Source organism: Ipomoea triloba, chromosome 11 (genome assembly GCF_003576645.1).
Source record: "Ipomoea triloba cultivar NCNSP0323 chromosome 11, ASM357664v1".
NCBI lineage: Eukaryota > Viridiplantae > Streptophyta > Magnoliopsida > Solanales > Convolvulaceae > Ipomoea > Ipomoea triloba.
The window spans coordinates 11461397-11532722 of NC_044926.1; the positions used below are offsets into that span (position 1 = coordinate 11461397).

Consider the following 71326-nt stretch of genomic DNA (forward strand, 5'->3'; position numbering starts at 1 on the left):
ATGATTGTAGAAAAGTGTTTGGTAAATTAGTTGTTAGCTTATAGTTGTTTGGTATAATTTCTTTTTCTGAAAATGCTAACTGAAAATATTGCTTTGAGTAACCTTTTGAAATTTAGTATTTTGGAGTTGCAAAAAGCTTATTAACCAAACACTTATATTGATTTTATCTATGTAGGAGTGTAAATCGGGACACCGGATGCCACTAGACCACAAAGTCTTTGGCAAGGCAAATAAATAATAATGGTCAAATACGCCAAAATTGGTTGATAGGCTAATTATTTACCAAACAGGCCATAGAAAAATAAAGAGTTATTTTCACTTTTGGTCCCACGAGTATGAGACCATTTCCACATTTGGTCCCTGACTATTAAAATTTCCAGATTTAGTCACACGACTTTTAAATCCATGCCACATTTGGTCTTTCCGATCACCGATGACTATTTTCCGACGAGTGATTTAAATTAAGAGCAAAATTGTCATTTCAATTTTATTTAAAAAAAAAAAAAAAAAAAAAAAAAAAAAAAAAAACCAACTTTGTGCAGTCATCTTCCCCCCTCCCCCAAACGCAACCCTTCTGCAGTTCTGCATCTATCTTCCCCCCAAAACCCAACCACCATTTCTCCCAAAAGCAATACTACTAAATTGAGCCTTCTCTCCCGCAAGAACAACCGGACGCCAGTGTAGTCTTGGCAATTGGATCGCGAGAAGAAGGCCACTCTTTCCTTAGGCGATTCCCTCAAAGACGATATCAACCTAATGATGGCCTCCGATAAGTTGTTACTCTTCTCCCGGTACCGCTTCCAATCCGCTGCCGCCTTCTTCGGCGCTACATTCGACGGCAGCGACGGATTTTTTTATTTTTATTTTTTTTCATTTTGGATCCATTTTTTTTCTTTTATTAATTTCCTCGAGGCTATATGTTCTTATTTGTGGGTTGACTTTTGAATCATCAAGGGGACACTTTTGGTGGTATTGCTTTTAAGAGAAATGGTGGTTGGGTTTGGGGGGAAAGATGGATGCAGAAGGGGTTGGGTCTTGAGGGGAAGATGGATGCAGAAGGGTTGCGTTTGGGGGGAAGATGGCTGCAGTTTGGGTTTTTTTTTTTAAATAAATAAAAAATGAAATGATGCCTTTAATTTAAACCACTCGCCGGAAAATAGTTATCGGTGACCGAAATTTTGATCAAAAGGATCAAATGTGGTAGGGATTTAAAAGTCGTGGGACTAAATATGAAAATTTTAATAGTCATGGACCAAATGTGAAAATGATCTCATACTCGTGGGACCAAAAGTGAAAATAAATCACCTTTTTCTAATTTGGGACAAAGAGTTTATTTCATTTTTTGTCCCTTAACGACGGTAACATTCTTACTTTTTAATCCCTGACTTTGATTTGTTTCACTTTTTTTTTTAATAATAAAGAAGCTCATTCATTTAGTCATAAGCTGAAGTGATTACAAATAGGATCAATGGAACGGTATACCATTCCTTACAGTCAAACATAGAAACAACTTACATAGTAATGCTACGTATAAAGAACTTGATTCGCAGACTATTTTACAAATTTGAAGCTGAATTCGTTGGATAAACTTAATACTTCTTTAATATCATTAAAGAATTGATAAAGCGTAGTTAAGATTGACTTTGAAGATAAGAACTCGCCAAAAGATACGAGATAAGCGATTTGTTTCACTTTTGATTTTAAACTAAAAGTGAAATTTGTGTGGTTTTTTGTTTTGTTTTTTGTTTTGTTTTTTTTTTTTTTTTTTGGAATAAGGTTCAAATTAGCCACTGAACGTAACTTGAAAGTGCAATTAGGCCATTGAACCAAAAAAAAAAGTGCAATTAGGCCACTGAACACTCCAAATGTATGCAATTTCACCTGATAACAGGTTACCATGCATTTCATCAGGTTACTTGGTTAATAATAAAATATTAAAATAAAAAATTAAAATAATTAAATAAAAAAAAAAAAACACACACACACACACACCTGCCTGCGGCTGCCTTCACCCCCTCCCCCCACCCCCTTTAATAATACACTTGCCACCTTGATAGGAAACCTGTGGATGAATCAAATTTAATTAATTAATTTATTATTATTATTATTATTATTATTATTTACGAAAAGTCAACTTCTTTCACAAAACAACTTTTGTTTTATTATGGTGTGTGTGTGTGGTTTTTTTAATTTTTAAATTATTTTAATTTTTTATTTTAATAGTTTATTATTAAAATTTATTTTAAAATGTCAATTCACTGTCCACGTAAGCAAATAACCTGATGAAATGGGTGGTAACCTGCTACCAGGTGAAATTACATACATTTGGAGTGTTCAATGGCCTGATTGTACTTTTTTTTTATTCAATGGTCTAATTGCACTTTCAAGTTACTTTCAGTGGCTAATTTGAAGTTTTGAACCTTATTCCTTTTTTTTTTTTTTTTTTTGAAAGTTGACAACATGTGATTTCAACATGTATGTAGTTTATGCATAGAAAATCATAATTTTCCATGTATCAACCACGCATATGACTTGCACACCAATCTCATCCTCCTTTATCATAGAAGTTTAGGGGTCGTTTACTTCATTTTTCTGTTTTTCCATTTCCAGTTTTTCATTTCTCCAATTTTCCAATTTTCCTTCTCCATTTCTCCATTTTTTTTTTTTTGAGAAACCATTTCTCCAATTTTCTATTTCTCAGTTTTCTAATTTTCATTCTTCATTCCTCTAGTTTTTTATATTTTAATTTCTTTTATATATATATTTTAATTTCTTTTATATTCTAATTTTCACGCTACTACCATTATTAACTACACAAAAATACCACACAAAAGACCTAAATACCCATTCAGACTAAAATTAAATCGGAACAACTAAAACATAACCAAAAATATAATTAATCTAAGCCATTCAATAAATCAATCCAACATACAGAAATAGTCCCCAAAATCCTCTATACTATAATAGTCCTCACCTGAATAGGGTTCTATATATATATATATATATATATATATATATATATAACATTATCTAAATAATTTCAGGTTTCTCGTCCAGTTTGTGGATGGGTATCAAAACCAACAACCATAAGGATTGACCATTGGGTAATAACATTCACTAGCGTTTTAACGTTGGACTTTGTAACGTTGCAAAAGCACTACATTTTTTTTATGACAAAGAATACGTGTAGTTATTATTGACTAAGTGTTGTTATTATGTAATAACTCACAAATCATAAAGACCTCGTGTAACGGACTCAATTGAAAGAATATTGATAAATATCAAACTCTTGACCTTTATGTATGAGAATCATGTTTTATCCACTCAAGGACGCCTTTTTTGAGAGTCATTGCAATTTTTGGTCCTACTGTTATTAGGGCATTGCCAATTTTAGTCTACTTCATTAATTTTTTCCACATTGCGGCCATCCTTATTTAATCATTGCCACTTTTAGTACACCGTTAAAATTCTCGTCAAATGGCCGTCCAAAATAGGGGTATTTTCGTCTTTTCATGTTTTGGTCATCTCCTTTATCCTTTGCAGTGGTTTTCCTTATACATTTGTAGTCGTCCCTTTCTCCTTTCTCCTTTACCCTTTGCAGTCGTCCAAAACAAGAGACGCCACATGGAAAGATTTAGGTCTCCATTGGATGAAAATGTGTAAGGAAAACCACTACAAAGGGTAAAAGAGATGACCAAAGCATGAAAAGATGAAAATACCCCTGTTTTAGATGGCTATTTGGACAGGAATTTTAACGGTGGACTAAAAGTGGCAAGGACTAAATAAGACTGGCCGCAATGTGGCAAAAATTAATGAAGTGGACTAAAATTGGCAATGCCCCAAATCCCCAATAACAATAAGACCAAAAATGGCAATGACTCCCTTTTTTGACATGTTGCAATTTGCAAAAACACTATTTCCATTACTTCAATGGAAGCCATTTTCAAATTCCAACATGTTTTAAGAGTGTTAGAAAATATTTAAATTTTAAAGTGCTTCACAGAAATGCATGAAGACAAATAAGAAAACCATAGGCCTATGTCACATACTCACATATAGTTTTGTTAAAAAAAAAAAAAATTAAATCGCTTTCTTCCCTAGGTGTTAGAGCATTAAATTTTTTAACATGGCATTAATATAATTTCAAAACCAAATTAAAACTTACAAAAAATAATTGACATTAGTAAAGCTTGCAAAATTTATTTCGAACCTTAAGAGAGTGTTTAACACCATATTTGACACTTAATACAAAGCGAGGCATGCAAAATCTATTTTTTCTAGCTTTGTGGGTAAGCTTTCAAAGTCCCTTTTTTTTTTTTTCTTCATCCGTCAATTAACCATGTTGAGCATATAAATATATAAAATTTATCTTCTCACATAGGATAATCAAAATCTATTTTGACTTGATCTAAATCATTAGTAGGCCATACTTAAAATAATATTTCAAAATGATCACAAGCCACCTAATGCAAGAGGGATTTCACATTTCTGACCTATATAATGCAAGAGGGTTGTCTCTTTGATTGTATAATGCAAGAGGGATTTCACATTTCTGACCTATCAACATGGTGGTTGAGATTTAATCAAAGAGCCAAAGGAGTTGCAGTGCAATTTACTCTAACATTTATCATATTTACATTTTTTTAATACACTCTAACCTATCCATATTATATGTACAACAAGGGTCAAAGCACCATGCAAATGTCATACTTATTTGTGCAAATCTCATACTTATATGCTCAAATATAACACTGATCAAAAATATAATTTTTGTTACTTATAAGAGAAAAAGTAATACATTTTTCATAATAAGTAATGTTGACAAGTGTCTCTCACTTATAAGGGCAAATATAATACTTTTGAGGAAAAATGTAATACTTTTAAATCGAAATTTAAAAGTATTGTATTTTCCCTTAAAAGTATTACATTTACCCTAATAAGTAACAAATTTTTTATTCCTGATTAGTATTACATTTGAGCATATAAGTATGACATTTGTGCATATAAGTGTTACATTTGCATCTTAACCCGACCCGACCTGTCTCATGGTGAGACGGTCTCACACAAGTTTTTGCCGTACAACAAATGCCCTTTTTTTCTTTTTTCTTTTTTTTTTTAAATAAAAATCAACGGATACAATCCAATCACAATATACCTAGCAAGAATTTATGCATAAACTCCATATATTATAATTCACATCTCCTCTTAGAATATATTTGTACTAACATATTATTATGAATATTTTGAATATTATGGTTATTAAAGATTATTTTGATGAATTCATGTGCTCTTTTTTCTTCTAATTGGATATTGTGTAGTGTCTTAGATCTATATTGTACTGTCATAATTTATAAGATTCGTATATATTGTGTCTTGGGAGAAACAATAATAATTTATAAGATTCATATAGATACGTGTAACGTTACACTTTAAATTTGAATATATCAATATAAAGATATGGCTAGTAATATATTTTTAAAAAATTGATATTCAAATAAGCTTAACCCTAGTTATATATACATTTTATATACACGCTGTGAATTTATGATGCAATAATTTCCATTTCCAACTAAGCAACTAAGACATGTAGAAATTATTAATCATTCAAGGGTCATCTTAGAAGTCTTGCTCCATCAACAAAGTGAAGGTTTGCTTCCCCATGAAAACAACATGTGGTTTTAATAGGTAAAATAATGAGGGCAATTTCATTTTTTTCTTCTCCTCTTCTCTTCTCTGTCAGAATTTTTTTTCCTTCTCTTCTCTTTCTTCTCAATTTCATAGACGGAACTGACAACTGCTTAAACGTTGGTCCATAGTTAAGATTATAAAGAGAAAAGCGGGGGAGAAAGAGCAAGGAATCAAGAAGGGCATTGAGGAAATTCGTGAGGAGGCTGCAATTACGAGACAAGAGAAATGTACAACAGTTAATCCTCCCAAGGACATCATATTGACACTAAAATATCTTGTAAAGGGGATTCAAGAAGAGTGCGGCTCGATGGCCTTGTAGCCAACTAGCCAAGTTCAACGGGAGATGAACATTTTAGCATAAACAGTGCTCATGGTGCTGAAAGATCAACTTCAGTAAACCATTCTGTAACTAAGGTTAATCTTGCATGGAAGGTGAATCTTAAAACTCTTGGCGTCTCGTGCAAAATCAATATGCTGAAGTAGCAATTTCTTGTGCTTGAGCGCTTGACAAGGAAACAAGAGCGCTGTGAAATTGAGAAGAAAGAGAAGATGAGAAAAAAAATTTCGGCAGATGATAAGAAATGGAGAAGAAAGAGAATAGGAGAATAAAAAGACTAAATTGCTCTCATTATTTTACTCATTAAATTTTTTTGGCTACTTTCCACCGACAATCTGGTCAAAGAGATCGAAATTGAAAAAAATTAAATAAGTACGATAATAAATTGACAATTTTGAAACTCGTGAACTGCAATTAATAACACCCCAATAATTATAGGACAAAAAGTCAAATTTTCTCAAAAAAGAATTAATCAGATGTCATGGGTTGAACTGTACAAGTAGTATTTTCCAAAAAAAAAAAAAAAAAAAAAACTATTGTTCATTTGAATAGTCGACCTGGCATCATCTATTTGACTCTGACAACCTCGTAATACCAGCCCAGGCAACAAACAACCGCACCCAACACCCTCTAATCTTCAAAGTCCCCATCATCAAACCAAGCATCACCCAATTTCCTTCAACCCTTGAATTCTTCAAATTCTCCATAAAAAGTCTTCATCTCATCACCCTCACTTCCCCCCTCTCTCTCTCTTGCATACATACACGTGTGTCTTTGTACGAAGGCTCTGTACCATCATTTTTATAAATTGAGAAGAGAGTTGGGTTGAGGGGATAATGGGTTGTTGCAGCAGCAAGAGTGCGGACACAAAAGCCAGCCGCTTGGCTCGGTGGCGTTCCACCGGAATCGTCGCTTTACGCGATTCCAAATTGAAGGCATTCTTCTTCTCTCTCTCTTTCTATCCATTCCATGTATATTGATTTTGAATTGTTAATAAGCTCCATATATCTATATGAGTATAGGCGATTAGGGATTGAATTTGCCCGTGTTTCTCAGAAATTGCAAAAGCTGATGTAATTAGGGATTCGCAGAGGGCTGGGTTAATTAAGTCCTGTTGGGGAAACTGGTATTTGATGTAAGGAGCTTTGATAGTTAGTCCCACTATGCTTCTGTGTTGAAACTTGAAAGTTTAGTTACCACTGCTGAAGGATTTCTTATAAAGTCATATAATACATTTCTTACGATATACTGACTTATCTGTTCTCTTCACAGACATTTCCAGATGAAGTTCTTGACCTAGAAAGATCTGTGCGTACACTTGATTTAACATGTAACAAAATAGGTAATTGTATATTAATTCAGAAGTCGTTGTCTTCAATAATTTTTTAATGTTGGGTTTCCCATGAGTTCAAGCTACTCTAGTCATGCCCCCGGGCATAGCTCAGTGGTGAAAGCCTGAGTGTGGCTGTGGTGGCTAGCAAATGCCCGGGTTTTAACCCTGCAAGGGGAAATAAGCAAGCATTCGGATCACTGCTCCACTGAGGCACACCCGTGATTTACCTCCTCTCACAAGCTCCCCGGGGTAGGGGGCGTGAGGGCCCTTAGGTTTGGGGTTCAAACTTAAGCTACTCTAGTCACTGTTTCACTAAGTCTCTATAGAAGTTGACTTTTGGAGTCATTAATGTGTTTTGTTTTCTTGTTTGTAAGAGCTTCTTAATCGAAAGCTAATATCCCTATGATTCCTATTCCTCTACTTCAACAGCTGAAATACCAGTCGAGATCAACAAGTTAACGAACTTGCAGAGACTGGTAAGAGGACTTGCAATTGTCTATGTTTATTGCTGTCTCTTGGGTATGCGTTTCTGTATTTACTGATAGGTCCATTCAGACTTTAACGGTGCACCTATTGGCTTTTAGATTTTAGCGGAGAACGTTATAGAGCGCCTTCCAGTGAACCTGGGTTTGCTTCAATCTGTGAAGGTTATGACACTTGATAAGAACAGAATGACAACCTTGCCTGATGAATGTAACGCTCTTCCCTCCTAAGCTAGGGCATGCCATTTTTCTTTTGTACTTTGTGTTATCTCTTTTGAATCTCTGAGTGCAATACTTTGCATTTTTGTTCCTAAATTCTAGGGTGCAATCTTCTCCTGTATAATACCGGGATTTTCCTTTTTCCTCAATGTTATTGTCTTCTTGTTCAGTGGGCCAGTTAGTGAAGCTGGAGCGCTTATCTGTCTCGTCAAACTCTTTAGTAAGCTTGCCCGGAACAATAGGGAGCTTGCGCAATGTGAGTTGCTTCTAGCTCTGATTTTTACACCCATTTCAGGACTTTAAACTGCTTTTCCTATGCCCTTAATTCATGATTTTAAGATGTTTTGTAGTCTTTTCAACTTTCTCCAAGCTTTACCTCCCCTTATATGTCATGATTGAAGTGTGTGCTATGAATTGAAATCTCATCTGTGTGTGTGTATATATATTTGTGAAGTGTATAAATATCCCTCGCGTAAAAACCTTCTGTCATTTTCTACAAGCTGTAGCAAATTCTTTATTTTATCTTAGTTTCTAGTTTCACCACCTGCTACTGTTATAGTATCATGACATTGGATGTGGTGTGGGAACACATGTTTAATTAAATTTGGTTATTGCTAAAATGAAGCCAAATACTTTCAAGTTCATCATGAAGCAAATGGCACTTGATTTAGACATTTGGTTGCTTAACATGAGGCCTCCTAGACTTTATAGGTTAGAAATTAAAAATTTCCACCCCTGCTGATTTTCTTTTTGATCATGTTATGATTCATATTACACTTTTATGTTGCAAGACTAACAACATGATTGTTTGATTATGCAGTTAGTACTATTAAATGTGTCGAGTAACAATCTGAAAATTTTGCCGGAATCCATTGGAAACTGTTTCTCTTTGGAGGAATTGCAAGCAAATGGTAGTTTCTAATCTACCCATCGCTCTTTTTGGATTTATGTGTGCGAGTGTTAGCCTCATTGCCAGTAAAGGAAGTGGATATAATCTTCTCCAATAATTAGTGTTACGAAATGGGAGAAAGCGGTCCAGAGGGGAAAGGCTAAAATTACCTTTTATAAAAGAAAAAAATCTTTAGATATAGCTGTCAAAAAGATATTGGAATGATTTTTGAATCAGTACATAGTCACTTACGTTTGTGTATTATGAGCTTAAAGACGACATTAGAATAGATCTCTGTGGCACTCCACCTTTTGATGCCTTTTCATTTCTTTCTTTCTTCTTTCTTCACTATCATGATTATTAACTATTGTTACAGATAACACTATTGAAGAACTCCCTGCTTCCGTGTGCAGTCTTGTTCATTTAAAATCACTTTGCTTGAACAATAACAACCTTAAACAGGTATTCGTCAAGTCTCTCCCTTTTCTGTAGCAAAAACATGGACTCTGAGTATAGTGATTTTGCCACGTTTAGTTCTAAACTTTCAAGTTAACCGCCCATGGTCCTTTAACTTTCAAATTTTAACCAGCCGTGGTCCTTTCGGAAGTAAAGTAACATAGGACCAAGGCTGTTTAATTTGAAAGTTGAAGGACTACGGTTGGTTAAAGTTTGAAAGTTAAAGGTCCATGGGTGGTTAACTTGAAAGTTGAAGGACCAGGGGTGGTTAACTTGAAAGTTTAGGAGTTAGGACTAAACGTGGCAAAACCACTGTACTCGAATGACCCCAGATGACATTAACTCCAAAAACATGTTTATCGGTTTCCTTTATTTGCAGTAGACATGTGTATAAACTATTGCATTCTCATGTTTATGCAATGTCTGCATGTAAGGTCAACATACAACCTCACCAAGCGTCCCCGTGACCCTTTCTGACACAAACTTCCCCGTACAAATTTCTTCATTTCACTGCAATTGCCATGTTGGCAAAAGATAAAATTTTTACTCCATAAAATATCATTTTTATGTAAATTTTCATTGTATTTTTAGATCAGAATGTTAGGCATGTACCCCTAAGATATATGAGATGTAAGAAATATTCCATTGTTCAGTATACCAGCTTGCCTCTTCAATTTGTCAGATACCTCCAAATTTGTTAAAAGAGTGCAAAAGTTTACAGAACATATCCCTTCATGGCAATCCTATTTCTATGGATCAATTTCAACAGGTAGTGTTCTCTATTATCCGGTGCATTGCTCTATTTGACAAATTCTTTACGGATGTAACGAGAACATCCTAAATCAAAGCTAAACATTATTCCCCCCTCTCCAGATTGAAGGTTTTCAAGAATTTGAAGCTCGGAGGAAAAAGAAAGTCGACAAACAGATAGATTCTAATGTGATAATTAGTTCTAATGGGCTCGACGTAGGTGTTGACCACTGACATCTCTGTAAAGGTAGGTGCATTTGGTGCTACCATTACGCCCTTTATTATGTCTCGTGATGCGTAGTTTTGTTCCCATTACAATGCCTCTACATCTCTTTTCAACCTAAAATTTTTTAGGAACGCTGGATTTGGGTTCGGTGAAGGAAAGGAAAACATGTCTTGCATGGATGAGGGGTGCGCTAAAAACTTTCTCGACGAATGGGATGCTTCTGGATCTTGTATGTATATACTACTTCCTCGATATAGTATTTTGATTCGGTGATTTTACTGAAGTAGCTGCAGCTGAGTAAATCGACGTGTCTGTTGAAGAGCAGCTCTGCTTGCACAGCCCTAATGAGATACATTGTGTAACTACACATTTTTATAGTGATTGAAAAGGAAGTCTTCTTATGACCTATTGTGTGACTATACATTCTTATAGTTATTGTGAATGGGTTAAATTTTATTTCCTGTAAAAAAAAAAAAATCTTGAGCAGTTTTTTATGTGGGAGAAAGATGAAAATATTTCTTTCATTTTAGCTACATACTCTTTTTCTTTGACCAATTATACTCTGAGCTTCTGCAGTCTCATAAATTAGCTGCAGTTAGCCAATAAGTCAGGGTATGTTTAGCGTGGAAAATGCTCTTTTTTTTTTCTTTTTTTTTTCTTTAAAATAATTTATCTAAGTTTTCACTTTTTAAAAAACGTAGAAAGTTGGGGTGTTTTTTTTTTTTTTTTTTTTTTTTAAATCTATTGCAGTGCTAAGAATCAATCTCATTATTGGGCCCGTGACCTTCCCTCAATGAGAGCCACAGAGGTGTCATTAGGGGTGTAAATGAATTGAATCCAGTCAAATATCTTACTATTCGATTCGAATTCGACTATTTTGAGAACTATTCGGATTTGTATTCGATAAGTATTCGAATCTAAAATTTTATTCGTATTTGATTCGACTACATTATTCGAATATATTCCATTTGACTTGAATATTCAAATTCAAAATGCCTAACTTATTTTATTTTACAAGTTCTCCAATAAATTAAGATAAAATGTAATAAAATTTTAAATTTAAATAGCATACAATTTTCTATTAATATATACTATTATACTAATATTCTATTAATATATTAATTATATATATATATATATATATATATATATATATATATATATATATATATATATATATATATATATATATATATTCTCGAATATATTTGAATATAGTCGAATCAAATATATTCGGATTCGTATTTGAATAGAAATATTCTAATTCGAATCACGAATTAAATTAAAAATATTTGATTTGTTTTCACCTTTAAAGTGTCATGCTTATATGCTTGGCAAAGTTGGAGATTTATTAAAGAGGAAAAAAAAAAAAACAAAACAAAACAAAGAGAATCTTTTAAAAATCAATAGGCAGATGCAGATTAGCCTGTAAACGATATTTAAAAGTATAGGTATTTTTCTTCTTTATTTGAAAATTAAAATAAAATTTGGAGGTTATGTGATATTGAACACAATGTTTTTATTTTATAGAAAAAAATTTATATGTAGGGATCATAAATATAAATTTGTTGACGTATTCTTATGAATATATAGAAAAATAAAGTAAAATAGAAATTTGCAAAACAAATAATAGCAAAGGTTGATCACTCATTTTATACTACCATAATTTGGCTATCCTCCACCCCATAATTTGTTTTTTTTTTATTTGTTTTTTCTTTCTAATACATGTTTTCTTTACATTGTACGAGCGGTAGGTTGATGTTAGACAATGAAATAGACACTAATTTTTTTAAAAAAATTATTTGAATTATATTTAGTAGTATTAATCTAAAATTGATAAAGAATTTATTTTATTATAAAAGTAATAACTAAGAGCAAGACCTTGTGGTCTAGCATACAATGTATCTCTGTCAGGAATTTTTTGTTGGAAGATAAAAAAGTAAAATTAAATATAAAATAAATAAAAAAGGGTGATTGCCAAACTCGTGCCGACTAGATACTATTGGTGTGCATTGATTTTTTTTATAGGACTCACTTTTTGAGAAAAAAGCTCAGCTCTTTCCTTGGAAATACAATTTTCTCGCTCTTCCTTCCTCTCTCAACTCTGATCTCAAAAAAAGACTCGAAAAATCACAATTAAGTATATCGTAAGTCCAAACTTTTTTTTTTTTGAAAACAAACAAGAAGCTATTATTCATTAGACAATAAAGAATCCAGATTACACACAGGAGGGTTAAAACTCCAAGATCTAATTTCCAGATTAAGACAAACTGATTTGGCTAAAATATGAGCAAGACTATTATATGCTCTGGGAATAAAACTAACACTAACACCGGAGAGGGCAAACATAATATGGCGGCAAGCTTTTGTCACCACACCGAAGTAGAAGAAATTAAGCTAGCGTTATGACAGCCTATGAGAACTGAAACAACTTTCCAGTTGTTATGCTTGATCTAGGTTAAGGCTTCCTTGTAGGGGTCCTAAGTCCAAACTTGATTGATAAAAAAACAAAGTGATACATAACTAGTGAAGCTTCAGCCAAATTTAAATCAAGTATATATATATATATATAAAGAAAAAAAGCGACACACTTTTTACTCATATAATGATCATCATTTGCAATAAGAAAAGAGAAAAGATAATAAACTTTTTGGACTACATGCCACGTGTCATCCTGAATCTTTCCGGTCAACTCATATATTATTATTTATTACATGTGATTCACAACATCCACACCACGAGTACCCCTACTGGCTACTGGCTACTACTTTTACATGTAAATTCCGACCAAACTTCTTCGTCGACGTCGTTTTCGGAAAACCCTAGATTTTCCCCTTCTTCGTCTTCCCATTCTCTCTCCTATTTTTGTTCTTTGATTAGGCTTTGGCTTCTTCCTTCGATCCGTAAATCAACACCGGACTCTGCGATTCCCCATCCCCTCTTTGAATTGATACCTTTCAATTCCCTCGCCGTTGAGCAAACTGAATTTAAGGTTAGGGTTTTAGATTTCCTCATTCTGAGCCGGATCTGTTTAATTCGGTGCTCTTTTTGTATATCCAAACGATATTATATGCTTTGACTTTTTGTTGTCTTCGTAGACAAAATAAAACAAAAATTGATTTGTGGTATTTTTTTTTTTTTAAGAATTGGGGATTTTTGTATAATTCGTTGTGTTTCACCTGAAATTCGTTAGCGCTGTTGGATTGACTCAGTTTTAATTGGAAGTATTTGTTTGTAGTGTTGTTTTTATTTTGAGGATCTAGGATTAGGGTTTCTGTTATGTAAGATTGATTAAATGAGATTAATTCAGATTGAAAGATCATCCTTTCAATTTTAAGAAGTAGAAAAAAAAGTCTTTGTTTACTGAGTAAAGATTAATCACTGGTTTATCAAATTAGATAGTTTTGTTTTACTGAGTAAAAATTAGTTCTCATAATAGTTACCAATAAGTTAGTTTTACTGTAGACCAATGTAAGCTTGATTGAATTAACCATCGAGTACAACAGAGTTCTTTGCATAAGAGAGAAATTAACAAGTTGGCAGGAATTAATATGAATGCTCTAGATTCTGTAACTCTGCATATCTGTGGAAGGGCTACACTGTATTTATTAGCTATTCCCAGTAAAATCTAATGCCTTGACTCAGCCTTTCAGGTTACACAATGATGAAAGAAACAGCAAATCACAAGCAAAATATCTATAGTTGCCATCTACAACTCAGTATAAAATTAGAATATTAAGCAAGGGGATCAATGTGAGGCCGTTTGGTGCCAGTGTCTGGTTTTCTAAAAATGGGAAAGAAAAAGAAGTATTTGGTGATAAGCAATTGATTGTGAAGAGTTGTTCTAAATGCATCATGAGACAATTTTTTTTCATAGTGTGGTGTTGTTTGTTTGTATTCTATGGAGTATAAATTATTCAATTGATGATTATGAAAATTGATGATTTGTGTTATACTGTTATTTCCTTTATGGGTTTATTTGGATACTAAGTCAAAGGGGGAGTTCACTTTATTCTATAGTACAAATGAATTGATGAAAGAAGGAAGTATAACCTTAACCTAAAAGTTAGCACCTTTGGAACAAAGCTGCTGAGCAGATTCCACCTGCCTTGTTTTTCCATCCTCCTGATAAAATTCATTCCCCTAGTCCCCATGATTCAGCAACACAGTGTACTATACTCTTGTCCATACATCCCGCTGCATTTGCTCCAAAAAAAATTCTGATAAAATCATAAGGAGCTGGTTCTAACTTTAATTAATCTCATGCTAAAATATGTCTTAAGATTATAGAGATCAGCTGCAGGAGGCAGAACCAATTAGATAGTGAAAATTTAGGCCCTTTGTGTTGTATTTGCATTAACACTCTTTCCAGTCTCTAATTCTCAAGGTTTAAGAGATTGTTTAATTACTTCACTTTATTAAATATGTGCAAGCCAACATTCTTTTGTCCTGTCCTTGTACTCTGTATTTTTAACTGCTTTTGAATTTATTTAGCAGTTAATTATGGTGCAAAAACGGCCCTTCGAACATGAGTACTTAGATGAGGTTTCATCTAAGCAACCAAGGCATGTAGAAACTAATGATCATCTGATTTCTTTGGAATATCCTTATGAACCTGCCTACCTGAAGGCTCATGCACCAGGTGAGAGATGGCTTATATAACTTGTATAAGCACTCATCTTTAACTTCCTACTTCCAAGCAATTTTAACTGATTTAATAGGCTTAAGCAGCTAGTACCTAGCTTTTTCCTCAACTGCTTGCAATCTCAATTGCATTTGTAACATCTTTTTGCTAGATATATATATATTAAAATTTAAAAGAGTCAACTAAATTTATGGTAGGGAAAGATGGGGATATTTCCTTTAAAGGAAAACCTGTAAGTGACAAGAAATATGAGTGTGTATACACTGCTGAACTCCCAAGCTTTGAAAAATACAGAGAGATGGGGTGTCCTGGTTCTGCTTCCCACTCTTCCTGGGCTACTAGCAGCACAAGTGAAGAAGATGTCAGGTCAGAGGGGCAACATAACACATCGTTCTCTCCTGAATATTACAATCATGACATTCCATTTAGGACTGTTACTCATTCTAAAGAGTTATATTCTTACCTTCTGAGAAATCCTCCTAGTAAGTTGGTTCCTGTTGGACCTGATTTCCAGGCTGAAATACCTGAATGCTGTGGCTGTGGCAACAAGGAGAAAGCCAATTGTTCAGAAGTTGCATGCGAAACCATAGATCATTCTTATGAATCTTTGGAGTCAAATTGTGGTGGTCAGTTTGATTATGAAAATAGGCTAGCTGGGACTTGCATTATTCCCATTTCCAAATCAGAATCAGCTGCATATTCTAGTGAAGTTGTTGCAAGTGGAAGAAGTGATTGTTGCTGTGAAGATGCTGGCTCTGTTAGATGCATTCAACAGCACATCATTGAAGCAAGAGAAAAACTTAAGACACTCCTTGGGGAGGAGACCTTTGTCAAGCTGGGTTTTTGTGATATGGGTGAGGTAGTTGCACAAAAGTGGACTGAAGAGGAACATGAATTGTTCCATGACGTTGTATATTCATATCCTGCATCCTTGGGGAAGAATTTTTGGCACCACCTTGCACTTGAGTTCCATCACCGAACAAGGAGGGAAATAGTGAGCTATTATTTTAATGTCTTCATGCTGCGAATCCGCACTGAACAGAATAGATTAGACCCATTGAATATAGACAGTGACAATGATGAATGGCAAGAGGAAGCATATGACTCTGCTGGGGAAGAAGCCAATATGACTGATGAAGATGAGGACTCTGTAGTCGAATCGCCAGTTCATCATGATGATCCTGGGCACATTTTGATCTACGATGATTATAAACACCCATATGATGAAGATGCTGGGCTTGCAATCTGGAGAGATTATAAGCATCTTGGTCATGACACCAATAAGGTTGTCACTACTGTACCTGAAGAATGTGGTGATAAGTTATTTGAGAAGCACAGTTCTGAACTCACAGTTCAACATCCAGACAGAAGTGAGCCAAATGAAGCCAACCATGCTGAACTTGACGGCCCTTCTACTAGGGTTGATAACAAACATTGGACTAGTGATTATGTAGGTACGTGCAATAGTAATGGGCATGAATTTGTTTTGGAGCCCAGATTTGGCAGAGAATGGAATGTTGGGTACTCAAGTTGTACCAAAAACGACGTTGACTTCTTGCCCACATGCTCGATGATTGAAGAAGTATTTGGAAACGAGGCATGCTATGACAAGAGTCGAGATGGTTATGGTTCAAGCTAGCTGTACCCATTGTTTTCAACAGTAGTGGATTAATCCTGGGGGTGCTTCTGGGATAGAGTAGCTCCTAAACACCCCCTTGTGTATATTCAAAATGGTGGAATGTGGAATTTTGCTGAGTTTAAGATAATATTTTTGTTAGGCTGTTAGATGAGGTAAATTGTACTTGCATTATGCAAACTGTATAATCACAATACTAGCCTTTTTTTTTTTTTTTTTTTCTTAATTACAATACTAGGCTGTTCATTGTTGCTGTAGGAAGTTAATACTAACAAAAGTTCCATATGTAAACCTTGAAGGTATGGCCAAATTGAGTCTATTTAATAAGAGTTGAAACAAAGGGAAAGAATTCCAAACACATCGTTCTGATCTGGTGATATAATTTTGTTGAGTACACCACACATAGGGCACAAAACATCAATGTCAACATGTTTATGCAACAAGCGACTCGAGTAAGTAACATAGACCTAAGACAATGCCACAAACAATTTAATTTTATGATACCCCTACTTTACATAATAAACACACCTTAAATCATCTGGCTAAAACCATACATCATTTACACCATAACTAACTGGCACCTGCTAATCAACTCACCATCTCTCTCACAAAACAAATCCTGTACTAGATCAGTATCCCAACTCCCACCTCCCACTTCAAGTAAGCTGGCCACACTAATATCACCCAACTTCGGAGGCCAAGGGAACTCAATAAAAGGATTCGGATGGGGAAGCCAATGCATAGACCAGACGAAAGTGTCCTCCCCATCACCTATACGCCGTCGAACATTGGACGTAATAAGACCCTGGTTGGCCATAATACTCCAACAAAAGCTAGGATCACCCCCCAACTGAGCCTCAAAGAAGGAAGAGTCCCTAAAATATCTGGCTTTAAAAAGCTTGCTAATGAAAGAAGAAGAAGTAGTGAGAAGCCTCCAACCTTGTTTAGCAAGCAACACCAAATTAAACTCCCTCAACTGACGAAACCCCTATCCTCCTCCTTCGGTTCACACAACCGATCCCAAGCCAACCAATGAATACCTCCTGAACCCCTAGCCCACCAAAAACGATTCATCAACCTCTCTAATACAAACATAACTCCCCAGGTAATAAAAAAAACACTCATAGCAAAAGTAGGTAATGCTTGAGCGACACATCGAAGTAAAATCTCCATACCTGCACTAGATAAAAGATTTCTCCTCTAACACCCTAACCTTTGTCTCACCTTCTGTTCAATAAAAGCAAAAACTCTCTTTTTATTTCTACCCACAAAGGAAGAAAACCCCAAATATTTACCCTAGTCTTGTGCCCTACACACCCCTAACAACCCTTCCACCAACACCTTAGTAGCCTCAGTAGTGTTAGAGCTATACACCACACTAGATTTGTCAAAGTTAACCCCTGTCTCGATGCCGCTCCATAAACTCGAAGGAAATCCCTCACCACCTTTACCTCCTCCCGAACAACATTAAAAAACAATAAACTATCATTAGCAAACAAAAGATGAGACATAGGAGGTGTTCCTCTTGCCACCTGGACCCTCAGCACAGATCAAAAATAAATATGGAGAAAGTGGATCCCCCTATCTCAAACCCCTCGTAGGAATCACTTGACCGCCTCAACACCATTAACCAAAACATTATAGCGCACCGATGAGACGCATAACATAACCAACCGCACCCATCTCTCATCAAACCCCAATTGACGCAACATATGTTCCAAAAAATACCACTCCACCCTATCATAGGCCTTAGCCATAACAAGTTTCAACCTGGCCCACCTTACGAGGGTAATGTCCTACTTCAGCCACCACCAAAATATTATCAGTGATAAGCCTATCTGGAACAAAAACATTATGAACCTCATTAGTAATCCCCCCTCCCAACCAGTGGCGGATACAGAAAAATGTCCTAGTGGGGGCGAAACATAAAAGAGGTAACACCAAGTTGCTCCTTTATATGGGAGGTTGTGGATTTGAGCCTCAGTGATATTGACTATTTGTGCTTCTATATGTTGAGAAAGTAGTAATGAACATATATTGCATTGTAATAGAATCGGTAGTATTAAAAAAATGAAACACTTAAAAGGAATATAGTCATAAATATTGTTGGATATAGACGAAAAATACAACACATCAAAATTTTATACAAATATTAATAACAATATATAAAACATAATTAATTTGATAAAATAATTCAAATAGAAAACACATTATAAATTATATATATAAAGCTACAAAGGAGGATGAACTACAGTCTTTAGGATTTGAACCATCGCCCTTCCATAAGTAAAAACACACCCCAACTAACTTAGCTAACTAGACAATTCTTTACTTATATTTGTTTTCATATATTTATATCTAAAACTGTTCTATACATACATTATATGTATGATGTCTGTAAAGCATTTTACCGGGCTGAGAAACATGATAAGTCTCTCCTCACCTACTTCATGGAATTTAAAAAAACATATGAGGAACTGAATCAATTAATGCCTTTTAGTATTGATATAAAGGTGCAATAAAAGCAACGAGAACAAATGACAGTCATGAGTTTTTTAGCAAGTCTTCCATCAGAATTTGAGACTGCAAAATCCCAGGTTTTGTCCAGCCCTGAAATGTCTTCATTGCAAGATACTTTTGCCCGAGTACTGCGCACAGAGACTTCTCACCCAATTCCTTTGAATGGTGCGCTTATTAGTAAAAACTCTTTTACAGATGTTGGTAGACAACCCATTAGAGTTACTGGTAGATATGCTCAAGGGCCAAACTCTGGTGGAATTATCTGTCGCTATTGTCACATGCCGGGTCACATAAAACGTGACTAATATAAGAAATTGCAGAACAAGTATAAAGGGTTTCAGCATGCTAATGTTGTTTCTATCAATGATGTGTCTACCCAATCTATTTTAGTCTCAACAGATGAGTTTGCTAAATTCACCCAGTACCAAGAGGCACTGAAGTCTTCAACTACTCCTATCACAGCTGTTGTCGATTCAGGTAAGCCAACCACCTACCTTGTTTCTTCCACTTCCAAATGGGTCATTGACTTAGGAGCCATAGACCATATGACAAGTAACTCTAGTCTATTCTCAACTTTTACAGCCAATACTTCTAGTCTTCTCGTCACTCATGCTAATAGGTCTGTTTTGCAAGTACTTGGATCTGGCTCTATTACTCAACTTCTTCCATTCACTTGTCATCTGTTCTTAAGCTTACCTAATTTTTCCTTCAATTTGGTTTATGTTAGTAAGCTTACTCGTACCCTAAATTGCTGTGTCACATTTTTTCCTGAATATTTCGTATTTCAAGATCTTACGACGAAGCAGATTATTGGTAAAGGACACGAGTCTGGTGGCCTCTACATCCTAAACTCTAAGAAGTCGAACTTTGTTGCATGTTCGAGTGTTGTTTCCCCTTTTAAAGCCCCCTCCTGCTTGGTCATTCGTCCGTACGTACCTTTGTTAAAACAGTTGTGTCCGCAGTTTAAACATGTGTCTTCATTACATTGTGAGTCTTGTCAATTTGCTAAACACCACCGTGTGAGTTTGAGTTCTAGAGTCAATAAACGAGCAAGTGCTCCCTTTGAACTTGTTCATTATGATATTTGGGGTTCGTGTCCAGTTATGTCTAAAACTGGTTACAAGTATTTCGTTACTTTTATGGATGATAATTCTCGTATGACTTGGTTATATTTCATGAAAACTGGCTCCGAATTATTCACCCACTTTTGTGTTTTTTGTGTTGAGATAAAAACTCAGTTCAATGTTTCTGTTCAAACACTACGAAGTGATAATGCTAGAGAGTATTTGTCAGCTCCTTTTTCATCATACATGATCCAAAATGGTATACTCCATCAAACCTCCTATGTGGATACACCATCACAAAATGGGGTAGCTGAGCGTAAGAATAGACATTTGCTTGAAACTTCGAGACCCTTGTTGTTTCAAATGAATGTTCCTAAACAGTTTTGGGCTGATGCAGTATCCACTGCTTCTTTTTTGATCAATCGTATGCCATCCTCTGTTTTGTTTGGTAAGACCCCTTATCAGAGTCTCTTTCCCACAAAGTCCTTGTTTCCTATTGATCCTAAAGTGTTTTGTTGTACTTGCTTTGTTAGGGATGTTCGTCCTCATGTTACAATGTTAGACCCCAAATCGCTAAAATGTATTTTTTAGTGATATTCACGTGTCCAAAAAGGGTATATATGTTATTCCCCTACACTAGGTAGGTACCTTGTGTCAATGGATGTTACCTTTCATGAGGATGTACCCTTCTCACCATTTTCACATCGTGATCATTTAGGGAGGAAGACGATATCTTGATTAATACTATTACTTCTTCTCTTCCAACACCTATGGTTCTTCAAGTTTATTCTCGATGACCAAGACATACTAAGTCGACCCCCATTATGCTTACAGGTTCCACCCTACCTGAGTCTACCCCACATGCTGCATGTTCGGACCAATTTCTTTGTCATTAGATCAGCTTTCCGATGATGATTTTTCAATTGCTATTCGCAAAGGTAAACTCAAGTGTGCCTATCATGTTTCCTCTTTTGTCTCTTATGATAATCTGTCACCATCCTCTTGTTCTTTTATTGCGCCTATTGATTATATCTCTCTCCCTAAAACTGTTAAAGAAGTTATGTCTCATCCTGGATAGTACATGCTATGATAGAAGAACTGAATGCTTTAGACCAAAATGGTACTTGGAATTTGGTAGACTTACTTGCAGGGACGAAATCAATTGGTTACAAATGGGTGGTTGCCATCAAAGTGAACTCTGATGGATCTATTGCTCGGTTGAAGGCTCTCCTTGTAACAAAGGGATATGCTCAGACTTACGGGGTAGATTATTCCGATACCTTTTCCCATGTTGTTAAGTTAACATCTGTTCGACTACTTATTTCTATGGCAACTATCTATGATTGGCCGTTGCATCAACTCGACAGCAAGAATGCTTTTTTGCATGGAGATCTTCTGGAGGAAGTATACATGGAGCAACCTCCTAGATTTGTTGCTCAGGAGGAGTGTGAGAAGGTATGTCGACTTCGTAAATCTTTGTATGATTTAAAACAAAGTCCTCGAGCATGGTTTGGAAAATTTTAGTCGAAGCAATAGAGAAGTTTGGAATGGTGAAAGGAAAATTTGACCATTCTCTATTTTATAAGTAGTCTAAAACAGGTATTGTCTTGCTAGTAGTCTATGTGGATGACATTGTCATCATAGGAAGTGACATTGATGGCATTGCATCCCTCAAGACATTACTTCGCACTCAATTTATGACGAAAGATTTAGGGATGTTAAAATATTTCTTGTGTATTGAAGTCACAAGAAGTAAGAAAGGGATATTACTATCCCAATGAAAGTATGTGCTTGATCTATTGACTGAAACAGGAAAATTGGGAGTTAAGCCATGTAATGCTCCCATGATGCCCAATACAAAACTCACAAAGGAAGGAGAACTGTTTGGAGACCCCGAAAGGTATAGAAGACTAGTTGGGAAGCTAAATTATCTAACAGTGACTCGTCCGGATATTGCATATCCGGTTAGTGTGGTGAGTCAATACATGTCATCCCCAACAAATAACCATTGGCTGTTGTGGAACAAATCCTTTGCTATCTAAAAGGAGCTCTTAGAAGAGGAATCATATATAGAAATCATGGACATACAAGAGTTGAGTGTTTTACAGATGCTGATTGGGCAGGATCTAAGGAAGATCGAAGATCTACAATTAGATATTGTGTCTTCTTTGGTGGGAATCTAGTTTCATCGAAGAGTAAGAAGCAAAACGTTGTATCACGATCAAGTGTAGAGTCAGAATACAAGGCTTTGGCACAATCTGCATGTGAGGTAATATGGATATATAATATATTAATATGTTGAATGAAGCAGGCTTCAAAGCGCCTATTCCGGCAAAAATATGGTGTGTTAATCAAGCCGCTCTTCATATTGCATCCAATCCTATCTTTCATGAACGAACCAAGCATATAGAAGTTGATTGTCACTTTGTTCGTGAGAAAATACAACAAGGCTTGATATCTACAGGATTTGTGAAGACTGGTGAACAACTTGGAGATCTTTTTACAAAGCTTTAAATGGTAGTCGGGTTAATTATCTATGTAACAAGTTGGGCATGTTTAAGATCTATGCTCCAACTTGAGGGCGAAATATAGACATATTATGATTACATTATCTTAGGATAGTTAACATGATTCTAGGGATATGATAGCATAATTATAGGGATAATATTTCCTTTTCTATATTCTTTACATGTATAAATAGTTGTATGTATCACTCATCCTATATGAAATATAGTATTCTTTTCATGTTTAATTGTTTAGACTTAAATATATATATTTAGGATCATATGAGATCACCTGTTTATGTGAGATTGTGAAATTAAATCTTGTGCATCAATATAATAATTTTAATGCTCTAGATTGATTAAGATTCTAAGTTAAAGTGTGTGCGAACGGTGATTAAATGTGTGTGAACGGAATGTGTGTCAATCAATCTAGACCATTAAAATTTATTAGATTGATGGACAAGATTTGATCTCACAATCTCACCTAAATAGGTGATTTCATAGGAACTCTCGCCTAGGCAACAAGGCGGTCGGGGGACACTGCGACTTAACAGGGCACCATGATAAGTATGACATCAATACAATAACTAGTTAGTTTTGATTTGATTCTAGTATATCTTTGTAAATAATACTCTGTAAACAAATAGCCAATTGTAGTGTAATAGTATCCTCATCACCAATATTCACCATTCCAAATGGATGGTTATAGTATTTCAATAAATAAATAAATAAATAAATTTATTAATAAATAAACCACCACCATTATCGTACCTGACTGTCATAGATCTGGATGATGACAGCTCAGTTGTGTCTTCATGTAGCAAATAAAGGCTGGAAAATCTAGCACTTATAAATTTTTCTAAAGAATTGTTATGTCTTCATCTTGCAAGAATGTCTCTGTTGGAACACTCAAGCATTACATTACAAGCTTAGTAATGAATTTATTTATTCTAGTGGTTTATATCATATAATACATTATGACATTCCTTCCAGCTATAATACAATAGCAGACACAATTTGCTCTTGAGAGTGGAGCATGGTATAAGAGTGGGGGACTATAAACCTCATCTACAACCCGGGGCATTCAGGTTAGGGAACACTATGAATTTGATGGACAAAGGGGCAATAGATATCGCGGAATTTACATTCCGAAGTGCTGGCAACATGTTCGGGATGCCTCCGGTTTCTGTGAGCTGTAATGGCGTTCCATTCAGAAGCACGGTTCTGCTCTTAACGTTCCCGTCTTCTGGAGTCAGATGGTACTCCTCTACCAACAATGTTTCGTCCTCTGTTTTGCTTCCGACCCATGAAAAGGTCTCCTTCAGTCTATGGGTGAAGGAATTTTTCTTGACTTTTCTCTTTAGGTGCAAACCCGTGGTGGATTGAATGTCCACTCCGAATTCGGTTTGGCTGCTTAAGTTGATTAAAAGCAACGTCACCCCCGCCTGCAAAAATCGAGAAGGCGCAATATAGAGCTCAAACAAGAGGCATAATGTATTTAATCGGGTTTAGGAATGAATAGTTAGCTTGCACCATCATTTCAAATTGTACCAAAAAAGGAGGAAAAATGCAGTATATGTGCCACCAGATACATGAATATAGAGTTAATACGTAATTTAGTCATAGTGTTTTTCTTGATTTAGTTCAAAATGACTTTTTGTACTTAATTGGGTTATAGACTCAATGGTTTTGCCTAATTGAGTCCTAGGTTAGGATAGCTTGGTAATTTCCCCTCCATTAGTACCCAGTTTAGTCCTTCACTATTAGGGTTTTACCCAATTTAGTTAACGACTATAGTGAGTTTTTTCGATTTAGTCATTGATTCTAACTGCCAACCGACTGGAAGGCCGGACAAAGGACTCAATTAAGTAAAATATCTAAGTCCAGGACCCAATTAAGTACAAAAAAGAGTTAATACCTAAACTAGTCATCGACTAAAGTGAGTTTTCTCGATTTAGTCCTAAACGTCTTTTTGTGTTTAATTAGGTCCTCGACTTTGATGGTTTTACACAATTGAGTCCTTTGTTAAGATAGCTTGGTAATTTCACCTCTATGAATACCTAATTTAGTCCTTGACTTTAGTAGTTTTACTTAAGTTAGTCTTCAACTATAGTGGTTTTACACAATTTAGTCATCAATTATAGTGATTTTTCTTGATTTAGTTATTGATTCTAACCGCAAATGACTCAATTGGGTAAACCATCAAAACCGACGACCTAATTAAGCACAAAAATACGTTTAGGACTAAATCGAGAAAAATCAATATAGTCGATGACTAAATTAAGTATTAACTCGCACAAAAAATCATTTAAGACTAAATCGAGAAAAAGTACTGTAATCAATGACTAAATTGAGTGTTAGCTACATGAATATATGTGTGTAGAGCTCTTACACGGTCTTTTGTGCAGTGGGCATATGAGCGCAGGTATGGCGACGCATCACTCTTAACAGCAAGCACTCCGCTTCCCATGAGCTGATGCCAGAGAAGTGCACTGCATTGAATTGGGTATAAGTATTTCATTTTGCAGCACCTCAAAAATCATTCCTGAATTCATAAACCATTGGGTTCACCTCACCCGTAATAATCGGGATTAGGGACGAAAGACTCGGTGTCGAGGAGGCCATAGTTCCCCCCTATTAAAGTCTGTCTGCAATAAACTTTAGTCCTGTATTTGGCAGCCATCCCAAGCTGATCTAAATACCTAAAATTCGATTAACAAAGTTTCATCGTTTTCATATGCACAAATTCACGCATTGCAGTAACTTCATTTTCAAGTTCAGCAAACGGGATTACCAAAAGCTATTGACGAAGGCATTGGACACGTTGTGTCCACCGCTGTTATACGCCCCGCCAGATTCCCCAACCCAAGCAGAAGCCCAAGGACCATTCGTTTGAATGGTTTGAGTAAGATCATGGAATGTATGTGATATCCCATCCAAGTACTCGGGATTCAAAATTTTATTCACGAGATTATGGTCAGATCCTGAAACAGAACATAGAGTTTGTTCAAACTAGTAATAATATTACACATTCATAAACTAATTCATTTTTAACCCATTATAACACGTTTGTAATTTATAGAAAAAGGAAAACCCAAATAAAAGAGTATGGTATGCTAAACTTGTCTAACTTACCTGGCCCCAGATTATATATATGATGTGTCAAGGCATTGACAGTGGACGGGCCTGAAACATCGAGGAGTTTCCCAAACCATGCCTTATCGAAAAAACCTCCCGGTGCCAAGAGAAGAGGCTTTGGTCGGATATTCTTATATAGCTGATCCAAAAGAGCATTTAGATTAATTGCGTCTTTTCCATATAGGTCTGCATCAACGCTTGCGCCAATACCTGTTCCCGACAACTCATTACCTGCAATGGTAAAAGAAAATGTTGGTTCGGGAAATTCAGTCTTTTTTTTTTTCGGTGCTTATAATGGGAAGAGTTACATATGAAGAAAAATAATAATGAATAATGGTAATAATCGGGAAAATTTACCAAATTCCCATGAGTGTATCTGGTAACCCTTGGATACGGTATAGCTAATGAAATCACGGGCATTGCTAGAATCCCATTTTCCTCCCCATTGCTGCTTATTCCCACGCTGTCTCCCATGTAAAGCATTCAAGCCAAATGTTACAAGTGCTCTGAATATCAGAATCGTGTGATTAGAGTTGTGCTAAGCATAAAATTACACTTCACAAACCCCGAAAATGGCGGGGAGGAGCAAGGGAATATAACTGCGAAGGTTAATCTGTGTATCATGAACAATAAGATGCAAGATTTTGACGAATTGGAAACAAAGAGAAAACAAAAAGATTGAAAATCAGAAAAAAAGGTACATGAGAGATAGTATAATTTACCCAGTCTTCTTGAAAAAGCCGTTAAGCTCATCCCATCTATCCATATGCAAGCATCCATGTGAAAATCCAAACAACCCGTCCTCCTGCTTTCTAAACGGATGGCAAGGGATATTCAGATTGCCCACGTCATACACTACTTGGTCTTGCAGTGAACCCCCAATTCGTAACCTCAAACCCTTGAAAGCTGCAAAATTATTGAAGCCATTAATACGACCATATCGAAACAGAGGAAAGTTATGCCATGAGCCAAGGCTCACACTATCTGCAGCATATGTTAATCGCTTTTGTGGCAATTTTTCATTAGGGAAAAATAGATCGCAAAAGCATTTGTAGGAGTAGTTTGTTTATCATGGAAACAGCATCGATTTTGTTCTATTCTAAGATGGCATTTTAACATTTTCGAGGTCTGGTCTGCATCACATGAGAACAAAAAGTTCCATAGTCTAAATGCAAAAATCTTAAAAAACACAACACGAACCTTGAACAGAATTTGCCAGAAAAGGGTGAGACAAATCCTGGAAAACGTCAAAACAACAATCAAGAATGCTGACTAATTGTTACGTATCATTTATCAATAGAAACAACAAAATGCATTATCGAGCTGCTGATCCATCTCCATACCAGGTTCATTACAGATGCTAAGCCCCACGGGCAGTGGTCATAGTTACACTTGTCGTGGGGCCACCAATCGAGAGTAGCACATATATAATTGGCATCCGTGTCAGCAATCGTTGTCGTTGTATCGATCACAAGCCCTGCATATTCCACTGCCTGACCCGAAAATGCCAGAAAAAGCGCCACAATGGCTAACACAAAACCTAAGAAGCCCATAGGATTCGATCCGCTCCACAGCTTAGCCACAAGATGAACTGATCCAAATTGACAACAAGTATGTCACAGTTCTTAAAAACATCATCAAACATATACTGCCTAAAATATTCTGAGATTTAAGGAGTGTGATTAAGGTAGCATCAACTTCAAACATAAAATTGCAAAACATAACTGGGATCTTGCAGTGCCACTTCAGAAGCTGACTAGTCTAACAACCAAACAACAAACTATCAAAAAAACATCATTCTTAAAAAAAAAAACATCATAGATGTTAATGTTACTGCTTATTATCTTGGAACCTAAGGCACTTATGAAAACCATCCAATCAGAAAAAAGAGACTAGATCCAACACATCAAAGAAGTGGACTTTTTCAGTTAAAAATAGCTAAAGACAGCAAATATTTTACTTCATACAAAACAAGAAACCGAAAAATGACATACTAAATAAAGGAAAGGCAAAGAATCAAAAATTTATATCCAAAATTAAGCAAAACCCAGAAAAGAACTAACCTCAAACACTACAAATTCACAATCAATGGCTTGGGTTTCTGTAAAAAAGGAAGCAATAATATAAAGTGAAAGTGTGAGATACCTGTAGGCTTAAAGGCAATGCTTTTAATCTCTCATAGTAGCAGCGTTTTAGAGACGAAAAAGGACAAGAACATGGCGTAAGAGAAATGGGGTGTGTCTTGAATTTCAGCTGCAGAACATGGGAGCTGCTGCTTGTTTGTTTGGATAAGGTGTCGGCATCAACATCCACACAAGCGTTTGGTACATAAATCCTTTTTGGTAATGGGTAAGGTTCCAACTCCCAATTGCAGAAGCAAAAATAAAAATCAAACTGGGAAATGAAATGATTGAAGGTTCTTTCCAACTTGGTCGATAAATAATATACTTAGTGGAGCGGGGGCCATCACTTTGACATAAGTTGACTAAAAGGGGATGTTTAAACTGTGGTCTGCTAACTCTTTACTCATTTCATCATCTTTTACAATTTAAGGCGGGTTCTAGGAAAATATTTGAGGGGAAATGAAATTAAAATTTTATGAAAAAAATTACTATGAAACTTGATTCTATTATTTGATTAGTGGAAAAGAAATTATTGAAGATATTGATTTCTTGGTTGAGGTAGAAATGGTAAAAATGAGTATAAAGACCAAAATCTTCATATAGTAATAGTGCTTTTTTAATTAAAATATTATTAATTATAAAATATAATATCATAAATTAAAATATTATAATTATATTTATTATAATAATATACTCAGTCTGTCCTATTTTACCTGTCATATTTACTATTCATTGGTCAAACAAACGCTTTCTTCATTGTTTATTTTCTTTAGTAATTTTAAATTATTTTTAAATTTAATTTTTTGTGTTTAATAGTACTTTTAATGTAATTTCTAAATATATAAATTTTATATACTAATACTAAATTTAATATTATGAAAAATTGAGTTAAAAATAACTTCAGTCAAGCCTCGTTAACCGAATCAGACAAACAAAATGGGACGGAGGTAGTAATAAAAAATATTATACACATTGTTGGTTTTACAGCTATGAGACAACCGTTTCGGCTGGCCAACACTGCCGTAGAACTTAGAGAATAATATTTGAACTCTTGAAGAAAATAATTGCACCTTGTATTCTGACTTCAGGGAATAAAACAACCTCCCCCTTACATTGTGATCCTATGGGGTGTTTTTACAAGAACAATAAGTCTATTCATGGAAATAAGTAAAATACTTAACAAATATGACTTAAGAAAGTAATTTCTAGGGTTGCACACTGGTATGTGAGTTAACAAATTCCGATTAAGGCAACAACCGCCTCAAATCCGTAATTCTGCGCAAGGTAACCGCCTATCGCTACGCACCCAGTCGGGCACCGATTTAACTGCCTACTTGGACTGAGCCACTCAAATTTACACAACCCGGGCTGCATATTCGTTCCCTGCTTGGCCATCCAACGGGTTCCTAATACTGAGCTTCTCGGGTTGGATACCCTAATTGGGGTGTCCATCACACATTTTAGCCTAAGGTAATTAAGCTTAAAGACAAAATAGTCAAATTTCCTTGGAGCAATGAAATTGTAATTCATTTTTAATACAAATCTTTGAGCTTGTAAAGTTTCATTGTTTGCTTTGAGGAAATTGTAATTTCGCAAAATTGTAATTCTTTTTTTTCATTGAATAGATTCCTACCCTTCCCCTAGGAATAGAAATTCCATGCCAATTTTACCCCTCTTTCAATTGTTTGTCCTTGTTTTGCTAACTCTCCAAAGTCTTTATTATTATTATTATATAAGGGTATTTTAGTCTTTATATTACTTATTCAATTCCTGTCAATCAAATAATATATCTAATTGTAATTTTTTTGTTCGATAATCCGATTATAGTTTGTTGTGTAGTTGGATGACCTATTTGACCCTTATTGCTTTAAAATATATTGTATAATTATTACATAAAATATTTGAAATAGTGTGTTTATCATTTTTTTAATAATATATTTAGATTCGATACACATAACTTATAGATAAAATTACAGAGACAAAAATATGTTATCATCTGATTAATTTGACTTGTCAATAAATTTATTTTTATTCATTGATTAGTATAAATTAGTCAACTTCAACCTACATAACAATAATAATATTCTTATTGGCGAAGAATTTTAATCACTGTAGCTTGATCCTTACTTATTTTTAGGATCAAACACTTACCATTACGTCAAAAGTTATAACTAGTAGTGAAAACGTAACTTTATTTTCTTATAGCCGCCATCACATTTTCGAGAGACAGAGTGTTAGATTTGATTTTTCACTAGCCTCTACCTAACAATTTTCCTAGTCACCAATTAATGGATTTAGTCCTTTACTGACCTCCGCCCAACATTTATATATAACGTTGATATTATTCAATGGAATATTTGTGACGTAACTCTTTTGATACTAATTTGAGTATTGGAGAAGAGTTGATGCATCATGATGTTGAAATAAGAACCCGGGAATGTGTTTGAGTGAGAGAGATTCATCCATCCTTAATTAAATATTAAGGAATCGATCATTGACATTGAATATTGAATAATCTTAAATCTCTGGATTAATTATCCCACCTATAAAGGTGCCTATAATTTAATAAGGGAATTAGTCAATGTTTCTAGGGAGGAATACTCTAAGCTAAAAAAAATGATGTTGAAATAGGTGCGTCGAACTCCAAATTCTATACCTACTAGTACTGGCTAATGCTGCTTTTAGTAAAAGTCTTGTTTCCATAAAATATCTTTATTTTAAGTAAGGAAGGAATAAATTATATACCGTACGGCTTTACTTATGGATTGAGTAAATTAAAGCAGGCCATGTTTTTTTCTTATGAAAATGACATTTTTTACTTCTCCACCTCAGCTCTCCAATATAACAGATTTGGTTATCTTCACTCCCTCACTTATTATTGCCGTCTCCACATTTCACTAAAAGATAGCCTATATTATGTTTGGGATTACAGCTATGCAGCAATGGGGATAAGATAAAAACTAAACATTAGAATCACAACATGGCAATCAAATTTAGAGTAAACTTGAAGAAGATGGATGATGGAGGATGCGCATTTTTTTAAAAAAAATTCAATGATTTGAGCAGTTAATCTAGATTTGATCAACGGTTCAAATCTAACCCATTTTTCGACCGGAAGCATCTCCACACCAAAACTCATCCATATATATATATATGTGGAGATTTTAAAACATCATTGAAAATTGAGCCCTTTTACTCCCACCAAATCTTTAATTTTGATGTAATGAAGAAAAAATAATGAACAAAAATCATGCCCCACCTTTTATTAGGCAATCAAAGCATGTCATATAGAATAGGAAAATGAAATATGAAATGAGAGTCCATGTAGTATTTCTCTTTGAATAATTAATGAAAGCTCGGACTACTACGTTACAATATTAACATATTTTATTATTTTATATAATATTAACATTAATTTAGAAAAAAAAATCTCCTACAAAATATATTTTTTCTAGAAGTAATTCTTTTAAGGGTCACACTTGTGTGAGACCGTCTCACGGATCCTTATTCGTGAGACAGGTCGGGTCGGGTCAAAGCACCATGCAAATGTCATACTTATATGTGCAAATCTCATACTTATATGTTCAAATATAACACTAATCAAAAATACAATTTTTGTTACTTATAAGAGAAAAAGTAATACATTTTTTATAATAAGTAATGTTGACAAGTGCCTCTCACTTATAAGGGCAAATATAATACTTTTGAGTAAAAATGTAATATTTTTAAATCGAAATGTAAAAGTATTGTATTTTCCCTTAAAAGTCTTACATTTACCCTTATAAGTAACAAAAATTTTATTCTTGATTAGTATTACATTTAAGCATATAAGTATGACATTTGTGCATATAAGTGTTACATTTGCATCTTGACCCGATCCGACCCGACCCGTCTCATGGTGAGACGGTCTCACACAAGTTTTTGCCTTCTTTTAATGCTAAAAAAACTTGCACTCCAGGGTATAAAAAGGGTACAACCTTTCACCAAGGTAGAAAACAAGAAGGTAAACAAAAGCCTTATGTAGAATTGTAAGGCATAGGCATGGAGACCTTAGAAGTACCCCGTATACTGTAGGGTTAAAAAATAATAATGGTAAGTGTGCGGTAACAAAGTCAAGAATCATATATAGGCATATAACGCTACAACAATGACAAGAATACCAACTTAACAATAACTTTGGAAAATTGAAAAAGAAAAGGGTTTTTTTAATTAAAAGAATTTAATTTTATAAAGATATATATTTTAAGAAAATTTTTAAAGTAATGCTACTATTGAATAAAATAATATACCTATTAAAGGTCACTGGAAAAAAGGATTTGCCTACAACATTGGAGTATGCTCACCAGTCCAGGCAGAGTCATGGGCGCTCCTCAAGGGATTACAATTGGCTGCCTCGCTTGGCCTTAAGAAATTGATCGTAGAAACTGACTCTAGATTGGTTATGGAAAGAATGTCTGATGAACTTAATGAAGATGGGAACACATCCAACTTGCTCCGGGCTTGCAAACAGTTAACTCGACAATTTGAAGACGTCAAGTTTGAAGCCATATTGCGTGAACAGAACACGGTTGCTGATGGCCTGGCAATGATGGCCTAGCTAAAATTGCCAGGCAGCTTCCCCATGGCGTTCACGTCTTCTCCAATCCACCGGAGGCAGTAATGACGCTACTGGAGAATGATCGTGACGGAATTCCACAATGGCGTTTTGTTCCTAGATCTAGCTGATATGGTTTTGTACCCCTTCCAATAAGAAATAAAAAAATTTATATACCTATTAATAAGCTAATAGTATAGTGTAAAGCTTGTGTTGATTTTATGACTTTTGGACCGTCTACGGCCCGGCCAACATTATTGTTAAAATAACGAATATAGAGAATAAATATTTCGTATTAATGAATATTGTTTTCATCTTTTCCATGTATGGGGTCTATTTATAGACAAATTATTGTGTGGACCATAGTCCACAATATTGTGTGGATCATAAAAAAATACATTTTTAATATATTAAAAGCACATTATTTGTGTATTGAATATATATTATACAAAATAATATATTTTTCCTGAATACAAGGTACATTTTAATATACTAAAAGTACATTATTTATGTACTAAATGTACATTATTTGGTAGTATACAAAATAATGTACTTTCAGTACTCAAATAATGTAATTCCAAATAATGTATTTTATGTATAAAAGTAATGTACTTTTTATTTATGGTTCACACAGTTGTGTGAACCATCGTCCACACAATAATGAGTGCTATTTATACAAGTTTGGGCTAAGAGCCCTAGAAGAAATAAAACTCTTAGACTGCCTCATATCGGGAGTCTTTATTACATTATGAATAGGAAGCCCAATCTCACCATACTACAAAATAGGCCCAATCCTCCTAATCTCCCAAGTTATTTTGTATTGGGTAGCTTTCTTGGACTCTCTCGGTCCAACTATTCCTTGGAATTGTGTTCCATGCGACCTGTTGAGTGTGGGTCAGATTGGTCAAGGTTAGTCATGCTCGATATAACAATCGGATAGCCAAAAAATTCCGTGATTAAGCATGTTTGACTTACAATATGGGTGATCCACTGGGAAGTAATTATAGTACAGCTCTAAGATCCGATCATCATGACCTAGTCACTATGGTTACCGGTTCAACCAACTACTTGGTGGGCGGTCCGATTGGTCAACCTAGTATACCATCCATCAAGTTGAAAATTTTATTACTTTGTAATTATTAGCGGTGGTAGGCTTTCTCATAATTCCAAACAATTTTTATTAATTATTCAAGTATCGAATTGAAGGATCAATTGTTATTGATGACATTTTAAAATCTTGTGTTTTTGCAAAGATATATGATAAGGTTACACTAGTAATAGGGGATAAGGTGCTAAATTTTATTGGGAAAGTCTTGGCTCAAGTGGGTGGTAGAGAAGATTGGTAGCTCAAGAAGTTGAAGGGGTTGTGAAAGGAAGCAAAATATTAAACCAACAAGGTTAGTCAAACCCATGACCTCTAGCATAACAACACAAGCACCAACCATCCAAGCTACACATCATGCTTTATTAACCCGTGTGAAATCACTGGTATCCAGGTAGTGTTGTACATTTGTTGAGCATTTGGAGGAGCTCTATACTGTAAATAGGCACCCTTATTCCCTTTAAGACATCATCCCTTGGTCCTTACTGATAGATACCACCGAATGGGGTACCCGACCTGAAGGGACATGGTATCTAGAACTCGCCGACCGGCTAGACCTTCTAGCTTGTGGTCTAGGTAAGAAGGCCCGAGTAGCCAGGCTGGTGTGGGGAATTGGGAACAGTGCCTGATTGGGTGCGTCCTCAAAGGCGGCGATAGTAAGGAAACGAGCATTTATGGCGGATCTGTGAGGATTTTTTTCTAATTCAGATTTGGCAAGCATTTATAGCGACATGGCAGTTTAAATAGCTTTCTTAATGTTAAATTTGTTAAGTTTATTCGTTGTTTCTTTTCTAAAGCCTATTAGTCTTGTATAGATACTCCTCATGGGGTCACATTATTAAGGGTTCTCATTTTAATGCAAGCATAATCACTCTATCCGAATATTCCTGTGTTAAATATTATTATTATTTCTAAGTTTTTACGGTAGTGTTGGCTAGCTGAACGGTTATCTCACAGCCGTGAAAACCAACACTTATAATACATCCTAACTTGGTGGTCACTAGTCTTGACTTTCAACAGGAACACTAGGGTTTAACTCCCATTTGTAATACAATATTTTTCCTAATTATTCCTAGTCCATTCATGATTTGTATATATTATTTTGAGGCTAACGCTCTGAACAATAATACTTCTATTTCTTACCTCCATTTTATATTATCATATCTAGTCCCGATAAAATTATCAATTATCAAAGAATATACGTTTAATATATTAAAAATATACATTTATTCCACAATATAATTTGCCAAGCATCGGAAGTTGGGCAATCTCTGTTAATTTGTTTTATAGGAAGAAGTCATTGACAATCCAAAATGATGGGCCCCTACCTTCTAATCAAGAATAGGTAGACCCTTCACTATATGTGATTGGTTCATACAATTTTAAAATCAACAAAAGAAAAGTATACATCCATCCATAATGAGCTAAACAGTTGGCTACTAAAGCGAGTTTGATTCAAACAAGGGAATTATTTAATAATGAATTTTAATAAAATAATCTAACGATTTATTTTAATAACAACATTGTGGTCTGGTGCCACGAAGTGATTCTTTCAAATAAGAGGTCATGGGTTAGTAATACTAAAAAAATGAAAATATACTGAAATTATTATTACAAACAAATAATGTAAATTTTTTTCATGAGAATGGCAATGTGTTTTTACTTCATCTTTATCTTAAAAAAAAAAAAATCTGTCTCCATATTTTCCATTTGGATTCCATTATACAAAAACGGTAATTTTCTATGGTGTCATTGTCATTATTATCGAGTTATAAACTTATAGTTCACCTCTATTTTCTCTTCATTAATGTAATTTCAACTTATTAAAGTGGTTCAACATTTATATCATCTAAAAAAATATTTTCTTTCATTAATAAAATTAATTTTTTTACGATTATTCTCTTTTATCAATATATAAATTATATTCAAATATTAAAGTTAATGATAATAAAAGTCAAATTATGTAAAACTACTTTTAAAAAATTGAAATAAAATAATTCATATTACGTAAATATTTGAAAACAATTTTATTGGGTAAAAATTTTAAATAAGATAATTCAAATACGTAACAATTCAAATTACATAAAATTAAATTTTATAGAGCAAAGAAACAACTTCATAAATTTAAATTTTGCAATTATTTATTAATAGGTTACTTAAAATCATTTTAAACCAAGTTTGGTTTAACTTAATCTAAACAACTTGCCAAGGACCTTGTGGTCCAGTGGCATCAAACCCTTCCCTTTATACGGGAGGTGGTGGGTTTGAGCCTCAGTGGAGGCAATACTAACTCTTGTGCAAAGTAATTATGAACAGATATTGCATTGTAATAGAGTTAGTAGTATTCAAAAATAATCTAAACAACTTGAAATGTTTTCTTTAAGCTGTTCACATAAAAATTTTCTTGTGCCAATTATTACTTACTTTGATTTTCTATATTTTCTTTTTAGCAATGGTTGTATGTAGCAAAATCCCCCGCAACGTAACTGATCTTACAGTTTAAAAAATTTTGGATTGGCTATTGGAGTTATAATTAACTTGCAGCTTCCTGTAATGAACCATTAACAGGTTTACATGTTTCTTGTACTACAAAAAAAATTTCTGTTAGATTTCTCAACTCAGTACACTTTCTTTGAACATTTCTTGTATTGCTATTCTGCCCTGAAGCTTCTTGTAATTGGTTGGTCCCTGTCAACAGTTGAGGAGCGACCTCGTTGCACTCATAGACTTTAAGGATCGCTGTTTGCTTCTGGATTGGTGCTGTTTTCGTCCCCTTCGGCCTTTTCCTGTTGAGATTTATCAGTCTTTCTACCAACTTTATGAGAATATTTGGCGAAAGCAGCTGACAGTGCTGACTTGATTGTTATGTCGGGTTCATTCTTTCTGCGCTTGTTTTGATCTTTGACTGCTGTCTCGGTTTCTTCGCTTTCAGGGGCAGGACTTGTCCCAGTATTTTCATTAGCAGCTGCTTCAGGAACGGCATGTTTAGGCACTTCACGCTGGAAAGGTTCGTGGAAAGTGTCATACAGGCGTTTTACCTGCTCATTATTGGATGCCAACATGGTGTTAACTGTAAACTGTCAGCTATATCTATATGAATTTCAATAAATAGACGACAAAAGATAAGATGCACAGATGCTCTAGACTTAATCTAGTGCACTCTGGTTAGAGTAACAAATTTATGTTGCATTTGTGTATCAATGTCAGCAAAATGACAGACAGTATGGTTCTGAACAATCAGCTCTCCATTCATCCTTCTCTCATGATGTAGAATCAGCTTATATAACTCAGTCTCAAACTTTCTAGGCTACAAAAACTTTTTACTCATTTAAGACATTTTACCTGTGGCTTGTTTTTACTTTCATTTTTTTCTTTGTATTAATACTCTTAAGTTGATCATTAAGCATTAATTGGTATGTTCTCAAATAATCATCTATTTTCTCTTATTTTATCTACAAAGGCAACAGCTCATACAATTTTGTTCTCTTACTTTTATATATTTCACGTAAACAGATTTAAAGAGAAGTGGTAAAAACAACAGCCCTCTTTTCCCCAGAAAAGAACACAACCAACAAAAGCAAGGCAGAAAAGAAAGAACCTTGCGCTCTCCTATGCCAGGGCAACGAGCGAGATCTTCCATGGATGCATCCATGATGTTAGAAAGAGACTGCAAATGAAGAAGCATGTCACATTGCGACTAATAATTTCAGAAACACGTTGAATATTGATACACATACCCCAAATGTAGAGCCAAGGGTAACTACATCTGTCTTGTTAACATGCCGTATTGATGTGAGAGCATGGTTCAGCTGTAATAAACATGAAATTCATTTAGTGCTGTCATTCAGTGAACTCAGACCTACAAAGACATGTATAAAGTATGGATATTGAATCACTGATTAGCCAATGTCATGCTGAAAGGGCAAATGCTAGAACAAGAGATCAACAGCATACATACCTGAGATAGATAGTCTGTATCCATTTGGCCCTGAATTAAATCAGCAGGCTTGTTTTCATAAACTTTTATTGTCTCCAAGTAGCGTGCACATTCTTCCAAGCTAAAGGAAAGAAGCAATTTAGCATTCTTAGGTTCTGAATATGAAGCTTCAATTACCTTAGATATTCAAGAATTCAGGTCGTTGATTAATGATATGTTCAAAAGAAATATGGATTATAAACTAGTATGGAAAAAAGAACAAATTTTCACGATGCATTTCTGTTTTCAAAACTTTCAAAGATTGGAATATACCAAACAAATGATGACAATAGACACTTATGTAAAAGTGGATAAGAAAGAAACTCCAAGAAGGATGAGTCTATTGCATCCATTGGGCACTAAAAGGGTACCTCCAAGCACATAATAGAGTGCAATCATGAAGTAGAGCTGTCCTTGTAACTTCAAGTAAAGGCTTAACAACATCTTCCTGGCATCAAAGGCAATTATGAGCATCAAATGCCGAAAGTCAGTCATATTAGTCGCTTGTAAGAAGTGTTGAGATAAGATCAAAGGTCTAAATAGAGATTGAAAACTTACAACATCAACATGGCACAAAACAACACGAAGCCTAAAATTCTTCTGCAACTCTCTTATCCGAAAATACAAATAGTCTGGATGAAGAAGATGATATCGAAGACTACATGAAAGTACAACGTGTTTATGAAATTATTTAAACAGAAGTTTGAAGCATACGAAGCATTAAAGATTACAGAAGTTCATCATACCTGCTCACTTCACAATGAAATTTTAGAGAACAAATATTAACATATAGAAAAGAAAATTTCAATAATCAAGCATCTATTTTATCCAGCCAAAATGTTAATATAAATGAAATAGTTAGCAGCTCGAACCTCAAATATAGGGCACAAGCATTCTGCCCCAATAGGTAGTCAGAAACCACATCTGCAAAAACCCATCTAACATTCCTTATATGTTTAAGCACAGGATTTCCCTTCTGCAGGTGCAGGAAAATGGAAAGAATAGATTAACTAAAACTGAAGCAAGACAACACAATTTACATTTATTTTTACAGATCAACATGAATAATGGCATTTACATGAGTTACAGTTCTTGTTGTAGATGTTCAATTCATCTCTAGTGCATTTCAAATTTGGATTAGCGCGGGTTCTTTCTAGTATATTTCAAATTCAGATATTGACAGGAAAATATAATCATTTATTCCTAATAACATAAGCACTTGAATCTAAAGTTTCTGGTAGGAAAAAACAGTCTAAAAGTTCATTTATTTCTAAACAAATTTAGTAAACAGTAAAATATACAATTTTGTACAAGAAAATGCACTTGAATCTAAAGCTTCTAAAAGAGAATCCGGCATGAAACTTCATTTGTTTCTACTAAATGCGAATTAATGTATGATTCTCACGAATTTCTTTCATTAAAGACTTACCTGTCTATGGCTTACAAGTATAGCATTTCGAGGCGGAGGAACAGCGGTGGAAGAAGATGATGGCCGCGTAGCCGACGAAGACGGAGCTTCTGATTGGATAATCGGCCTAAAAACCCCTAATTTAGCCTCAATTTAATTGTAAATACAAATGCAATCTTTCCATTACGCACTACATAGAAGCCTGAGTATGAATGCATAGATGACAGTGTGGTAGTGCATAACAGACCTTGGCTGCGACGCCGGAGGAGCGGAGGCGGAAGAGGAAGGCGGCGGCGGCGGCTGAGAGTAGAACTCTGAGTCCTTGACGAAATTGAAGGCTTGAGAGAAGGAAGTCGTAGGGTTGAAGAGAGAAGACGGCGCCGTTTTGGTCTGAGAGGTCTCCATCACCTCCTGATACGAAGGGATGTTTATTACGAAGCTCTTCTTCTTCCCGGCGGCGTCCTCTCCGGCCGGTCGTTGTTCTTCCCGCTCTTTGCTTTCCATTTTCAGTGATGAACCGCGGACGAAAGGGGATGTTTTGGATTTCTTCTGTAGGGGCAACAAATAATAAGGATGGTTTCTTCTTGACCCCTTGAATAAGGCTAATATTGACGTAGAGCTGTCGAAACAGGCCGGCGGGGCTTAATACGGGCTGACCCGGCTCGGTTTGCCTTAAGTCTGCGGGTGTTGACGGGGCCCGTCAAATTTTAAAAAGGTTAAAATTTCATCTAGCACCACGAATTATATTCTACTATTTATGCTGCACCCTGAATTTTTGGTTTGTGGCTCGATATATACAATATGAAAGTTCAGGGTGCGGCATGAATAATGAGATATAGTTCGTGGTGCTAGATGACACTTTAACCTTTTAAAAATTAACATAAAAAGGTAATAAGTATATACTAAAATAATTTGGATAGTTTAAAGATATATTAATACATTTGTAATTTTTTAAACACAATAATAACTAATAAATAATCAAATACATATATTAATCCATAAGTCAATAAAAATCATTTATACAATATATTACTTTTTTAAAATTAATTATATATATTAAATTTATATTTACGGTTAACCGTCAATTGAATTTTCGTTTACTGTAAACCCAAATTTTATTTATATATATATATATATATATATATATATATATATATATACTAGTTTTTTTTATGCGTGATGCGCAAAAAATAGGTGTCCAATATTAGTATTTTGTATTAAAATTTTAATATAGTAAATAATAATAATAATAATAATAATAATAATAATAATGTCAAATATTTTTATAAATTGAATATTTATATATTAAAAAATAACTAACATACAACTCTAATATTTAATGTGTATATTATTATTATTATTATTATTATTATTATTATTATTATTATTATTGAAGAAGATAAGAAAATATATGGTGGATGCATGTGCATAGTAACAATAGTGGAAAAGATAACGGAAGTTATAACGGTATGGGTATATTTGTCCAAAATATTTTGTAGTACAACTTTTAAAGCATAATGTACAAAAAAAACTTAACGGAAAAAACGGACATAAATGAGGGGATATAACTTTCATTCACATTTATTATTATTTAGATATATACATATATATATATATATATATATATATATATATATATATATATATATATATATATATATATATATATAAACACTAATGTTAGTAATATAATCAAGTTGACAAGACATATTTAATGTTGTAAATTTATTATTGTAGCATTGATTTATTTTAATAATTGTTTTTATTATTCATTTGGCGGGCCTCCACCGGCCCGTCAAACTCGTCCCGCCAAAGCCCGCGTGTAAGGCGGGGGCGGGCTTTGGGCGGGCTAAAAAGCCCGCCAAAATACAGGTCTAAAATATCATAGCCCGCCCCGTCCTTTTCACAGGGCGGGACGGACTTACCAGGCGAGCTAAGCTCGTTTTGACGACTCTAATATTGAGTTAATTCCAGCAATGGTCCTCCGACTATGTTGATTTTTCAAAATTGGTCCTCGTCTTTTAATTTGGACGAAAAAGACACTTGAGTATTGAATGTGTTCCAACAATGGTCCTTCTGTTTAACTTCAGTTAGTTAGGCGTTAAGTTAGGGGCTAAAATGGTCTTTTCATAGCTAGCATTCTTCTTCGTCATGTTAATTAGTATATGTATTATAACTTAACAATAGCTTTCTTAACATAATAAATCTGCCTGAAAAGGGAAGAGGATGAGGGGAGTCGTCGGTCTACGCCGCTGGTTCACCGAACTGACTCTGTCGCCGTCGCTGCTTGTCGGAGGGAGCTCGCCGCCGCACCAGGGGAAGAGGTCGCCAACAGAGAAGGGAGGAAAAGAGGAGTCACAAATCTGCAAATAGATAAGTCAAAGCACAAAAACTGCACATGCAAGCCTAACTGCTCTCTATGTGATAGTCCCTTGACACCAATCAAACAATCAGCAAATTGATAAGCCAAAGCACAAAAACTTTATCCATCACAAATCTAGTGTGCCTCTATATAAAAAATAAAATAAAATTTAAACACCTACTTTTCATCAAATATTTGATATCCTATTGACAGCAATGTATATATATATAGATATGTATTCAACAAAGAAGCAATTCTGGCAACAAAATGCATAGATCAGTAGGGGAAAAGAAATGTAAAGAAAAAGAAAGGGGGAAAAGCCTAGCCTCACAATTTCATCTATGAATCATTGATCTCAATAAATAAAAATAACTACCCAGATCACTTGGCAACAAATAAATGGATATCACAAATTAAGAACTCAAAAAAACTCCAAATCAAAGAATGAAACATGTCTAAAATCAAAGAATGAAACCTGTCCTGATTCAGGACGCACATAAACCCACAAAAGAAAAATTGAAAATCGGCCGGCAGTGGAGTGACAAACCGGAGTCGAGAGTAGCAACGGCCACCGCCATCTAGTTCGTCGTCGTTGATCTCCTGTTATAAGCAACCACCGTCAGCTGTGGCCGCTGTTGTTCTACTCACGTTGCTGATCTTTTGAGACTTGGAAAATGCATCCTAAAGCCTTTTGCAATCAAGAAGATAGGCAAAACCATATGCCATGTTCTTCAAGGTTGCGTCGTGCAGTTTTGCAGATGAGGTGGAGGTGCCGGTGGCGCCCGTGGAGAAGAAAATTGTTTTGCACCTCTTTTGCACCCATCACAGCCACTTCTTTTGCACCCATCTCACTCAGACTCTACTTTAAGTTTTGAAATGACTACTTTACCCCTTAATTTAACTTTCACTTAACCTTCATATGACGGAAGGACCATTGTTGGGAGTTTGGGACAAATTTAATAGTTAAGTGTCTAAATTGTCCAAATTAAAATACGAGGATCAATTTTGGAAAATCAACATAGTCGGTGGACCATTGATGGAATTAACTCGACTAATATTCATTGAGAAAGGAATTTACACCTAAATTTTATACAAAACATCAACTAAGGCCCTTTTTGGTAAAAAAATTAGACTATCAGCCAATTTTGGCTTATTTGACCACTATTAATTGTTTGACTTAGTTAAAAAATCAATATAAGTGTTTGGTTAATTGTTTGACTTAGTTAAAAAATCAATATAAGTGTTTGGTTAATAAGTTTTTTGTAACTCCAAAATACTAAAATTCAAAAGACTACTCAAAGCAACCTTTTCAATTAGCTTTTTGAGAAAAGAAATTATACCAAATAGTTATCATTTATCAGCTAATTTACCAAACACCTTTTTACAATCAACTAATATTATCAACTAATCGTACCTTCTAATCCAATCAGCTAACAACTATTAGCTAACAAGCATTTACCAAACAAGGCCTAAGTCTTTGTAGTTTTAAAATATGTAATTATACTCATCAACATTTTATTTCAAAATTTCATGCATTAAAATTCACGAATCAATTATAAACCTGTCATAGTCAATTACTATCGTTCTGGCATAAATTTGACAAAGTCCAACAGTCAACAATCGCAGTTCCTACTACCAATTTTGGTTGGTTGCCTTGCCTGGGAAAAGGAATGAAGGCGACCGTTTCTAACTGCCTTCCCTTGGAGAAAGCAATTGATTCTAGTTGCCTTCTTTTGGAGAAGGTGACAAAAATGGAGAACAAAATTCATCGATTAGAAGAAGACGATAATCAATGGCCAGCAACGGTGGTCAATGGTAATCAATGGTAGTTAATGATGTAATTTTACCAGTAACCTATCGGTTATTAGTAAATTGGAGTTATTTAATTGATTTTTAACAAGTTGAATTAAAATTATTACGCCTTTTAAATATTTAAGGATCAAATTATTCTAATCAAATAAATCCTTTTTCCATCCTTCAAATATACTCCGTACAAGGTTACGAAAATGATGAATTTTAGTGCGTGCTCATACATGTATATTGTAGCTTGGTGATAGAGAACTCAACATGAGCTAATGAAAGCAAGAATATGATCCACAAGTCGTTGAGATAAACGATCCTAGTATAGATACAGACTTACAGTGTGTCAACACCCGGCAATCGGAGCCCTTGAATGATGAGCTGCAAGAAGATGAGTGCTTGAATGAAGCATCTAGAGGGTGTGGTACTAAGTCTATATTAAAGTGTTATATTTTCAGTAATATATAATATAAGAGTGAGATGCAATTGAAACATAAAGAACATGTATAACCTAGTTGATATATGATAGGTCAGTTTTATAATCTAAATAGGTGATTATAAAATGTTGGGGCGAGGCCATCAATTGATGACTAGGGGAATCTTGGTGGAAATTGGTGAAAGGTTGAGTCCAGCACTATGTCTCTTGAAAATGTAATGGTGGTCTATGAGGAAATAAAGTCATGCCATCAGCTATAAGATATAGAATAGTGGTAAGCGCTAGATCTAACAAGTTGTACCAAAGTCAAGTCCCAACAAGGTAAAAAAAAAATTGTACAGTTACAACTAGCAAGTGTTGGGAGATAGAATTATTGGACGGCGGCCGGTGAAGGGTCAAGTCCAACAATACCTTACCTGCCTTAGCTACAAGCTATAATTTTAACGTAGTAATAAACGTTTAATGTTAACAAGTGGTATTAGAACCATGTCATGGTTTCGAGTCGTGGAAAATTATAGATACAATACAGTTGCACCTTCACTACAAGCTATAGCACTAAGTTACTTTAGATAAATCTCATTTGTGATATATAGGTACTAGAGTGCAGTTTGAAAAAACAAAAATTCACTTTACATCAAGGCATCTCTACAATTCACTAAAAATCAGAGGAAGTTTGTGTACTTAAAATTTCATTTTGAGAACCTTGCCCAAGGGTTCAACAATTGTAGTCACTGGACTACCATAATCATAGTACTCAAATTTATCCATCTTTTCTCTAGATATGGAGTCCTCTCGCAAGGCTGCTAAAGCCTGCTTCCTCTTCTCCTTCAACTCCCTCCATCTCATTATCCTGTTTTCCAGTCTCGCTTTCGCGTTCTCAGCCGCCTCCGCTCTGCTGATTGCTTGCTCCGCCCTCGTCCTGAACTCTCCCACCTTCTGCATTGCGATCTCCACTTCTCTGTTCAATCTTTCTAGTTCTCGCAACTGATCCGATTCTCGTTCTTCGCGTATTTCTTCTGCAATTTTGTGTTGCTTCGATTCTAACGCTAACCGCTCAAGCACGAGGGTTAGGGATAGCTTGTCGCTTATGGCTCGAGCTTCTGCGGCCTCCGATTCGGCTGTTTTTGATTTCTGTTTATGAATCTCGGCTTTCAGCAATGCGATTTCTTCCTGGGCGTTTGAATTATTGTCTTCGTTGTCTCTGTTGATTTCGTGCTCTAGGTGTTTGATCTGTGTCTCCAGTGAAGTGATGTGATCGGATTGGTCCCGGATCTTCTTTTCCGCCGTCTCCGCGCGTCTCAGCGCCTCGGCTTTTGCGTCTCCGGCCGCCACCGCTTGGGTTTCCAGGCGGAATATCTCCGCTTGCGCCGCCCTCAGCTCCGCCACGGCGCAAGATAGCTGTTCTCGGAGCCTTGCGGACTCTGTTATTGTATGATCTGACATCTCCTTCATCTTCAACTCCAGCTCCTCCGCGCGATCCTTGTGTAATCTGCACTCGTTCAGGTACACATCTCTCTCAAACGCGGAGCTCATTATCTGCGCTAAAAGCTCCTCCACTGCGCTCTCGTTCTGGCTTAGCCGAAACAATGCTTGCTTGTGCGCTGAATCCTTCGCCTCCAGCTGAAGTTTTAGGCTCGCAAATTCTTTCAAAACTGCCTCCAGATCTTTCTCTTTCTCTTGTTCCTGTTTCAAAGCAACATTGCATCAGCAATACAAATCAAAAATCCTATGCAGCGGGCAGTGTGGAAATTATGTTCAAAGTGGACAAATCTCTTGTGTGCATTGACTTTTGATTCCGTTTGTTAACCATTGAGTTATCATGATTTAGCTTACTAGTTCAGTAGACAGTATTTAGAAGAAGACATCAAGGTTCGAAACTCGACTGTGTAAAATTATGTTCAAAATAACTAGATTCCTTTTGCTCACAGACATTTGACCCTTTTGGACCACTGAGTTCTCCTTAGGGTTAGGGTTCAACCTTTTTGGGAAAGGGGAATAATAAAAAACCCTTCCCCTAGCTGTTATAAATTAAAATAGTCACCTATAAACTAAGATAAGGGGCAACTCAAGCTAAGAAGCGTTCTTCTTGATTTGAGCGTGCCTGCTAGTGTTATATGGCACACACTCTCAGATAGTAATTGTGAGTTTTCCCATGACCCAAAAAAGATAAAATTATGCAAATTAAAAAGAAATTTGAACATACATTCTTGATCCTGGGGCTGGTTTTCCTCTGGTCACCAAACAAAGAAAGTGCAGCTTGGACTGATTCAAAGGGCTTTGAATCAATGATTTCCCCCATGTTAAACTTCTCCTCCAAATAATCCAAGCTTTTCATGAGTATTACTGTCTTCTTTTTTTGCAATCCAATAAAATGGATGTTGGAATTAGTTGAAGATCATTCATAGTGTATGTAGTGGGTTATATGGAGTTTGAAATTGTTAAAGAATAATCAGAGAAATGATTCTGAGATTCCTAGGCGGAGATTCATACAATGCCGTGTTGGAGGCCATTGTTTTATCAGCTGTTTCTTGTTTAGTCGTTTAGGAAACGTCGTCCAAGAGACTGAACAATTAAATTTTGTTTTGTTATTATTTCCTTGACTATATGCACAGATGCGTTTAGCTTCACCTATTTTCCTTGTCTTCATCATGGAATATTAGGCATAACTCTAAAAAATGCTCTATTTTTTCATACCATAACTAGAATCAAGTTATTGTCATTTATCAAATTTTGTTTGAGAGTCCTCTGAATGCTAGTTCATCGAATCATTTACAATATTCAAACTCAAAATTTTGAAAAAAAGGAAAAAGTGCCAAATTGGCCCCCTAACTCATTCGGATAGTGCAATTAGGTCCCCTAAGTAAAAAAAGCTTCATTCACACCCTCTAAACCGGTAAAAAAGTGCAATTGAATCCCAAAAAACTTGTATAACAGGTTAACTCTTCTACATTTCGCCACGTGTCACTTTAATTATTATTTTTAAATAAACTTTTTATTTATTTATTAAATTATTAAAAAATTGAAAAAAAAAAAAAAAAACTTTAACAGCCACCGGCTGTCCGGCGAGGACAGTCGTGGCTGTCCGGCGAGGACAGCCACGGCTGTCAAAAATGAGGTCCAGGTCTGGACTTCATGGAAGTCCAGATCTGGACCTCAAAGGCCTGGAATGATGGGCGGCAGCCATGCCGCCACCCTCGTTCCAGGCCATGGACGACCATGGCTGTCCGAGGCCATCCCCCGACAGCCATGGCAGTCTAAAAAAAAATTCGAAATTTTTTTTAGACAGCCATGGCTGTCTAGGGATGACCTTGGACAACCATGGCCGTCCATGGTCTTTTGGAACGAGGGCGGCGGCCATGGCCGCCACCCTCGTTCCATGCCTTTGAGGTCCAAATCTGGACTTCCATGAAGTCCAGACCTGGACCTCATGTTTGACAGCCGTGGCTGTCCTCGTCAGACAGCCGGTGGCTGTTAAAGTTTTTTTTTTTTTTTTCAATTTTTTAATAATTTAATAAATAAATAAAAAGTTTTTTTTAAATAATAATTAAAGTCACACGTGTCGAAATGTAGAAGAGTTAACCTGCTATACAAGTTTTTTGGGACACAATTGCACTTTTTTACCGGTTTAGAGGATCTGAATGGAGCTTTTTTTACTTAGGGGAACTAATTGCACTATCTGAATGACTTAGGGGACCAATTTTGCACTTTTTCCTTGAAAAAAATAAGAGTAGAAATTTTTTATTATCTATTTATGATTTTTAATAGACCAGACTCACAATAAAATCATAAAGATACCGAGAAATATGTATGAAAATAATATTGAATTAATAGGGACTCGGACCTTTGGAATAATGTAAATGAGCTACAAGGATTTGTAAATAAATAATGTGAATAAATTAGGCCTAAGTGGCTCACCTAACAAGGCTACCTATAGGGGCAAATTATTGTGTGGACTTATGTGGACCACACTTCAAACAACATCGTTGAATTTTATAAGTTAAAATAATATACATTATGTGTTAAAATAATAAAACTTCTGGAGTAAGATAATATACTTTATGAGTTAAAATAATGTACATTATACTTTAGAATAATGCACATTATGAGTTATAAAAATATATGTTGCAGTGTGTCGCGTATTATTAGTCACATTAGAAAAGTTTATTGAAACTAGAAGAAATTATTGACAAGAGTGCCGTAGGTGTAGGTGTAGCAAAGTCCCGTAGGTGCTGAAAGAAGATGAGGCAACATTATGTTGTGACGGCCAGGTAGGTTTAGCAAAGTCCCGTAGCAGTGAGGACAAGAGTGCATTTGTCATTTTTTCTCTAGCTTTTAGCATTCTTTGTTGATCAACAATCCATTGAATTCTTCTTGAAGGAAATGAATAGTTCGGTGACTCCTAAGAAAGGATGCGGCGAAGTCCGTGACTCCAATATCATCAACATGAGCTCCTACTAGTAAGCATGAATCCACCACAATGGGCACTTCCTCTATCTAAAAAAATCATCTTTTTGTCTTTGAAATTCTTGCATAACTAGCAAACTAAAAATCATGTTAGGTAGAATGAGCTCATTTCTCCTTCGCTTGCCATCTCGGGCTTCAAGCACTTGATCAAACAATAGCTGCCCCAAGTTAACATTCACGCCATTTGCAATTTTGTGTAAAAACATACACATCTAATGACACCTTGATATATCATTGGTGGTTTACTGGCATCAATAATGCATATGTGTAAGTGAGGATGACCGGTTTCACAGTGGCTTTTGTTGTCAACAATTGCTTGACCCTACCAGTCAATTCATATGCCACAATGTCTAAATCCTCTTTGTATTCATCATTTATGTTTGGTGAACTGAAGAAGGAATTAATCACAGTTGGATTAAAGTCATAAAACCTCCCTCGTAGAAACAGTTTCCCTTGTTTAACCAATTCTGGCACTAAATTTGTGTAAAATTCACACACCACTTTTTTTTAACAAACCTATCAACTCTAACAACAGTCTGCAATAGTCCAACATTTTCAAGTAACCTTGTGACTATAGTTTTTATGTTAAACTTACCGAGGAGAAGTTTTCGTTGACGGATAAATTTATTTTATCATGATATCAAACATATGTTATGTAAGTGTACAAATGATACACAGTCCTTTTTAATTGGCTATATAATTTGTCAAAAATACACTTAGCCTATATGTTTTATTATAGTTTTTGGACCGTCAGTCAGGTTGTCCGCCAGTGCTGAAAGGGAGGCTAAGTCAGCGTATGCTGTCTCAGACAGCAAGCTTTCAACAAGGAATTAGTCAACATATTTATTTTATGTGGCTAACAGTTTTTTAAGTGATTGTGGCTCTCATTTAATCAAGACTTATTCAGCTCTATTTTTGTGAGGTTTGTTAAGGGGTTTTCTAAGCTATAAATATGAAGGCACTGGAAGCTCTAATTCCCATCCCTTCACACATTAAATATTCAGAGCTTCACACGTGAAATCCAAGTGAATTACTTTGGTGAATTAATGGCGTTTTGCTGTTGTCTTTGATACTGACGTTGACGTTGAGTCGTGGTGAATGAATTGAAGAATTCCCGGAAGAATTCCCGGCTTGCAGTTTTTCCAATTCAAGTGTAGATGTTGAAGGTTGTGTTGGTTTAGGACCATTGTATGTTTGGGCATATATTCCAACTGTTGTAACCTTGGTGATCATCTAGTGAATTGGGTGAAAGCTAAGTAGCCCCGCAGACATAGGAGTTTTAGCTCCGAACTGCGTGATCATTTCTTGTGTCCGGGTTCATTCCTTTTACTTTTGTTTTTATATTTGTTTGTCTTTTAGTATTTTCTAATCTGGACTAATAACTATAAAAACGTTAACTAATTCTGAACCCTTAAAGTCTTGCATTCAAGATCCACGAAGTAATTTCAGGTTCCAAATCATCTGTGAAAAAAAATTCTAGACTTATTTAGAATGGAAAAGTTCATGGTCTTGGTGTCCTTTGAGATGGAGTTCCTTCTTCTCGGTGTCTAGATCACCGGCTCAATCGTGATGGATTTCAATAAGGCTTCTAGACGCTTTGTGGTAAACCGAGTCATTTTATGACGATAAATGGGGACATCCAGTCGTCGTCTTTCGGCTCTAGAAATACACACATCTGGTGGGTTATCTCTGCAAAAAGGTGACACGTGATGCCTTCAATTGAGGCAACAAATTCCCACGAATCATCATATTCCTGGTCGTGTAGTTTGACCTTCTCACTACTAGACACATTTTTACCAACCATTGTGACATGTTCATCCAAAGGGAATGGGTGATTACCTTTATTGTCAGCAACAATGTTGAAGTTAAAACTCCGTTTGATAGTGCATTTGTTCAAACTATTCAAGATTTCGTCTTCCTCATTGACTGTGGAGGGATCACTCATATAGTTTTCAACAGCAACATAGATGAGGTCCAAACTGTACTCAGACGGATCAGAGCTTTGAGAAGTTGAACTACCTGTGATTTTGTCCTTGGCAGCGGTGGTGCCAACGACAAATTTTCTGGCGATGGTGGTCTCTTTCCTTGAAACTGAGAATTGTGTGATGGGGAACATGGTAGTCAGTAGTGGAAGTTTGGAGCTCTCGTCTTTTTCTTTGTTCTTTTATGCTTCTTTTTCTTCTCTGTTTACATTTCCTATGTTGATTCGTAGATTGGGAGCCATGGATGATAATAGGAGTTGTTCAATGTTCTGTCAAGAGAAGAAGTTTGTACAAGTACAAGAGCTTGAGTCTGAGTTAAATAATAAAGCCTAGTGTGAACGGAAGGCCTAGAAACCAGTAGAGAATTTGAACAAGAAACTGATTTTATTTGTTTATTATTTATTTATGTTACAAATTAAGAAGGAAGAGAATATGCTAGAACAGAAGAAAAGCATAAAATAGAGTATGGAATAAAAGGATTTTGGAGAGAAAGAAGAAAAAAACAAGAACAACCTAATCTTCCTTTTTCAAAAAAAAAAAGGGCTCGTTTGGTTCGCGGAAAATATTTGAAGGGAAGTGGAAGTGAAGTTCCGTGGAAAAGTAGTTACCAGGAAGATAAATTCTGTTGTTTGGTTGGTGGAAAAGAAGTTGCTGGGAAAATAAATTCTTTTGTTTGGTTTGATTTAGAATGGTAAGGAATAATGTGTATAAAGACTTAAATGCCCCTACTATTATTATTATTAACCTAAACCTAAACCAAAACCAGTAAACCACGCCCACAAGTCCACAACCCCATTATTCTTATTCCAATTTGGGGGCCCATTGGGTTTCTTCATTCTTTCACTCATTCCATGGTCGCAGCAGTCAACAAAGCCACATACTAGAGACCAGGGTAGAGGCGGACTCGCAGCGAGGCGGAGGTGCGGCATCGCGGCGGAGGTCCGAACTCGATGACAGGAGACAAGGCGGCAACTGGTGAGCTGGAGGAGGTCCATCGTCACAGGGAGAAGAATCAGAAGAAACGGGAGGAAGAAGAAGAAAATAGAAGGGTAAAATAGTCTTGATAAACCTATTTTTCTTCCCAAAAGCACCGAAAAACAAAATCCTAGGGTATAGCTCGGATTTCATTTTCCTCAAAAAATGAAGAATTGAAGTTCCAATGGAAAACAAATTCCAGTGAACCAAACATGGAAAAAGAACAATATCTTTGATTTGGAGGAACCTACTTCCCATGAAAATGCACTCCCAGCGAACCAAACATGCCCTAAGAGAAAGAAAAAAATAATTGTTTGTACTAAAAACAAGAAAAGAATAAAAAAATAGAAACAACTTAATTCTAAACAAAAATAAAGTATTGTTTGAGGAAGAAAAAAAAAACAAACAAAAAAAAACGCTTTTTTTTTTACTATAAAATCTAAAGATAAATGGAAAAGAAAGAAAAAAGAAAAACTAATGTACATAATTACGGAAGTAACTAAACAATACAATTTTGTGTTTTAGTTTTTTTTTTTTTTTTCTTCTAGAATAGAGAATCAAAGAAAAACATAATGAATAAAAAGAATAAATGAACAAAAAATAGATTACGCAAAACCTTTTTTTTTTTTTTATAATTTAAATAGAATGATAGAAATTAACATAGTACGCAATCCCAGTTTGTGTCTGAGAGTTTCAAACATGTTACCGTCCAAGTAGTGGCGGAGCTAGAAAAATGTCCGAGTGGGGGCGAAATATAAAAAAGGTAACACCAAGTTGCTCCCTTAATTATATGGGAGGTTGTGGGTTCGGTGGAGGCGATATTGACTCTTTGTGCTTCAATAGGTTAAGAAAGTAGTAATGAACAGATATTGTATTGTAATAGAGTCAGATGTATTAAAAAAATGAAACACTTAAAAGGAATATAGTCATAAATATTGTAAGTTATAGACGAAAAATAAAACACATCAAAACTTTATACAAATATTAATAACAATACATGAAACATAATTAATTTGATAAAATAATTCAAATAGAAAATACATTATAAATTACAAAGAGTCAGGATGGAACGCCTGCAGACTTGAACCCTTGCCCCTCCTTAAAAAAAACATCACAACCAACTCAACTAACTAATCAATTGCTTACTTATATCTGTTTTCATATACTTATATCTAAAACTGTATTATACATACATACATATATGTACATGCATACATACATACATACATACATATATGTATATATATATATATGTGTGTGTGTGTGTGTGTGTGTGTGTATGTGTATGTATATATATATATATGTGTGTGTGTGTATATATGTATATATGTGTGTATATGTATGTATATGTATATATATGTATATGTATATATATGTGATTTCTATTCAAATGTGGCCGCGTCTTTACGTGCGGCCGTGCGGTTTACACCACTCAATGTTAAGAAATGCACCACTCAATGTTACGAAATGCACCACAATGAAAATACATTTCTTAATATGAAATGCACCACTCAATGTTATTGAGTGGTGCATTTCTTAACATTGAGTGGTGTATTTCTTAACATTGAGTGGTGTAAACCGCACGGCCGCACGTAAAGGCGCGACCACACCTGATATATATATATATATATATATATATATATATATATATATATATATATATATATGTGTGTGTGTGTGTGTGTGTGTGTGTATGTATGTATGTATGTATGTATGTATAAGGGCTATATATGGGGGGTGGGGGCAGCTGTCCAAGGCTTTTGTGAAAAAGATCAGCAAGTTGATTTTCTGTATGAATATATTCCAGGCAAATGATTTTGTCTTCTACAAGCTCCCAAATGAAATGATGTCGAACGTCTATGTGCTTTGTTATAGAGTGTAATATTGAAATTTTTGTAATGTTGATAGCACTCGAATTATCATAGTATAGTGAAATTACCTCCTGTGAAAAACCATAATATGCTAACATTTGTTTCTTTCACGCTTAAATTACTAGCGAGATCCTAGGGATACTCGAGTTATATTTTGCAGGGTGGAAGATGGGGTATCAATTTCAAGGCCTCCATTACTAAAAGATGTTAACAATTATGCATTTTCGAAGGCCGGAATGAGGGCGCTCACAAAGTCACATGCCTTTTGGAAGGCTAGAATGAGGGCGTTCATAAAGTCACTAGATGAAGAATGTTGGAATGATGTAGAAAAATGGTTGGGCTCCACCAACAATCATTGAACAAAAGGAGATAAAGAAAAAATCAGTGATGAGTTGGACAATACTTCCCAGTGGGTAACCCATTCCGTGACTGTTGTAAGTCAAATACACTTAACCACATAATGTTTTTGCTATCTGGTTGTTATATCCTACTTAAAACCAATTGGTGATAGGTATGTGAACATTAACCATTTAACCACATTCCTCCATGGTAAGCCACAACTCCATGTCTCGAATTGAACAAGGGTTGAACTTGGCCAACCCAGCTGACACCCAACAATCCACCTCCAAGCACTTTCCGCAACCTTTGGTCACAAAACCTAGTAGCATGCTTGACTCGGTCCTTAGCCTCCGCGCCACTAGTCCCCCTCCCAAGACTGGACTTGGTCTAACCTACGACCACATCCCATCCGGGAATAGACTCAGCTTTCGCCTCGCCATTGATTTGAACGCGTGACCTCGACCCTGATACCAATTGTTAGTTTATAATGCAAGGATGTACTTCACTAACAATTTAAATTATCACAGGAAGCAATCTCAAAAACAAATTTGAAAAATATTGCAGAATAAGAGACAAGTAATTATGAACACGGGTATTTGATAACATAGTTTAAGATTGCCTTCTATTCTGTGGGGCCATACCTAAAATATTTTTCAGCCAAGTGCAACTCCAAGTTTTTACACTTTAAAAGATTTAATGAACTACACAAAATAGGGTTAGCACCTATTTGAGCCACTAATCTTGTAAATAATTTCCTGAAAAATAGAGAATTACAATTTGAGTTAATTCTACAAATTACAGAAATTGTAAATAACCCGACTTTCCAATTTCAATTGTTGAAGTCGTATCACTTCGAATTTGCCTTTTCAACTTCTTGAAGTTTTCTTCTAGATAGGAATGAATATTTCTCAATTGTGTTGTCTGAAAACTTCAATCTTTCAACTTATTACAATGAGCATATTTATAGTGTAATAAGCCCTTATAATTTGCAACCACCATGCTTCAATGTCAGCATTGACTTCTCATGATCAGCATTCCTTGCGCCTTTGATAAATGAGGTGATTCATTTACCACTTGTTTTAAGCTAAAATTGAGGATCCATTTTCTAACTTTGAAAAATGCATTTTGCATTTCTATTTTCCATTTAATTTTCTGATTCTACCATCCACGTACTCATAATGCATTTCATAGGTCCATTGTAATAATCCATCACAGAATTCACACAACGCATATGTTTTAAATTTGCACAACTCACGTGTCAAAGCATTAATTTTCCAACATTGAGCTAACATAGTAATTATTAAATTCACATATTTTTTCTCTCTCTCCAAATATCATAATATAACAAAGTATTTGGACATTTAATTTGCCTCGTACTAGAACAAATTGTTAATCACTTGATCTTAAATCATGGTTAGAAATGAAAAGATGGGATTCAAACCCCACCTCAAATATCATTTGAGTTGAGCTCCCTACGTTGGAGTAGGGTATGAGTTTGGTTCCTTGTGTGCACAGTAAGGCAGGTGACTGGCTACAAGGTTGTCTCGTGCAAGTGTGCAACTCGCAATTTACTATCTTTAGAGACTCTAGGGGGAGGTGGAGGTGGAGGTGGAGGGGGGAGGGGGGGGGGGATTGCAAACTAGGATTAATCTGCCATAAGTTAGGGAACTTATGTATCAACAAAAAAAAATGTTGCACATTTGGTGAGTTGGCATCACTCGATGAACACGGTTCAGTTCACGGTTTTAGAAAATGACAAATTGAAATCGGTTCTTCGAGTTTGAACTGTCGATTCGAATCAAATTGTTTTATATTTTTAAAATAGTCTAAATTGAACACTTTATTTTGTTTGAATTTTTTAAATTTTGATTTTTTAATGGTTATATCAAATATTTAAACTTTATAGTTAAACTAAATAAAGATAAAAATAATATTGAGCTTGCACTTAATTTTACCAAGATTAATTTGCATATGTATCTTATCATAGTTTCAATAAAAATCCTCTTATTCTTTTTTTATTTTTTAATGTTTGGAACAGGAATCAAAATCGTCGGTTCCGAACCTAAACTGATGGTTCTGATTCCTGATATTATTAAACCGGAACCAAAACTTTTGGGCTTTGATTCTAAATTGGAACCAAAACCAGAATCGTTCATATGATTTCACTTCCAGTTTGGTTCTTACAGTACACGATTTAAACCTAACCGTGATCATTCCTTTATGTCTCAGATGGGAATTCTAGGCCCCCAAGAAAATGTCAAAAGTGGGCAGCCCCTGCTAATAATTTATTATTTTATTTTATTTAGTTCTTAACTTCTTATATATCTTAAACATAGTTGAGACCATATTAAACCCAATTACTAAATATTGCCAAACATTAAAGTTAGATTTCACAATTTAACTCAAATTGTGACCATGACTACCTTACACAAGTCTTACAAGCTAAGACACATAATTGGGAACACATGAGTTGTAGGGTCATTGTTGTATAGGGATCATTCCACAATCCACATGATGGTTTGATTGTATTAAAGGGAAGTCACATGATTGCCAGCTTGCCTCAATGTTCCATTATAATGCAGACAATTACGTTATTATCATGCACCTTTGCTCTACAAAATATTCTTCATTCTTTTTTTCTTTTTTCTTTTTTTCTTTTTAATTTAAAATTTTGTCCAAACTTCAATTCTTGACGGGAGATGACTATTGAACGGTGTGAGCCCAACATACTATAATTGCAAAAGATATTTATTTTACGAATTTTTTAACAATATTATACGTAATTGTTCAACTTCTACTAATTCAGTTATTGGGAGCAAAAATAAAAAATAAAAAATATGTATTTGCATTTGGTAAGATGCTTTTGTAACGTATGAAAGCGTGAATTGACTTATCTCTAATTTAACATCATTTAAATCGGATTATTGTACATTGCTAGAATCACTTTAATGGTCACCATCTATAGCCAGGGAAGTTATGTCTTGCCTTCAATTCCCAATACGTGTGTTCTAAGACCATCTCCAACCCAAAACACCAAATTTTACAGTAAAAGGAATATTCTCAGCATATTCTTACACCAAATTTTATTCGTACACTAAAATAATTTATATTCTCATAAAAAGTTTATATTTACACTTTTATTATTTAACATATAGTTGTATTTAATTAATTAAAATTTAATTATGTTTTATTGAAACTTTTTTTCAATTAAATTATATTTAATATTAGTCTTGTTTTAATGAGATCTTTCAAATGATATAATTTGTTTTTAAAAATATACAATTTTTTTAAAATATTTAACAAAATATGTAAATATATAAAAAGCAAAAAGGATACAAAAGTAATTATAGAAAAAGATAAAGTACAAATGATGGGCAAAATAAGAATTAAATATCTACACCAAAAATGGTGCGGATGAACAGTGCACCAAATTTATAGTGTTTTGGAGTGTTGATTGGAGCCATTCCACACCAAATTTTTTTGTGTTTTGGTGTTTTGGTGCCTTGGTTGGAGATGGCCTAATTAGTCTAACTCTAAAACTGAAAAAGTAAATTATTTTTTAGTTAAAAGTTTAACTTAANTATGTATGTATGTATGTATGTATAAGGGCTATATATGGGGGGTGGGGGCAGCTGTCCAAGGCTTTTGTGAAAAAGATCAGCAAGTTGATTTTCTGTATGAATATATTCCAGGCAAATGATTTTGTCTTCTACAAGCTCCCAAATGAAATGATGTCGAACGTCTATGTGCTTTGTTATAGAGTGTAATATTGAAATTTTTGTAATGTTGATAGCACTCGAATTATCATAGTATAGTGAAATTACCTCCTGTGAAAAACCATAATATGCTAACATTTGTTTCTTTCACGCTTAAATTACTAGCGAGATCCTAGGGATACTCGAGTTATATTTTGCAGGGTGGAAGATGGGGTATCAATTTCAAGGCCTCCATTACTAAAAGATGTTAACAATTATGCATTTTCGAAGGCCGGAATGAGGGCGCTCACAAAGTCACATGCCTTTTGGAAGGCTAGAATGAGGGCGTTCATAAAGTCACTAGATGAAGAATGTTGGAATGATGTAGAAAAATGGTTGGGCTCCACCAACAATCATTGAACAAAAGGAGATAAAGAAAAAATCAGTGATGAGTTGGACAATACTTCCCAGTGGGTAACCCATTCCGTGACTGTTGTAAGTCAAATACACTTAACCACATAATGTTTTTGCTATCTGGTTGTTATATCCTACTTAAAACCAATTGGTGATAGGTATGTGAACATTAACCATTTAACCACATTCCTCCATGGTAAGCCACAACTCCATGTCTCGAATTGAACAAGGGTTGAACTTGGCCAACCCAGCTGACACCCAACAATCCACCTCCAAGCACTTTCCGCAACCTTTGGTCACAAAACCTAGTAGCATGCTTGACTCGGTCCTTAGCCTCCGCGCCACTAGTCCCCCTCCCAAGACTGGACTTGGTCTAACCTACGACCACATCCCATCCGGGAATAGACTCAGCTTTCGCCTCGCCATTGATTTGAACGCGTGACCTCGACCCTGATACCAATTGTTAGTTTATAATGCAAGGATGTACTTCACTAACAATTTAAATTATCACAGGAAGCAATCTCAAAAACAAATTTGAAAAATATTGCAGAATAAGAGACAAGTAATTATGAACACGGGTATTTGATAACATAGTTTAAGATTGCCTTCTATTCTGTGGGGCCATACCTAAAATATTTTTCAGCCAAGTGCAACTCCAAGTTTTTACACTTTAAAAGATTTAATGAACTACACAAAATAGGGTTAGCACCTATTTGAGCCACTAATCTTGTAAATAATTTCCTGAAAAATAGAGAATTACAATTTGAGTTAATTCTACAAATTACAGAAATTGTAAATAACCCGACTTTCCAATTTCAATTGTTGAAGTCGTATCACTTCGAATTTGCCTTTTCAACTTCTTGAAGTTTTCTTCTAGATAGGAATGAATATTTCTCAATTGTGTTGTCTGAAAACTTCAATCTTTCAACTTATTACAATGAGCATATTTATAGTGTAATAAGCCCTTATAATTTGCAACCACCATGCTTCAATGTCAGCATTGACTTCTCATGATCAGCATTCCTTGCGCCTTTGATAAATGAGGTGATTCATTTACCACTTGTTTTAAGCTAAAATTGAGGATCCATTTTCTAACTTTGAAAAATGCATTTTGCATTTCTATTTTCCATTTAATTTTCTGATTCTACCATCCACGTACTCATAATGCATTTCATAGGTCCATTGTAATAATCCATCACAGAATTCACACAACGCATATGTTTTAAATTTGCACAACTCACGTGTCAAAGCATTAATTTTCCAACATTGAGCTAACATAGTAATTATTAAATTCACATATTTTTTCTCTCTCTCCAAATATCATAATATAACAAAGTATTTGGACATTTAATTTGCCTCGTACTAGAACAAATTGTTAATCACTTGATCTTAAATCATGGTTAGAAATGAAAAGATGGGATTCAAACCCCACCTCAAATATCATTTGAGTTGAGCTCCCTACGTTGGAGTAGGGTATGAGTTTGGTTCCTTGTGTGCACAGTAAGGCAGGTGACTGGCTACAAGGTTGTCTCGTGCAAGTGTGCAACTCGCAATTTACTATCTTTAGAGACTCTAGGGGGAGGTGGAGGTGGAGGTGGAGGGGGGAGGGGGGGGGGGATTGCAAACTAGGATTAATCTGCCATAAGTTAGGGAACTTATGTATCAACAAAAAAAAATGTTGCACATTTGGTGAGTTGGCATCACTCGATGAACACGGTTCAGTTCACGGTTTTAGAAAATGACAAATTGAAATCGGTTCTTCGAGTTTGAACTGTCGATTCGAATCAAATTGTTTTATATTTTTAAAATAGTCTAAATTGAACACTTTATTTTGTTTGAATTTTTTAAATTTTGATTTTTTAATGGTTATATCAAATATTTAAACTTTATAGTTAAACTAAATAAAGATAAAAATAATATTGAGCTTGCACTTAATTTTACCAAGATTAATTTGCATATGTATCTTATCATAGTTTCAATAAAAATCCTCTTATTCTTTTTTTATTTTTTAATGTTTGGAACAGGAATCAAAATCGTCGGTTCCGAACCTAAACTGATGGTTCTGATTCCTGATATTATTAAACCGGAACCAAAACTTTTGGGCTTTGATTCTAAATTGGAACCAAAACCAGAATCGTTCATATGATTTCACTTCCAGTTTGGTTCTTACAGTACACGATTTAAACCTAACCGTGATCATTCCTTTATGTCTCAGATGGGAATTCTAGGCCCCCAAGAAAATGTCAAAAGTGGGCAGCCCCTGCTAATAATTTATTATTTTATTTTATTTAGTTCTTAACTTCTTATATATCTTAAACATAGTTGAGACCATATTAAACCCAATTACTAAATATTGCCAAACATTAAAGTTAGATTTCACAATTTAACTCAAATTGTGACCATGACTACCTTACACAAGTCTTACAAGCTAAGACACATAATTGGGAACACATGAGTTGTAGGGTCATTGTTGTATAGGGATCATTCCACAATCCACATGATGGTTTGATTGTATTAAAGGGAAGTCACATGATTGCCAGCTTGCCTCAATGTTCCATTATAATGCAGACAATTACGTTATTATCATGCACCTTTGCTCTACAAAATATTCTTCATTCTTTTTTTCTTTTTTCTTTTTTTCTTTTTAATTTAAAATTTTGTCCAAACTTCAATTCTTGACGGGAGATGACTATTGAACGGTGTGAGCCCAACATACTATAATTGCAAAAGATATTTATTTTACGAATTTTTTAACAATATTATACGTAATTGTTCAACTTCTACTAATTCAGTTATTGGGAGCAAAAATAAAAAATAAAAAATATGTATTTGCATTTGGTAAGATGCTTTTGTAACGTATGAAAGCGTGAATTGACTTATCTCTAATTTAACATCATTTAAATCGGATTATTGTACATTGCTAGAATCACTTTAATGGTCACCATCTATAGCCAGGGAAGTTATGTCTTGCCTTCAATTCCCAATACGTGTGTTCTAAGACCATCTCCAACCCAAAACACCAAATTTTACAGTAAAAGGAATATTCTCAGCATATTCTTACACCAAATTTTATTCGTACACTAAAATAATTTATATTCTCATAAAAAGTTTATATTTACACTTTTATTATTTAACATATAGTTGTATTTAATTAATTAAAATTTAATTATGTTTTATTGAAACTTTTTTTCAATTAAATTATATTTAATATTAGTCTTGTTTTAATGAGATCTTTCAAATGATATAATTTGTTTTTAAAAATATACAATTTTTTTAAAATATTTAACAAAATATGTAAATATATAAAAAGCAAAAAGGATACAAAAGTAATTATAGAAAAAGATAAAGTACAAATGATGGGCAAAATAAGAATTAAATATCTACACCAAAAATGGTGCGGATGAACAGTGCACCAAATTTATAGTGTTTTGGAGTGTTGATTGGAGCCATTCCACACCAAATTTTTTTGTGTTTTGGTGTTTTGGTGCCTTGGTTGGAGATGGCCTAATTAGTCTAACTCTAAAACTGAAAAAGTAAATTATTTTTTAGTTAAAAGTTTAACTTAATATTATATTGTTTATATATATATATATATATATATATATATATATATATATATATTTATATACATACACTATTCTCAACTATTCTCCAATATCATTTTTCTACTTCTACATCTTTATTCGCGAATTAAATTTACAACTCCTACACCCATCTAATTAATGATTGTCAATTCTTACCCTTCCTTCTACTTTTGTTTTTTTTTTTTTTGAAAATCTTTCCCTTCCTTCTACTATTCTCTTACTATTCCCAATTCTTACACTTCTCTACTATTCCCTAAATGACTTTTAATAGGTTGAGAAAGTAGTTATGAACAGATACTGCATTGTAATAGAGTTAGTAGTATTCAAAAAAATTCCTACACTCCAATAATTCCTACACTTCAAAAATTTATTCCTACACTCCAATAATTCCTACACAGCTACACTTCAAAAATTTATTTTTACACTCCAATAATTCCTACACTTCAACCTCTGCGGATTATTATCGGAGTTATAATTATCATAGTTATAAATTATAGAGTAAATAGGAGATGAATACCTAGAAGATTCTCCTATTTCATAATTTATGTGCGCATGTTGTTGATGAAATTCTGCTTCAAAATTTTTAATATGTTTTGACTGGGATACCAGCTCAAGTTTTTTTTTCAATCAAATTTTCTAATTTTTCTTCCTCAAAGTCCTCTTGGAATTGTTCTTTTAATTGTTCAATTATAAATTTTTCTTGAAATGTGGTATATTTTAGATATTTGATAATTTGTTTTACCGGGTAAGGAAATCTTTTGAATAAGTAGAAAAAAATTTCATTATAATTTGGTATATCAATTGCGTATTTCACAAATTTTTCATCTTTTGATTTTTTCATCCAAATAATATGTTGTAAAATTATTTCCAAAATTTCTTTCAACTTAAAAATTTTCATTGTTTCCAAAATAGTCTTGATTGAGTTTTTTAATCCATTTTATTTATTTCATTGTAAATTTATTTTTTTCAAAGCATTTTGTAAATTTATTTTTTAAAATTTTAGGTTTTTTCAACAGTTTTGAAGCTTTACTCCTTTTTAACTACATCTAGATATGATTCTTTTTAATCTTATCAGTTCATGTTAGTTTTTATGCTTACTAATTAATCATATTTTATCTAAAACCCTCACACTTTCATCCCCCTAACCTACTACCGAATTTCTTCGTCTACAATCCTAACAACATTTGTGAACCTTATCTGGGTACTTTTTTCCCCTTCATAGTACTTTTTCCCCGAATATTTTCTAGACTATATGGATTGCTTCGGCTCATACAGGATTTACGCACGTCTTTTGAATACTGACATGCATATGATTAAAAATAAAAATAAAAACTAACATAAAGTAAGAAGATTAAGTTAGAATCATACCTGTTAGTAGCAATTTGAAGAAGTAGGAGCAATGTTATATTACTTGAGAAATAATTGGTATTAGGCTCAAATACTTACTACTTATAACAAAAGTTATAGCTCACAATGAATGCACAACTTTATTTCCTTATATACCACCACAAAATGACAGAGTGGTGGCGTGTGGTCAACATGCATCAATCAGAAATAATTATAAAGTGAAATTATTAATTATAGAAAAGTAAATAAAATAATAAATGATACGTATGAGATGTGTCTAAAAAAGGAGAGGAAAAAGGAGAAGGATTAAAGAGAAATAAGAGATACCAAGGACCTTGTGGTCCAGTGGTATCAAACATTTCTCTTTATACGAGAGGTGGTGGGTTCAAGCCTCAGTGGAGTCAATATTGAAATAGAGTCAGTAGTAGACTTACAAAATGGGGAGATAAGGAGACAAAAAGAGAGATATCCTTATGCCCGTATTGGAATGTTGAATGCAAGTCACTTGACCTTTTGGATGGACCGTACCCTAGGTAATATTTAACATTTGCTATAAATGTTCCACTTTGATGCTTTACCTACAGCAAATAGTTTTCTTTCCACTTCTTCAATCCAAATTTCTTTTAATATTTTGGGGGAAATGGCAATTTTCACTCTCAATTATAGTGGAATAATTTATTTTTTCCTCAATTATAAATATATATAATGCATCCACAACTATATACTTCACCCTTAATTATCTTCGAAGTTGTTATTTTTATCGAAATACGTTAACTATTTATGATAAATATTTGAAATCCTTAAAAGAATTGAAGAGTTCTTTTAAAAAAATATTAATTAATAACTAAATATTCAATGTCATTATTCTTTCAAGTCAAGTGTCTACAACAGATAAAGATAATTTCTCTTAATTCTAGTTTCTAAACACATAACTAGGATTCAAAATCGAAAATCAAGGGAAAATATTTTGTCTATTTTGTTTATTTATATTAAACAAATGGCACTGATAGATTTAGTTAATATTCATTTAAAAACAAACCCCTCATTTTATAAGGTTATGTTTTAATTATAAATGCCTAACGGAATTGGGTAAAACTAGCCACTTCTAAGATAAGTGATGGGAAAAAGTGAACGCGTATATAAAATGATTTTGGAATTGAAGAACCTTGAAATAGGATGCTGAGAAGTGAATATAAGAGTTTTTGGGTTTTTTGGGTTTCAATTAATATATGAATGAGAATAAGATGTGAATTTCATATTTTAGACATCCAATAATATAAGAGTGGTTGGGTTTTTTGTAAGGATGAGACGGAAACCTAACGTTAGGGACCAAATACGTGACTTTGTTCATAATTGAAGGATAAAAAATAGATATGATCATAATAAAGGAACTGAGTCGTTAATGAGTATAACTCAACGACCAAATATACCATTTTCTCTATATAAAATTGAGGAGAAAATTAAACTATAGAACTATAAATATGGGAGAAAAAAGTGTAATTTTCTAAATATTTTAAAATAGATAAAACCCAAATTCAAGGGAATTAAGCAAAGAAATAATCAACTCTTAATTTGTTGAGTAATGAGTAAACCAAGGAGATAAGAGTAAGAGAGAGAGAGAAGGGGAAGAGGGAAACAAATAAAAGAAGATAAGAGATTGCTGTGTTTCTTAAGTTCTCTCTTGCATTTGAGATATATAGATTTTCCAGTAATGGAGAAAGCTCTGAGCAAAGTGGGGAGCATCAAAGCTGGTACTTTCTGGGTTTCCAAGAAAGCCAAACAAGAGATCTCCAACATCTCCCAAGATCTCTCTGTATGTAAATCTCTCTCTCTCTCCCTCTACCCAATTAGGACATTGAACTGCCATTATAAGATCTGCATTGCTCTTTTATGAAATCTCTCTATTCACGAAATATATACTTGGTGATTATTATTATTCCAGAGCTTGACTAACACAGTTGAAGAGAAGGCAAAATGGGTATTCAATAAGCTAAAAGGTAACCTTTTTTATTGCTTACTTTACTAGATATGAGCAGTGCTTTTGGGTGATAAACCCCATTTGATCTAATTCATAAAAGATTACAAGTAAATCAGTCAAAATTAAGTCTATAATTGACTAGTTCAAATTAAAAAATAATAAGTTGAACTTGTAACTTTGTAATTACTCGTGACAAGCTCAAAATCACATATTTTTAATTTTATACAAGTGGGTTCATATATATATATATATGAGTTTATTATCAAAATGATCCATCGACTATTGTGAAATTATTAATTTGATCTTTAATAATTTTTTTTGACTAATTAAGTCCCTCGACTTTGAAAAATTTAATCAATTTGGTCTTTCGTTTATTTTTTAGTTAAACATATGTTAAATTGAGACCAAATTGGTAATTTTGCTATAGTCAATGAACCAAATTGATAATTAATTTTTCATTGAAATAGTCCCTTAACTATAGAAAAATTACTAATTTGGTCTCGANGAACTTATGTATCAACAAAAAAAAATGTTGCACATTTGGTGAGTTGGCATCACTCGATGAACACGGTTCAGTTCACGGTTTTAGAAAATGACAAATTGAAATCGGTTCTTCGAGTTTGAACTGTCGATTCGAATCAAATTGTTTTATATTTTTAAAATAGTCTAAATTGAACACTTTATTTTGTTTGAATTTTTTAAATTTTGATTTTTTAATGGTTATATCAAATATTTAAACTTTATAGTTAAACTAAATAAAGATAAAAATAATATTGAGCTTGCACTTAATTTTACCAAGATTAATTTGCATATGTATCTTATCATAGTTTCAATAAAAATCCTCTTATTCTTTTTTTATTTTTTAATGTTTGGAACAGGAATCAAAATCGTCGGTTCCGAACCTAAACTGATGGTTCTGATTCCTGATATTATTAAACCGGAACCAAAACTTTTGGGCTTTGATTCTAAATTGGAACCAAAACCAGAATCGTTCATATGATTTCACTTCCAGTTTGGTTCTTACAGTACACGATTTAAACCTAACCGTGATCATTCCTTTATGTCTCAGATGGGAATTCTAGGCCCCCAAGAAAATGTCAAAAGTGGGCAGCCCCTGCTAATAATTTATTATTTTATTTTATTTAGTTCTTAACTTCTTATATATCTTAAACATAGTTGAGACCATATTAAACCCAATTACTAAATATTGCCAAACATTAAAGTTAGATTTCACAATTTAACTCAAATTGTGACCATGACTACCTTACACAAGTCTTACAAGCTAAGACACATAATTGGGAACACATGAGTTGTAGGGTCATTGTTGTATAGGGATCATTCCACAATCCACATGATGGTTTGATTGTATTAAAGGGAAGTCACATGATTGCCAGCTTGCCTCAATGTTCCATTATAATGCAGACAATTACGTTATTATCATGCACCTTTGCTCTACAAAATATTCTTCATTCTTTTTTTCTTTTTTCTTTTTTTCTTTTTAATTTAAAATTTTGTCCAAACTTCAATTCTTGACGGGAGATGACTATTGAACGGTGTGAGCCCAACATACTATAATTGCAAAAGATATTTATTTTACGAATTTTTTAACAATATTATACGTAATTGTTCAACTTCTACTAATTCAGTTATTGGGAGCAAAAATAAAAAATAAAAAATATGTATTTGCATTTGGTAAGATGCTTTTGTAACGTATGAAAGCGTGAATTGACTTATCTCTAATTTAACATCATTTAAATCGGATTATTGTACATTGCTAGAATCACTTTAATGGTCACCATCTATAGCCAGGGAAGTTATGTCTTGCCTTCAATTCCCAATACGTGTGTTCTAAGACCATCTCCAACCCAAAACACCAAATTTTACAGTAAAAGGAATATTCTCAGCATATTCTTACACCAAATTTTATTCGTACACTAAAATAATTTATATTCTCATAAAAAGTTTATATTTACACTTTTATTATTTAACATATAGTTGTATTTAATTAATTAAAATTTAATTATGTTTTATTGAAACTTTTTTTCAATTAAATTATATTTAATATTAGTCTTGTTTTAATGAGATCTTTCAAATGATATAATTTGTTTTTAAAAATATACAATTTTTTTAAAATATTTAACAAAATATGTAAATATATAAAAAGCAAAAAGGATACAAAAGTAATTATAGAAAAAGATAAAGTACAAATGATGGGCAAAATAAGAATTAAATATCTACACCAAAAATGGTGCGGATGAACAGTGCACCAAATTTATAGTGTTTTGGAGTGTTGATTGGAGCCATTCCACACCAAATTTTTTTGTGTTTTGGTGTTTTGGTGCCTTGGTTGGAGATGGCCTAATTAGTCTAACTCTAAAACTGAAAAAGTAAATTATTTTTTAGTTAAAAGTTTAACTTAATATTATATTGTTTATATATATATATATATATATATATATATATATATATATATATTTATATACATACACTATTCTCAACTATTCTCCAATATCATTTTTCTACTTCTACATCTTTATTCGCGAATTAAATTTACAACTCCTACACCCATCTAATTAATGATTGTCAATTCTTACCCTTCCTTCTACTTTTGTTTTTTTTTTTTTTGAAAATCTTTCCCTTCCTTCTACTATTCTCTTACTATTCCCAATTCTTACACTTCTCTACTATTCCCTAAATGACTTTTAATAGGTTGAGAAAGTAGTTATGAACAGATACTGCATTGTAATAGAGTTAGTAGTATTCAAAAAAATTCCTACACTCCAATAATTCCTACACTTCAAAAATTTATTCCTACACTCCAATAATTCCTACACAGCTACACTTCAAAAATTTATTTTTACACTCCAATAATTCCTACACTTCAACCTCTGCGGATTATTATCGGAGTTATAATTATCATAGTTATAAATTATAGAGTAAATAGGAGATGAATACCTAGAAGATTCTCCTATTTCATAATTTATGTGCGCATGTTGTTGATGAAATTCTGCTTCAAAATTTTTAATATGTTTTGACTGGGATACCAGCTCAAGTTTTTTTTTCAATCAAATTTTCTAATTTTTCTTCCTCAAAGTCCTCTTGGAATTGTTCTTTTAATTGTTCAATTATAAATTTTTCTTGAAATGTGGTATATTTTAGATATTTGATAATTTGTTTTACCGGGTAAGGAAATCTTTTGAATAAGTAGAAAAAAATTTCATTATAATTTGGTATATCAATTGCGTATTTCACAAATTTTTCATCTTTTGATTTTTTCATCCAAATAATATGTTGTAAAATTATTTCCAAAATTTCTTTCAACTTAAAAATTTTCATTGTTTCCAAAATAGTCTTGATTGAGTTTTTTAATCCATTTTATTTATTTCATTGTAAATTTATTTTTTTCAAAGCATTTTGTAAATTTATTTTTTAAAATTTTAGGTTTTTTCAACAGTTTTGAAGCTTTACTCCTTTTTAACTACATCTAGATATGATTCTTTTTAATCTTATCAGTTCATGTTAGTTTTTATGCTTACTAATTAATCATATTTTATCTAAAACCCTCACACTTTCATCCCCCTAACCTACTACCGAATTTCTTCGTCTACAATCCTAACAACATTTGTGAACCTTATCTGGGTACTTTTTTCCCCTTCATAGTACTTTTTCCCCGAATATTTTCTAGACTATATGGATTGCTTCGGCTCATACAGGATTTACGCACGTCTTTTGAATACTGACATGCATATGATTAAAAATAAAAATAAAAACTAACATAAAGTAAGAAGATTAAGTTAGAATCATACCTGTTAGTAGCAATTTGAAGAAGTAGGAGCAATGTTATATTACTTGAGAAATAATTGGTATTAGGCTCAAATACTTACTACTTATAACAAAAGTTATAGCTCACAATGAATGCACAACTTTATTTCCTTATATACCACCACAAAATGACAGAGTGGTGGCGTGTGGTCAACATGCATCAATCAGAAATAATTATAAAGTGAAATTATTAATTATAGAAAAGTAAATAAAATAATAAATGATACGTATGAGATGTGTCTAAAAAAGGAGAGGAAAAAGGAGAAGGATTAAAGAGAAATAAGAGATACCAAGGACCTTGTGGTCCAGTGGTATCAAACATTTCTCTTTATACGAGAGGTGGTGGGTTCAAGCCTCAGTGGAGTCAATATTGAAATAGAGTCAGTAGTAGACTTACAAAATGGGGAGATAAGGAGACAAAAAGAGAGATATCCTTATGCCCGTATTGGAATGTTGAATGCAAGTCACTTGACCTTTTGGATGGACCGTACCCTAGGTAATATTTAACATTTGCTATAAATGTTCCACTTTGATGCTTTACCTACAGCAAATAGTTTTCTTTCCACTTCTTCAATCCAAATTTCTTTTAATATTTTGGGGGAAATGGCAATTTTCACTCTCAATTATAGTGGAATAATTTATTTTTTCCTCAATTATAAATATATATAATGCATCCACAACTATATACTTCACCCTTAATTATCTTCGAAGTTGTTATTTTTATCGAAATACGTTAACTATTTATGATAAATATTTGAAATCCTTAAAAGAATTGAAGAGTTCTTTTAAAAAAATATTAATTAATAACTAAATATTCAATGTCATTATTCTTTCAAGTCAAGTGTCTACAACAGATAAAGATAATTTCTCTTAATTCTAGTTTCTAAACACATAACTAGGATTCAAAATCGAAAATCAAGGGAAAATATTTTGTCTATTTTGTTTATTTATATTAAACAAATGGCACTGATAGATTTAGTTAATATTCATTTAAAAACAAACCCCTCATTTTATAAGGTTATGTTTTAATTATAAATGCCTAACGGAATTGGGTAAAACTAGCCACTTCTAAGATAAGTGATGGGAAAAAGTGAACGCGTATATAAAATGATTTTGGAATTGAAGAACCTTGAAATAGGATGCTGAGAAGTGAATATAAGAGTTTTTGGGTTTTTTGGGTTTCAATTAATATATGAATGAGAATAAGATGTGAATTTCATATTTTAGACATCCAATAATATAAGAGTGGTTGGGTTTTTTGTAAGGATGAGACGGAAACCTAACGTTAGGGACCAAATACGTGACTTTGTTCATAATTGAAGGATAAAAAATAGATATGATCATAATAAAGGAACTGAGTCGTTAATGAGTATAACTCAACGACCAAATATACCATTTTCTCTATATAAAATTGAGGAGAAAATTAAACTATAGAACTATAAATATGGGAGAAAAAAGTGTAATTTTCTAAATATTTTAAAATAGATAAAACCCAAATTCAAGGGAATTAAGCAAAGAAATAATCAACTCTTAATTTGTTGAGTAATGAGTAAACCAAGGAGATAAGAGTAAGAGAGAGAGAGAAGGGGAAGAGGGAAACAAATAAAAGAAGATAAGAGATTGCTGTGTTTCTTAAGTTCTCTCTTGCATTTGAGATATATAGATTTTCCAGTAATGGAGAAAGCTCTGAGCAAAGTGGGGAGCATCAAAGCTGGTACTTTCTGGGTTTCCAAGAAAGCCAAACAAGAGATCTCCAACATCTCCCAAGATCTCTCTGTATGTAAATCTCTCTCTCTCTCCCTCTACCCAATTAGGACATTGAACTGCCATTATAAGATCTGCATTGCTCTTTTATGAAATCTCTCTATTCACGAAATATATACTTGGTGATTATTATTATTCCAGAGCTTGACTAACACAGTTGAAGAGAAGGCAAAATGGGTATTCAATAAGCTAAAAGGTAACCTTTTTTATTGCTTACTTTACTAGATATGAGCAGTGCTTTTGGGTGATAAACCCCATTTGATCTAATTCATAAAAGATTACAAGTAAATCAGTCAAAATTAAGTCTATAATTGACTAGTTCAAATTAAAAAATAATAAGTTGAACTTGTAACTTTGTAATTACTCGTGACAAGCTCAAAATCACATATTTTTAATTTTATACAAGTGGGTTCATATATATATATATATGAGTTTATTATCAAAATGATCCATCGACTATTGTGAAATTATTAATTTGATCTTTAATAATTTTTTTTGACTAATTAAGTCCCTCGACTTTGAAAAATTTAATCAATTTGGTCTTTCGTTTATTTTTTAGTTAAACATATGTTAAATTGAGACCAAATTGGTAATTTTGCTATAGTCAATGAACCAAATTGATAATTAATTTTTCATTGAAATAGTCCCTTAACTATAGAAAAATTACTAATTTGGTCTCGATTTAACGGATGTTTAACGGCAAAATAAACGGATGATCAAATTAGTTAAAATTTTCAAAATCGAAGGACTTAATTGGACACAAAAAATTGTGGAGGACCAAATTAATCATTTTGCAATAGTCGAGGAACCATTTCGATAATAAACTATATATATATATATAGTTTCTTGCAAAATTATATTCCTGGTTTTTGATTGAATTCCCAGCAGGAAAACCAACAAAATCTTTGGCGGATTTGCTTCGGGAACACAACCTTCCAGCGGGGCTGTTCCCCCAAAACATCACGTGCTACGAATACGACGAGGTCACATGTAAGTTGGTGGTGCATTTGCCGTATCCCTGCGAGCTGTGTTTCAAGGACTCGTCGGTGATAAGGTACAGCGGGCGGCGCGTGAAAGCCACTCTTTCGCGGGGGAAGCTCGCCGGAGTGGAAGGAATGAAGACGAAGGTTTTGGTGTGGGTTAAAGTGACGAGCATCAACGTTGAGAGCTATAAGTCGGATAAAGTGTGGTTCGTCGCCGCCGGGGTGAAGAAGTCACGACCCAAAGACGCGTATGAAACGCCTCGCGACGCCATTAAAGTGGATGAATTTTGAACGCTCAAGAAACAGATCAGATACAGATCGGATATATGCAGGTACATATAGACAGAGATAATGTTGTTTACAATGCCAATGGGCACTGTGCTTTTTATTACAAATAAAAAGAAGCGGTCACATTTTGTA

General features: G+C 34.1%; 6 protein-coding genes and 1 long non-coding RNA gene across 10 annotated transcripts in view; 4 read left to right on the top strand and 3 right to left on the bottom strand.

Annotated features, from left to right (window-relative positions):
* The first annotated feature begins 6623 nt into the window (after positions 1-6623).
* On the top strand, positions 6624-10866 carry LOC115995662 (plant intracellular Ras-group-related LRR protein 7). Of its 2 annotated transcripts, XM_031234764.1 has the most exons (10): positions 6624-6960; positions 7298-7367; positions 7788-7834; positions 7943-8051; positions 8230-8315; positions 8880-8970; positions 9325-9410; positions 10087-10173; positions 10278-10401; positions 10509-10866. In XM_031234764.1, the coding sequence occupies exons 1-9, from the start codon at positions 6862-6864 to the stop codon at positions 10386-10388; spliced, it is 786 nt and encodes a 261-aa protein (XP_031090624.1). In that variant the 5' UTR covers positions 6624-6861; the 3' UTR covers positions 10389-10401; positions 10509-10866. The 2 variants fall into 2 exon arrangements, 1 of the variants encoding a protein (XP_031090624.1); XR_004093548.1 differs by lacking the exon at positions 10509-10866 and having other exon boundaries at positions 10058-10173; positions 10278-10309.
* Positions 10867-13122: 2256 nt separating this feature from the next.
* Positions 13123-16877, top strand: LOC115996702. The gene is made up of 3 exons (XM_031236061.1): positions 13123-13372; positions 14875-15022; positions 15223-16877. Exons 2-3 carry the CDS (start codon positions 14884-14886, stop codon positions 16662-16664), a joined length of 1581 nt encoding a protein of 526 aa, XP_031091921.1. The 5' UTR covers positions 13123-13372; positions 14875-14883; the 3' UTR covers positions 16665-16877.
* A 6690-nt stretch (positions 16878-23567) lies between these two features.
* LOC115996754 (heparanase-like protein 1) lies at positions 23568-28294 on the bottom strand. Of its 2 annotated transcripts, none has more exons than XM_031236147.1 (10): positions 28033-28294; positions 27231-27478; positions 27088-27124; positions 26610-26793; positions 26245-26393; positions 25885-26118; positions 25544-25733; positions 25326-25451; positions 25142-25241; positions 23568-24194 (listed from the first exon to the last, which is right to left on the bottom strand). In XM_031236147.1, exons 2-10 carry the CDS (start codon positions 27438-27440, stop codon positions 23814-23816), a joined length of 1611 nt encoding a protein of 536 aa, XP_031092007.1. In that variant the 5' UTR covers positions 27441-27478; positions 28033-28294; the 3' UTR covers positions 23568-23813. The 2 variants fall into 2 exon arrangements, with proteins under 2 accessions (XP_031092007.1, XP_031092008.1); XM_031236148.1 differs by having other exon boundaries at positions 27951-28294.
* A 7910-nt stretch (positions 28295-36204) lies between these two features.
* On the bottom strand, positions 36205-39808 carry LOC115995808 (DNA excision repair protein ERCC-1). Its single transcript, XM_031234957.1, has 9 exons — positions 39338-39808; positions 39112-39217; positions 38555-38658; positions 38241-38340; positions 38054-38130; positions 37665-37764; positions 37444-37515; positions 37305-37373; positions 36205-36744 (listed from the first exon to the last, which is right to left on the bottom strand). The coding sequence occupies exons 1-9, from the start codon at positions 39592-39594 to the stop codon at positions 36436-36438; spliced, it is 1194 nt and encodes a 397-aa protein (XP_031090817.1). The 5' UTR covers positions 39595-39808; the 3' UTR covers positions 36205-36435.
* A 4449-nt stretch (positions 39809-44257) lies between these two features.
* LOC115997363 (WEB family protein At1g12150-like) lies at positions 44258-46094 on the bottom strand. The gene is made up of 2 exons (XM_031236907.1): positions 45892-46094; positions 44258-45371 (listed from the first exon to the last, which is right to left on the bottom strand). The coding sequence occupies exons 1-2, from the start codon at positions 46021-46023 to the stop codon at positions 44370-44372; spliced, it is 1134 nt and encodes a 377-aa protein (XP_031092767.1). The 5' UTR covers positions 46024-46094; the 3' UTR covers positions 44258-44369.
* A 17861-nt stretch (positions 46095-63955) lies between these two features.
* LOC115995638 lies at positions 63956-64350 on the top strand. Its single transcript, XR_004093544.1, has 2 exons — positions 63956-64172; positions 64302-64350. It is a non-coding gene; the product is annotated as an uncharacterized LOC115995638 (long non-coding RNA).
* A 5368-nt stretch (positions 64351-69718) lies between these two features.
* The window catches only part of LOC115997340 (uncharacterized protein At5g01610-like), a 1667-nt gene continuing 59 nt past the window's right edge, over positions 69719-71326 (top strand). The window contains exons 1-3 of one of the 2 annotated variants that reach the window (XM_031236883.1): positions 69719-69935; positions 70065-70119; positions 70809-71326. The exon at positions 70809-71326 is cut by the window's right edge and continues 59 nt beyond it. In XM_031236883.1, coding sequence (XP_031092743.1) covers positions 69834-69935; positions 70065-70119; positions 70809-71197 — 546 coding nt within the window. In that variant the 5' untranslated portion in view covers positions 69719-69833 and the 3' untranslated portion in view covers positions 71198-71326. The remainder of the gene's footprint in view (positions 69936-70064; positions 70120-70808) is intronic. The other variant, XM_031236884.1, reaches the window with a different exon arrangement.

What these genes read in the sequence shown, in the direction of transcription:
- LOC115995662 (XM_031234764.1), top strand. Translation starts at nt 6,862, where the DNA reads ATGGGTTGTTGCAGCAGCAAGAGTGCGGACACAAAAGCCAGCCGCTTG. An exon ending in TACGCGATTCCAAATTGAAG is followed by an intron (nt 6,961 to 7,297) that starts GCATTCTTCTTC and finishes TTCTCTTCACAG; the next exon opens with ACATTTCCAGATGAAGTTCT. An exon ending in GGAGGAATTGCAAGCAAATG is followed by an intron (nt 8,971 to 9,324) that starts GTAGTTTCTAAT and finishes CTATTGTTACAG; the next exon opens with ATAACACTATTGAAGAACTC.
- LOC115996702 (XM_031236061.1), top strand. Translation starts at nt 14,884, where the DNA reads ATGGTGCAAAAACGGCCCTTCGAACATGAGTACTTAGATGAGGTTTCA. An exon ending in CCTGAAGGCTCATGCACCAG is followed by an intron (nt 15,023 to 15,222) that starts GTGAGAGATGGC and finishes AATTTATGGTAG; the next exon opens with GGAAAGATGGGGATATTTCC.
- LOC115996754 (XM_031236147.1), bottom strand. Translation starts at nt 27,440, where the DNA reads ATGGGCTTCTTAGGTTTTGTGTTAGCCATTGTGGCGCTTTTTCTGGCA. An exon ending in TCTGGCAAATTCTGTTCAAG is followed by an intron (nt 26,794 to 27,087) that starts GTTCGTGTTGTG and finishes ATAATTTTGCAG; the next exon opens with CTTTCAAGGGTTTGAGGTTA. An exon ending in CCCACTGCACAAAAGACCGT is followed by an intron (nt 24,195 to 25,141) that starts GTAAGAGCTCTA and finishes CGATTTTTGCAG; the next exon opens with GCGGGGGTGACGTTGCTTTT.
- LOC115995808 (XM_031234957.1), bottom strand. Translation starts at nt 39,594, where the DNA reads ATGGAAAGCAAAGAGCGGGAAGAACAACGACCGGCCGGAGAGGACGCC. An exon ending in CCTCCGGCGTCGCAGCCAAG is followed by an intron (nt 39,218 to 39,337) that starts GTCTGTTATGCA and finishes AGGGGTTTTTAG; the next exon opens with GCCGATTATCCAATCAGAAG. An exon ending in TACTTGTAAGCCATAGACAG is followed by an intron (nt 38,659 to 39,111) that starts GTAAGTCTTTAA and finishes CTGCACCTGCAG; the next exon opens with AAGGGAAATCCTGTGCTTAA.
- LOC115997363 (XM_031236907.1), bottom strand. Translation starts at nt 46,023, where the DNA reads ATGAAAAGCTTGGATTATTTGGAGGAGAAGTTTAACATGGGGGAAATC. An exon ending in CCAGCCCCAGGATCAAGAAT is followed by an intron (nt 45,372 to 45,891) that starts GTATGTTCAAAT and finishes GCTTTGAAACAG; the next exon opens with GAACAAGAGAAAGAGAAAGA.